General features: G+C 47.2%; 6 protein-coding genes and 1 long non-coding RNA gene across 10 annotated transcripts; 4 read left to right on the plus strand and 3 right to left on the minus strand.

The window, feature by feature from the left end:
* Positions 1-5,123: 5,123 nt before the first annotated feature.
* LOC120650291 (serine/threonine-protein kinase Nek1-like) lies at positions 5,124-10,305 on the plus strand. Of its 3 annotated transcripts, none has more exons than XM_039927353.1 (15): positions 5,124-5,378; positions 6,099-6,216; positions 6,300-6,366; positions 6,630-6,695; positions 6,904-6,950; positions 7,043-7,088; positions 7,179-7,259; positions 7,350-7,392; positions 7,490-7,539; positions 7,628-7,709; positions 7,799-7,848; positions 8,167-8,240; positions 8,342-8,393; positions 8,484-8,915; positions 9,178-10,305. In XM_039927353.1, exons 2-15 carry the CDS (start codon positions 6,131-6,133, stop codon positions 9,838-9,840), a joined length of 1,839 nt encoding a protein of 612 aa, XP_039783287.1. In that variant the 5' UTR covers positions 5,124-5,378; positions 6,099-6,130; the 3' UTR covers positions 9,841-10,305. The 3 variants fall into 3 exon arrangements, with proteins under 3 accessions (XP_039783287.1, XP_039783288.1, XP_039783289.1); XM_039927354.1 differs by having other exon boundaries at positions 6,104-6,216; XM_039927355.1 differs by lacking the exon at positions 5,124-5,378 and having other exon boundaries at positions 5,441-6,216; positions 9,181-10,305.
* Positions 10,306-16,408: 6,103 nt separating this feature from the next.
* On the plus strand, positions 16,409-20,761 carry LOC120650292 (DNA-directed RNA polymerase IV subunit 1-like). The gene is made up of 7 exons (XM_039927356.1): positions 16,409-16,566; positions 17,724-17,950; positions 18,085-18,258; positions 18,350-18,487; positions 18,979-19,238; positions 19,374-19,485; positions 20,121-20,761. Exons 1-7 carry the CDS (start codon positions 16,503-16,505, stop codon positions 20,283-20,285), a joined length of 1,140 nt encoding a protein of 379 aa, XP_039783290.1. The 5' UTR covers positions 16,409-16,502; the 3' UTR covers positions 20,286-20,761.
* Positions 20,762-26,919: 6,158 nt separating this feature from the next.
* On the minus strand, positions 26,920-28,591 carry LOC120647741. The gene is made up of 3 exons (XM_039924596.1): positions 28,451-28,591; positions 27,758-28,297; positions 26,920-27,215 (listed from the first exon to the last, which is right to left on the minus strand). Exons 1-3 carry the CDS (start codon positions 28,491-28,493, stop codon positions 26,920-26,922), a joined length of 879 nt encoding a protein of 292 aa, XP_039780530.1. The 5' UTR covers positions 28,494-28,591.
* Positions 28,592-28,603: 12 nt separating this feature from the next.
* LOC120650296 lies at positions 28,604-29,435 on the plus strand. Of its 2 annotated transcripts, XR_005665559.1 has the most exons (4): positions 28,604-28,759; positions 28,848-28,913; positions 29,136-29,208; positions 29,308-29,435. It is a non-coding gene; the product is annotated as an uncharacterized LOC120650296 (long non-coding RNA). The 2 variants fall into 2 exon arrangements; XR_005665558.1 differs by lacking the exon at positions 28,604-28,759 and having other exon boundaries at positions 28,767-28,913.
* LOC120650294 lies at positions 28,749-29,361 on the minus strand. The gene is made up of 2 exons (XM_039927358.1): positions 29,152-29,361; positions 28,749-28,982 (listed from the first exon to the last, which is right to left on the minus strand). Exons 1-2 carry the CDS (start codon positions 29,270-29,272, stop codon positions 28,780-28,782), a joined length of 324 nt encoding a protein of 107 aa, XP_039783292.1. The 5' UTR covers positions 29,273-29,361; the 3' UTR covers positions 28,749-28,779.
* A 411-nt stretch (positions 29,436-29,846) lies between the features above and the next one.
* LOC120650293 (ethylene-responsive transcription factor ERF110-like) lies at positions 29,847-30,836 on the minus strand. The gene has a single exon (XM_039927357.1). It carries the CDS (start codon positions 30,705-30,707, stop codon positions 29,898-29,900), a length of 810 nt encoding a protein of 269 aa, XP_039783291.1. The 5' UTR covers positions 30,708-30,836; the 3' UTR covers positions 29,847-29,897.
* A 3,392-nt stretch (positions 30,837-34,228) lies between these two features.
* Positions 34,229-35,173, plus strand: LOC120647742. Its single transcript, XM_039924597.1, has one exon. It carries the CDS (start codon positions 34,229-34,231, stop codon positions 35,171-35,173), a length of 945 nt encoding a protein of 314 aa, XP_039780531.1.
* The last annotated feature ends 26,536 nt before the right edge of the window (positions 35,174-61,709 follow it).

Raw genomic sequence — 61,709 nt, forward strand, 5'->3', positions numbered from 1 at the left:
CTCGGGGCGTTGTCGTTTTGCTCATCCGCAAGGTCCGCCATGAAGCACTCCCGGGAAGGATCGAAATCCCCCTCGCTGGAGTCTTCGGAGCAGGTGAGGCAGTAAGCCATCGCCAGCTGGAACGAGCGAAGAGCGTCGGGGTCGCAAACCCCGGAGTAGTCCTCGGCCTCCACGGCCGTGAAGTTGTTCATGAAGAAGTTGACGTCATCGGCGATCGAGCTCGCCGTCTCGGGGTAGGATTCGTCAGGAGACGACGCGATGAGGCTGCGGATCAACAGAAGATGATGACCCGGCAGATCCTCATGCTCGATGAAGTTAGTGCTGGTTGACGAGGCGTGGGCGGCAGCGTTGCGCATCCCGAAGGGGAAGGGCGACGCCGAAGTCGAGCCCCCCCTGGGAGGCACTAGTACTGCAGCAGGTGATGATGCCGGCGCAGATGACGTCGAGGCACGTGATGACGAAGCGGTGGCCCCGCTAGTCATGATGCTGAGTCGCGACATGCCAGCCTCGAACCACATTGGGGAGTTGTGGCATGCCGCGCGACGCCGCTCCGCCCGTGCCTGTCGCGAACGTTGGCCCGAGCGTCTGTTGCACCAGGCTGGTGAAGTCGTGGTGACGGGGTCGCGTCCGGGCGAGAGGAGCTGCATGAGGTAACCGTTGCCGGTTGCTCTAAACTCGAGACTCCCGAACCGGATCCTATGTCCCGCTGGGAGCGAATCCGAAACACCCATAGGGTATGGGTTGGATCTGCTCGCCATCCCTGGAGATCAAATGGGAGAAAGAGAGAAAATGTCACGCAGCTCCCCTACATGGCGCGCCAACTGTCGGTGTCCCGACCCGGGGCCCCGGATCCCAACGAGTAAATGCTGCGTGTTTCCTCGTCCCAGATGATGATGCAAGAGACAACACAGTAACGCACGGTTTATCCTGGTTCCGGCCGCGGGGCCGTACGTCCAGCAAAGGGGGTGTGCGAGGGCACTGTATTATCTTGCACCCGGAGTGCTTGTAGTAGGGGATACAAGCGAGGCGAGAGAGGGAGGGAAGCTCCCAAGTCTCTGCTAGAAGAGGGGTTGAACGTGGCGAATAGGAATGCCGGAGCATAAGTGATGATGGATCACGTCGGGAGGCGTCTGAGCGTCCTTAGAGCTAGAGAAAAACCAGAGCCCGGCTAAAGGAAGCCCGCCTCCTCCTTTTATAGTTACAAGGAGGGGCGGTGCACATGAGTGGGGGCGTGGAAGTCGTCGTTTTCCCCTGAATCGCGTGGGTACAGTGGTCGGACACTGTTGGAAGTACACTGTGGGAAGGCGGCGTGCGTCACAGTAGTCCTGGATATCGTCCTTGGTCCTGCGAAGATCGTGCCGGTCGTCCTGCCATCCCCTGCAGGCGGCGTGGTCGTTGCTGGTGTATGGTCTTCTATATACGGCGCAGTGGTGTTCAGTGGGCCCTGCGGGCCAGGGTCCTGCATGCGCCAGCGGTAGCGGTAGCGGCAGCGGGACGCGCGGCGGCCCCGGACCCCCTGGTCGGAGTGCGGGCGTGCACACTAGGAGGTCCGGGGGACGCGTGGAGGTCCCGGACTCCTCAAGGGGGGAGGTCCGGGGCTCCGTCCGTGCGTGCTGAGTGCCCCTCTTAGAAGGACACGTGACGTCGCCGGACCCCTTCCCCAGTGGGAGGCGGATCCGGATGGTCGGTGCAGGCAGAAAAGTAACGGGAGCAGTGCCGAGCCTGTCTTGTCCCGCGTCGCAGGTCCCACTGTGCTGCTACAGCATCCGAGATGGAGAAGAGCGGTGACCGAAGTCAGCGGATGGGACTCCGGTCACATCCACTGTGGGAGTGGCGGCCTGACGCCACCTGTCCCGGGCGCCGTGGCGGAGTGGCTGGCCTTTAATGCCTTCGTACGACGAGCGGTTGAGCGGCGGGGCCGTTCGTCCTTTGTGCCGAGGGGTGGCCTCGAGCGAAGCGGAGATGAGTTACTCCCTCGAGGGTAGGTTCGCTACCCTCGAGCGAGGCGGAGATGTGTTGCGCGGTCGAGGGTCCCAAGGGGAGCCCTTGAGCGAGGCGGGGATGAGTCACCCGCTCGAGGGTAGATCCGCTACCCTCGAGCGAGGCGGAGATCGTCCTGCGGGTTCGAGGGGGATGCGAATGGGCCGCACGCGGGGCTTCTCTGAGTCCTTTCCTTTCTTTCAGATTGGAAGGAGGCCGTGGGCCTTTGTGGTCCCAGTTGCCTTAACATGTGTTTGCGTTTTAAAACGATCTTAGTACCCCGATTAGGGTGTCCCTAATCGTGGTACCCGACACATAGTTACTGTAGCAATTTAATATCTAATGATGATCTAATTATGCTCATTAGATGGGTCTCGTAATTTACAAACAAACTCTGCAAATAGTTTTTTATTTCGTCTAGATTTAATACTCATGTTATAGTTTTGAAATTTTGAATTTTGCAACTAAATAAGACCTAAAACGACATCTAGTTGTGAATCTGCAATGTTATTATTTAAGCTGAGCCTATGACTAGAGAATACTCCAAGGATTTGAGTCACTTGAATAGACACTCGTAGTTTTTTTTTTTGAGGGCGGCACTCGTAGTTTTGTAGTATTAGGTGACCGGAACCATTAATCCACAAACCGAGGCACTGTTTAGTTGGTTTTACATGTGAACTCAAAAAAATTTTCGTGAGAATCTTACCAATTTGAAGTACTAAATGAAGTCTATATACAAAACTTTTTGCACAGATGGATTGTAAATCGCGAGACGAATCTAATGATGCTAATTAATCCATGATTAATCAATAATTAGCGGATGGTTACTGTAGCATCACTGTTGTAAATCATGGATTAAGTAGACTCCTTAGATTCGTCTCGCAATTTACAGACCAACTATGAAAAAAGTTTTGTAAATAGACTTCATTTAGGCCGTGTTTAGTTCGGTAGGGTGTAAACACAAAAAAAATTTGCGTTTCGAATCTTCCCAATTTGAAGCACTAAATGAAGTCTATTTATAAAACTTTTTGCACAGATGGGTTGTAAATCGCGAGACGAATCTAATGATGCTAATTAATACATGATTAGTCAATAATTAGTGGATGGTTACTGTAGCATCACTGTTGCAAATCATGGATTAAGTAGCCTCATTAGATTCGTCTCGCGATTTACAGCCCATCCATGCAAAAAGTTTTATAAATAGTCTTCATTTAGTACTTCAAATTAGTAAGATTCATTTTCACTTTAATGCGTTTACGGCTTTTTTACGTTTACGGGGTGGAACTAAACACACCCTTAGTACTTCAAATTATCAAGATTCCTTTGCACTTTTTTGCATTTACAGTTTTTTGCGTTTACCGGGTGGACTAGGCCCGAATCGTGCCGGCACTGCTGCGCAAGCAAGCAAGCACACCGATATGACCTTGGGATGGACCCGTCGCTGCCCGCCTGGCGCGTGGCTCCTCCATCCTCTTCTCCCCGCCCTCTTCCGGTCCCCTATCGCTTTCCCAGCTTCCATGGGTGTGTTTAGGCTGTCTCCAACAGTCCGAACCCAAATAGGAGAGGCATTCCATGGTTTGGGTCGTGCACAGTAAAAATGTTTCTTCCCCAAAATATCCCATCTCCAACAGCGGACACAAAACTTGAACCTCCATGCCACGCCGGCTCCTCGCCACGCCGTCGCAGGGCTGCGGGCCCACTGCCCCGGCCACTCCCCGCCGTGCCGCCGCGGACACGCCGCCTCGGCTGCTCGCCGCCGAGGAGCCGCTCCTCGCCGCACCGCCATGGAGCTCCCGCTGCGGCCACACCTCGCCGCGCCGTGGAGCCGCCCGCCACGCCAGCTCAAGCCGCCGACGCTGCCTCGCGGCGCCAGCCCCGGCCGCCACCGCCCCAAATCAAGGGAGGATGAGGGAGGGAGAACCAGAGCCGGGCGACCTCGGTTCGGTGAAGATCCTCGCCGCGGCCGGTCTTCGCCGCGCCGGCTGCTCCCCGCCGCGGGCTCGCCCGCAGGAGCGCCTCGCCGTCGTCGCCCCGGCCATGGAGGAGCTCGGCCTCGGCCTGTCGCGCGCCGCAGCGGACGCACCTCGCCGGCCGGTCACGCGTCGCCGCAGACCCACGGGTCGTCCGCGGGCGAGCGCCGCCGGTAGCCACCGTGGGCGCAGGCCCGCGCCGCCGCGGGGCTCTGCGCGTGCGAGCGCTGCCTGACGCCTTCCATCGCCGCGAGCCGTCCGGGAGGTGGGCGGCTCGATGGGCCCGAATCTGGCTGTAGGGTTTGAGGGATTTGGGGAAGAAAGGAAGACGACGCGGCCATGGGAGGGGAACGCGAGGGCTGCCGACTGCCGAGGATTGCGTCGTGGAGAGAGAGGGGACGCTTTTTTGCGTCCCGCCTCGTCTGGTACCCAAAATGTGTGTCCTGTTTGCGTCTTCGGTTGGAGGATGTTTTCGGTAGGCAAAACCCCTGTGCACGACGCAAAATGCATTTGGGTCACGCTATGCGTCCGCCGTTGGAGACAGCCTTACTGGCCGTTTAGTTCCCAAAAATTTTCACCTCCCCTTTAAACACATGTATGAAGCACTAAATGTAATTAAATAACAAAACTAATTACACAGTTTGGATGTACACGACGAGACGAATCTTTTAAGCCTAATTAGTGTATGATTAGCCATAAGTGTTACAGTAACCCACATGTGCTAATGATGCGGTCAAATGCCTCGAAAGATTCGTCTCGCGGTTTTCAAGTGAATTCTGAAATTAGTTTTTTAATTAGTGTTCGAAAAACTCTCCCGACATCTGGTCAAAGTGCTGATGTGACACGCAAAAATTTTTGCGTTTCCAACTAAACGGCCCCTTAGATCCACGAAAAGGTGGATGGAAAAGTCACATCAAACACTGTAGTACACTGTAGCATTTTTTATTTGTTTATGGTAAATATTGTCCTACCATGACCTAACTAGTCTCAAAAGATTCATCTCGCAACGTACATCAAAATTATGCAATTAGTTTTTTTATTTATCTAGATTTAGTACTCCATACATGGGTTATTTGCTATATTTAATGTTTCGATGTGATTTTAATGTGATGGAAAGTTTGGAAAGTTGGGAGGAGTTTGGGGTATCTAAACACACCCCCATGACCCCTCTCTCTCCTCTTCCGTATACTTTTCCCTCTCGCCTTCGCCTTTCTCTCCTTTTTGTCCATGTTCCGAGCAACCGGCGGGTTTGAAGTTTGAACTCGCTCCCCCTCAAAGTCCCCGTCTCTATCTTTCTCTAGTCTCAACAAATGCGGCAAGATCTGTGTCTAAGGTGACCAACACCGAGGATTTCTCCTCCTCCCTTTCCGCGTCTGGCATTTGCTCCGGGCGGCGCAGCTCCAGGAGGGCGCTTCTTGAGCTGTTCTGGTCAGTTCGTGGAGCCCGCTGCTGCCATTCGGGGGGGGGGGGGGGGGGGGGTTGGTGAGTTTTGCTTGTCATTATTTTCGTATCTGTGTTTCAGTTCTTTCTCTTCGCTTCCAAGATTTCCTGTGGTGATTTTGGTGTGTCTTGGAATTGGGTATTGGGGGCTCGCATTGGACCGTACCTTTTGGTTGGCATTTGAGTTCTTTGTTTGAAAACTCGTGTTTTTTTATCAGGATTTAGTCTTCAGCATTTCTCTGTACTCTTCAGTCTTCAGTTTGGCATTTGGGGTTCAAAGCTTCACATTATCCTTTTGATAGGAACTACGGCGGGCCCGTTGAACGGATCAGCCTGAGCACATATTAAGCCCTTCAGCACTGTCGGCTAATTTTGTCAAAATGTTCATTTCGCATCACGTGGCGGCACTTCCTTTATTTCCCCCCGCCACCAATTCTGGCATCACTGTAACCCCACTGAAAATTTGTCGCCATTAGGGCACTAAAGTTGCGATCTGTAAATTATTTTTAACTGCGTTAGATGTCAAAAGCATCCGTACTACCCTTGCAGTAATGAAGCTGCAGGATGCTTAAATGCACTTGCTTTAAGTCAAATTTACTGACCGTGAGAGCAAAAGATTGGCGCTCTCAAGTTTGAGTTTTTCTCTGGTTAGTCCAAACACAGAAATGCCAAGGAAAATAGTTCTGATATCTTGAATTTTCTTTGCAGGACAGAAGGACAAAACATCTTGCTGGACAGCCATGGATCAATATGAAGTGCTGGAGCAGATCGGTAAAGGAGCATTTGGCTCTGCTGTGCTGGTCAGGCACAAGCTGGAGAAGAAGAAGTGAGACCACCACATTGCTTTCACTTTTTATTTTATCACCATCTGTAATCCACTTTTATCATTGGGAGTCTGAACTTGTGCAGGTATGTGTTGAAAAAGATCCGGCTTGCCCGTCAGACAGATCGCACTCGCCGGTCTGCCCACCAGGAGGTAGGCAGCTGCTGCTTTGCACGGATCAACTTGTGCCTAGTTATGATTCGCACAAGTCTTTTGTTTACCAAGAATGGCTTGTGAAGGTCAACTCCTCGTACAGAATGATTAGTATTTGCCAGGGTTTGGTTTCCCACAAACTAGTGTGTTCCTGATGATGCTATTGCTTATCCTTTCCCAACTGAGATCTGAACTTAGAAATCTTCTGCTTTCTGGTAGCTGTGTTGTTAGTACACTTACCCAAAACTGAAACACCGGTGCAGATGCAGCTCATTGCTACAGTGAGGAATCCATTCATTGTGGAGTACAAGGATTCATGGGTGGATAAGGTTAGTGAGAGTATTTAGGAAAAGAAATAGACTTGGAAGCTTCACGTAGATAATGCTTGCCAATCTTGAAATAAAACCCTTTTTTTAGAACAATCTTGAAATAAAACCTTGGGCAGCACTTTCCTCAATTCTTTAACTTGTATTATAGACTAGCGTAATAGTGTGGAAAATAAATTTACATAATTTTCATTTTATGTTTCAATTTCAGGGTTGCTATGTTTGCATTGTTATAGGGTATTGCGAGGGAGGAGACATGTATGTATCTCTCTGAGGAAACATATGCAGTTAATCCTTCCATCCTTGAACTTTATGGAACATTTTGATCAATAACATATTCCTTTTACCAGGGCTGAAGCTATTAAAAGAGCTAATGATACCCACTTTTCTGAGGAGGTACAGTTCATGACTTAATTTTCGTTCATTTATTTTTGGGTGGTTCCTGATAACAAAGTAATACAGATGAGCTGTTCTCTCACTATGCAGAAGCTTTGCCAGTGGCTAGTGCAGCTTCTTATGGCGCTTGACTATTTGCACGCACATCACATTCTTCACCGCGATGTCAAGGTAATAGTTCTGTTCAGTTTTAAGTATCATAGATGCTCTTGTACAATGTGGAAGTATATGTTTTCTGAAGCTGATCTGTATTTGTTTCAGTGCTCCAATATATTTCTTACCAGGGATCAGAATATAAGACTTGGTATGTCAGTTATCATATGTATAAGGCATGCTTTCTAGCAAAGGTGCACAATTTTGGAAGCAATTTAATTTGCATTCTAATTTCTAAACAAACGCAGGTGATTTTGGGCTTGCAAAAATATTGACCCCTGATGATCTAGCATCCTCGGTTAGCACGTGCAACATGCCTCTTCACTTGCTTCTGTTCACTGTATCATTTCTTAGTCGCAACATATGGCTCTATGCTCCTGATGCAGGTAGTAGGAACACCAAGTCACATGTGCCCGGAACTTCTTGCAGATATACCTTATGGTAACAAATCTGATATTTGGTCACTAGGTATGGCATCTGTAAAATATAAGAGATATCATGCCTGCAGTTCTGAAGTTATGGCTTGGACTGTAATGCTTGGTTCACTCTGTTTTCAGGATGCTGCATGTATGAAATGGCTGCACTCAGACCCGCATTTAAAGCTTTTGTAAGTTCTGAAAATACTTTTATTAGCTTCTTATGTGTTATCTGAACGTGCTCTTTGATTAAATTGTCAAATGACTTCATCTATGCTTTATTTTTGCCGGGTTTGACTCTTGTTACTATGTTAGTGGCTTTACCATAATGCACTGAACTAAATCTTTATTGCGGCATATGGTACTGCTTGAGACATATTGTGGTGCTACGGAATGATCCAGTTGACTCAATTTGGAAGATACATGTAGATAGTGAACTGCTTATCTGAATTTAAAGTTTAGGTAATCCTGCAGCTTAATAAATTCTGCTTTTATTGTTTCTCTGGCAGGATATGCAAACCCTTATCAACAAGATTACCAAGTCGATTGTATCACCTTTGCCCACAAGATATTCTGGTGCATTGTGAGTTTCCTCATATATTCTTTTAGTTTCTTTTTTTACTTCAATTTTAGCCCTAGTTTGAATGTAGCATGTTTTTTTAAACAATTTACATCCTCATGCAGTCGGGGACTTGTTAGGAGTATGCTGCGGAGAAGTCCAGAGCACAGGCCAAGTGTAATTACTTTGTAATCCTTCTACCGATCAGTTCATTGATAATAATATGCTGTACAACTTTATGAATCCTCGCATCACCATCTTGAACAGGCAGCTGAACTACTGAAACACCCACACCTACAACCCTACGTGCTGCAAGTGCATTTGAAATCTTCCCCTTCTCGGAGCATAATTCCTGTCCATCAATCTCCAACTGAAAAGAGGATGACATTCGCCGCAGAACCTGTTTACAGAAGCAAGGGAAGGAGGAATTCTTTGGGTAATGAAAGGATAGTGACCTTCAGCAAACCTTCGCCAGAGGGAAATTATATCAGCTCTGTTCCGGGTATAAAGGACTGCACCACGCCACAGAGTGCCAAAGAGCCATCTGTTGATAACAATAAGGCTGAGGAGGTTACTAGTAAAACCGTGGCCTCAAGTATCACGAAGACCCCAAAGACAACTCCATGGAAGATGATGACAACCCTGAAGAATCGGCTAGAAGCTCCACAGGCATCCTATGACAGGACGAGTCATATTGAGGTATGTATGTCGTAACCAGTAGTTAATATAAATCGACATGTGAATTTTCTCAGTGCATACTGTATATATATGTTTGATGCCCATTTTTAGTGGCCATGCTTTAATTGAGCCTCTAGTTTTTTGGTTTTGCGCTGCCTTTGTGCTTCCATGGATAGGTTACAATGCCTGATCTTAATGTTATTTCAAACGTCGCTGACATTTTGCTGTACGCGCGAAAGTGTTAGTTTCTCGATACTGAAACTTTTGTTTTCTCCGCCTCCAGCAGTTCTCAAGAACACCAGTTGACAACAGGAGCACCCGGCTTGCCCGCAGAGCATCGCTTCCGCTGCCAGTATTCGAGACCCCCAAGCGCAGCAGCATCAGCGTCAGCATCCTGGAGCAGCTGGAGTCCCCCGACGTCTCCGTGAACTCGCCTCGCATCGACAGGATCGCCGAGTTCCCGCTCGCTTCATCCGGGGAGGAGCCCCTGTTCTCGATCGGCAAGCCCTCGCTATCATCTGCCCGCGGCTCGTGCTCGGCGGCCACGCCTCCGTTCGTGGACCGGTCCATCACCAAGGACAAGTGCACGGCCCAGACGCTCCGCGCCGCCACCTCCGACGCCGAAAACGGCAGTAGCGGCGGTGGCGACGACGACTCGTCCACGGGCCGCAACGCCACGGTGGCGGTGGCGGTCTCGAGCCGCGGGTCGTCGGAGTTGTCGAGGCAGCGGCGGGGGCGGCAGCTGCAGCGGCGGTTCGACACGACGTCGTACCAGCAGCGCGCGGAGGCGCTGGAGGGGCTGCTGGAGTTCAGCGCGCAGCTGCTGCAGCAGGAGCGGTACGAGGAGCTGGGCGTCCTGCTGAAGCCGTTCGGCCCCGGGGAGAAGGTGTCGCCCAGGGAGACGGCCATCTGGCTCACCAAGAGCTTCAAGGAGACAGGGCTGTAGGCTGACTGTAACCTCGCCGGTCGCCTTGATCTGATCACAGGCCTCTTCTTTGAGGTTTGTGACGCGCGACGTAGTAGCTAGCTAGCTAGCGTTAGTCCTATCTCGATCGGTAGTTGGATGCTGGCAGTGGACACCGTCTCAGTGTTGCCCCAGCTCAAGTAGCGTAGCATCATTATTACCTTACCAATAGCTAGCGGTAGTTAGTTTCTCAGGGCCGGCCCCAGAATTAACAGCAGGAAGTAGAAGACTGTAGCAGTAAAAACGAGCTGAAATTGTGTCTTGAGACTTGAAAGTGAGGAAGTAGTTGAGATCATTACTAGGTGAGGTCATGCAACCATGGTTGTAACCAGCTCAGAACTTAGGGAGCAGTTTTCAGACTTGCAGTACCACCAGCGCTGACGACTGAAGAATGTTTACTGTCCATGCATGGATTAAGGAGGCATTCAGCCCAGCTCATTCGATTGACGACTGTAAGAATGTTAATCACGCATGGCGTTGGCACCATGGCACCATGCCGCACTGAGCTCGAACCATGCTCGTGTCCTCGGCTTTTCTTGGTGCATAGATTCCGACAAGTGCTTTCCGAGCTGCTGCTTCCTGCTTGGGTGGATGGACAGGAGGATAGGCTGGGGGAGGAGAAGAGGATCACGACGCGATAGAGAGCAGAGCTAGGAAAGCTGGACGTCCACTGATGAACACCGCACTGTTAATCCACACGTGAGGGGTGTTTAGTTTGTGAAAAAGTTTGGGTTTGGCTACTGTAGCACATTTCGTTGTTATTTAATAATTAATGTTCAATCATAGATTAATTAGTATCATTAGATTTATCTCGTAGGAATCAGTTAGACTATGTAATTAATTATTTTTTTCAACTACATTTAATATTTTATGTATGTGTCCAAAAATTTAATGTGACGGAGACTGCGTAATTTTTTTTTTGGACTAAACGCAGCCTGAGGTTATTTTACAGTGACATCGAGCGCCAAGCCGCCAACACAGCGATGGGTCCAGACTCCAGAGACACGAGGACAGGGCATTGCCTCGCACTGTGTGCATGGTCAGAGCTTCAGTGCGTCGCCACGATCGTTCCCTGCGGATGGATTACCGCTTGTCGTCTTGTTGCTCCCTTCAGATTTGGTTCCACTCCCTCTTTGCTCTGCCAGATTTACCACCGCTAGTCTAGACTGCCCATGCATTTTAAAGAAGGAAACATATTTGGTGGAAATTAATTTTTTGTGAAAACTCCTACAAACCAAAATAAAAAAGTAATCTAAATTTACGAAAAAAAATTACACATGTAGATAATATGATGATACACTTGTAAAATATTTTGTCCAGATGATTTGTTAGAAATTTATTATTTTTATATCTCACAAACAAAATTAAGTTTGGACATAATATTTTGTAAAGTTGTGTATCATCATATCATCTATATATGTGATTTTTTTATAAATTTAGATGATTTTTTTGTCGTGGTTTGCAGAAAAAACTAACAAAGAAGATGCATAGGAAAAAATCAGAAACTGTCTGCCAAGCGATGAGGAACCGGTAGAGATAGGCCCCTACCTTTGCCACCGCGACGGGCTGCCCCTGCCGCCAGCCGGCCGCCGTCGTCAGCGTACCGGGCGCTCGGCTCCGCGCCGCCGGCGCTCATCGGCAGCTCGTGGGGCGAGTCCACAACATGTAGTGCAGTGGGTTTCGGCGATTTGGGCCAATAAAATGGGGGGCTGATACACATCTTATCCGCATGCTATAAAATGGGCCCCACTTTAGCTGTCGGGTCGGGTGGACTCCTCATTTCATGATGGCCCATGTACTGTTAGAAAGTTGGGCCAACATAGTGGGCCTTTGCTAGGCTAGTGTGTGAAAAAAAGAGAAATCGGAGGAAGAGAGATCAAAGGTGGCAGTAACAATAAAGCACTACCCCTAAAAAAAAGTAATAATAAAGCACAAAAAAGTAATAAAGCACTAGTTATGCTCCAGAAAGTCTATTGTAATGTGCTTAATTCAATTTATTTTCTTGCCTTTGCTATATTAATAAAATTTTCAATTGTTTTACTACAAATTGTTAAACTCATTCCGTTATGAAACATTATGTCTTTTATTTCGGCATCATTAGATAGCTTCAAACGTAAACGTTGTGTACTTCAAAGTCATAGACCTCGTCAAGAGCTTCAATTTCATTGTTTATATGAAAAAAAATCTGATTTCTTGAAGTTGTTCCACGCAGAGTTGGGACCAAGGAAAATTCCGCCAACTGAACCGATTACAGCTATTTCAAAAGGCTATGTATGAGCAGATTTGCAATTTTTTTACCCAGACAATTATATCCGCAGCACACCAAATTAAAAAATATATAAAGAAAAAAAATCGAATTCCGAAGACCAGCAGCAGGCCAAATAAGGGAACACCTCCGTAAGGCGCGGCCGCCGAACGAAGCCGCTAGGCCCGCGACTGCGCCGGCTGCTGGATGTGCACGGGTCATGCAGTGCACGGACGCGTGAGCATCTACTGACGATCAGCAGGAGTGCAGGACCTTTTTCGTTTCCCGTATCTACGCTTTTGGCTGTGTTTGGATGTTCCCTGAAAATTTTTTCATGAAAACTTTTTGATGCTTTCACTAATAATTAGAAGTATTAAATAAAGTCTAAATACGAAATCACCTCCACAACTATGATACTGCAGCAGTTACTGTAGCCAGGGGCGGGCCCAGGAATTATGAGATGGGTATTCAAAATTTCAAAAAGTGTAAAAAAGTTTTTTATAGCCCAAAATTTATAAATTACAATAATAATTTTTAAAATAAAGATCAAATTTATTACTAGTCAGCCCATTTTGAGTTCAACTTGATTTCGCTCAGACTGCTTCTGCTTGCTCGCCCATGCTCCACAAGGCACATACTGCTGAGCGTCAAACCTTTGGAGGCCCTGTCATCTCGGTGAAGCAGCAACGCATTGTCTTGGCCGTGCGCACCAAGCCGTGCACGGTCGAGCCCTACGCCCCTGCCTAGCTGAGGCGCTGGCCTGGCCGCTACTCACGTCTCGTGGTCCGTTTGGCTGCCAAGCCCATGATGTCTCGTGGCCCGACTCGCGGCGTGCGGTGCGGCGAGGCGGGGCAGCGCCGTGTGCGTGCGCAGCGACGGTCAACGCGGCACGAGTGCGCGCGGTGGCTTGTCGCGGCGCGGCGGCTCGGCGCGGCCAGCGACGGGCGTCGCGGCGGCACAGCCTAGCGCGTGCACACGCGCGCGGCATGGGCCGGCGCTCGGTCAGGGGGGCGTGCGCGTGCTCGGCCAGGAGTGGGAGCGACCGGGGTGAGGGCTGTGGCCGGCGAGCGGCGCGTCGCGCGTGTGAGAGCGCAGCAGAGGAGAGGAAGGAGAGAGAGGGAGGGAAAAAAAGAAAAAGAGGGAGAGAGGGAGGGAAGGAGATCACGCCGGCGCCGATCGCGGCGACGACCGCGTCGGGTTGTGCATGCGCGCCGGTCGGGCGTGACGCGCGGGACGAGGAGGAACAGGGAGACGGGACAGTGATTAGATTCGGATGTCGGGACAGAGATTGGAAAGGGTTCCGGGGAATTGGGGAGCTCAACGACGAACCGAAATTTTGAAATGATTTCGAGTAATTTCTTTAGGTGAATTTTTGGGATGTTACAGTCGACGAGCCCCTCCTTTTGTTTGTCTGTCTAGCTTCGTTGTGCCCTCACTGTCGCGATTGCTGATTCGAAGATCTAGGGTTGCGATCTTGCAGCTGGGAATTGGAAATCAAGGGATCGAGTGGACCCATGAGCGGCTCACTAGCTACCTGACCATGGATCTGTAGACCGTCAGGGAGGGAGGGGTGGAATGTGGGCTGCTATGATTTTTCAGCACGAAGCAAAAACTAGAAATTTGGAAGCATGTTATGTTATGTAATAATTGTATTTTTTGCATCTATGTATATAGTACACTATATATAGAAAATGTTTTGTCAGAAATAATGGGTATTCATTTGAATACCCTTGCTACACATTGGGCCCGCCCCTGACTGTAGCTAACGAGGCATTTGACAGCAACATTAGAGGCTGATTAGTCGCGGTTACTGTAGCATCACTGTAGCCAATCATGATGGGACTTGGCTCATTAGATTCGTTTCGAAAAATCACACTCATCCCTGAAAAGATTTTGCAAATAAATTTTATTTATTACTCCATACTTAAATTTGTCTTTTTTGAAAAAAATTCACGGTGTAATCCAAACACGACCTTTGTTTTCTCCATGCATGCGTGCTCCGACACCGGCGCCGCCTCCTGCTCCGGAGGCTCCTGCGACGCCGACACCGGAGCCGTCGCCGCCGCCGCCTCCTCCGGCTCCCTCTCGAGCCGAGCCGGAGGTGTACCACCCGTCAGTCATCCATCGGGATCCTCGGCATATCCATCCCATGGTGACTCGGCGGATGGCGTCTCAGGCCGCGACTCTCTCCGCCACCGAGGGAGAGCCGCGGGTCTCTCCGGTACCCTCCTCTGTCCGCGACGCCTTGGCGGATCCTCACTGGCGTCGCGCGATGGAAGAGGAGTACGCGGCTCTTCTTGCCAACCAGACGTGGGACCTCGTGCCGCGTCCGTCTGGTTGCAATGTGGTGACTGGCAAGTGGATCTGGACGCATAAGCGTCGGGCTGATGGCACACTGGAGCGCTACAAGACTCGCTGGGTTCTCCGGGGGTTCACTCAGTGGCCTGGTGTGGACTATGATGAGACCTTCAGCCCGGTCGTGAAGCCCGCTACGGTGCGCACGGTCCTCTCACTTGCGCTCTCGCGCTCTTGGCCTGTGCACCAGCTGGACATGAAGAATGCGTTTCTTCACGGCACCTTGTCAGAGACTATCTACTGCTCTCAGCCAGCGGGATTTGTGGACTCGAGTCGTCCGGATATGGTCTGCCGGCTCAACAAGTCTCTCTTTGGACTGAAGTAGGCTCCTCGGGCTTGGTACTCTCGGTTCGCCACGTTCTTGCTGACATTGGGGTTCACCGAGGCCAAGTCTGACACGTCTCTCTTCGTCTACCGCCGTGGGGATGAGACTGCCTATCTGCTGCTATACGTCGACGACATTGTGCTCACAGCCTCCAGTCAGCAGTTACTTCAGAGTGTCATCTCCTCTCTACAGCAGGAGTTTGCTATGAAGGATCTTGGTCAGCTCCACCACTTCTTGGGCGTCACTGTTGAGCCTCGCCCGTCTGGTCTTCTCCTTCACCAGCGGGAGTACGCCCTCGATATCCTGGAGCGGGCTGGGATGACTGAGTGCAAGCCCTGCTCCACTCCTGTCGACACTCAGGCGAAGCTGTCTGCTGATCTGGGTGATCCGGTGGCTGATCCTACTGCCTACCGGAGTCTGGACGGCGCTTTGCAGTACCTCACCTTCACCAGGCCGGACCTCACCTACGCTGTTCAGCAGGTCTGTCTCCATATGCATGATCCCCGGGAGTCACACCTTACTGCGCTGAAGCGTCTCCTCCGGTACGTCCGTGGCACTGTGGACCTCGGCCTGGTGCTTCACCGCTCGTCCTCTGCTGACGCTGACTGGGCTGGCTGCCCGGACACTCGTTGCTCCACTTCCGGCTACGCCGTCTTCCTAGGCAGCAACCTGGTCTCCTAGTCGTCCAAGCGGCAGCCGGTTGTCTCCCGCTCCAATGCCGAGGCGGAGTACCGGGCTGTCGCTAACGGCGTGGCGGAGGCGTCCTGGCTACGACAGCTCTTGGCGGAGCTCCACAGCCCGCTCGCCAAGAGCATGCTCGTCTACTGTGACAACGTCAGCGCCGTGTATTTCTCCACCAACCCCGTCCAGCATCAGCGGACGAAGCACGTGGAGATCGACCTACACTTCATGCGCGACAGAGTCGTCATCGGGGATGTTCGGGTACTCCATATCCCGACTACCTCCCAGTTTGCTGACATCATCACCAAGGGGGCTGCCCTCGTCGACCTTCTCGGAGTTTCGATCCAGCCTCAACGTAGCCGGTAGCCGGGTGGGGGTATTTGTCATTTGTACTCTACTTGTACTCTCATCTTGTCCAGTCTTGAACACCGCTGCGTCGGTTGTACATACTGCGTGGGGGGTGTTAGCTTTCTTGTTGTCCAGTCTTGAACACCGCTGCGCCGGTAGTTCAGACTGCGGGGGGGGGGGGGGGGGGGGGGGGGGGGGGGGGGGGTTGGAGTATATTGAGCCCATGTGTATAGAGGGCCATGTGTAGGTATTATATATACCCACCCTTCTAGGGTTGGAGGAATACAGCAATTATTCCCTCCATCATTTATGTTGTATCAGATATTTAAACCTCAAATTTCATACAATATATCCACCTGAACTAGCCTGTTGAGTTTTTTGAATTTTCTATGGCTCTCGTTAGATATAAATACTGTATATTTTTTGTTGAGAATAATTAGACTCACTGAATTATTGCAACAAATTCGGTAATATGTTTAAATTTTGATTTGGCAGGTGTCATATGGGGCACAACAGAGACTTGTATAATCATACAAGCATCTCTATATGTAGTCTACTTCTCTCTTTGCATCTCTTATGCTATATCTTTTGACGTAAATATTTCTCTGCAGAAAATGTTCAGTAGGTGATGAGTGTGTTCAAAATTCAACTTGCTGTATCACAGTGGTAGCACAAGCTGAATCCAACTCCATGGCTCAGTTGGACACTATCAAGAAAAGAGTGATTCCAATCCTGCTGGATACACTACTGAAAGGTTGTTATGGTTTGGTACCTTTTTTACAAAATATATCCCATATATCTATTGTGACTTTCCTGTAGAACTTAGAAATCATGATCTTAGCTATAGGATTCCTTTCTAAGCTGCAGTGAAGGAGGTAAAATATTTCCAGGTGCACCTTGTATGGCTGTGTGTTTTCTGACGTTTTGTGAAACCATAGTTCGGTTCATGTGGCTTTTTATTATTCTAATATCACATGATTTTGTAGCAACAGATTGTATTGGCTTAAACAGACACGATAAATTTAGCTATGATATTAGTCCATACTGCAATTGTGATTTGAAGTTTGGCTGATTCGAGATCTGTAGATATATAGAGATTATATATAGAGATCTTAGGAATGTATCAAGTGCAAACCACCCATTTGCTAGCACAAGCTAAGCCCACTAGATTTGGGAATGAAAGCAATTAACAATCCTCAAAAAAAAATTATAGTCAGTTATCAATGTGCATGTTGCTTCATAAGTCCAGACAGTCAGACACACTTTCTGCTTGGAAAATAAAGTAGTTTTTTCTACGGAGACAAAAAAGCGAAGTACCCCTATTTTTTTCCCCAGTTGACTCGATGATTGAAATTTTTGTTGGTGGTTGATCACATTTCAGATATATTTACAGATCTTTTAGGAACTTCTCATGTTAACTTGCTGTTCGTTTGGATTGTTGCACTAGACTAAATAGTAGGTTACACAAAGTTACAGATAATGCCTGTGCCAGAGGTTCAAAATCTGACTTGCTATCACCCATGACCAAGTTGAACAAGTCACACCAATAAACCAACTTACTTGGCAAGGAATTGAATGTGTTAACCCCTCTGCACCAAGTTATACCGATTCTATGGATGGTTTTGAGAAATCTTATCTTCCTTCAAAAGACTATTCCTTTTAGTATAGTGCGGCAGATCATCAGGTGATGTTTTACAAACTTGGGTAAAAGGGAATCTTCCTCAGATGCTCATTTTGATGATCTGGGAGTTGGCTCTGGACTGAAGCTATCACCAGCCAGAAATTGCTATTGTATTTAAGTTTTCCCTAGAAAACAACACTCTTGAAGATCGAATTTGTCGTACTTATTGGTATGTCTATTATTCTGATAATATTTGATTTTTTTACTACTCAGTTTTATTTCCTGTAAAGGTTTTTTGGAATTTAAGGATGTTGAGATCCAGTGTCGGCATGATGGTGAACTTCTTGTGAAAGTTGGCATGTCTGAGCATTGCAAGGCTGGGAGGTTCTGGGCTACTCTACAAAATGCTTGCATTCCAGTAATGGAGTTGATTGACTGGGAGCAGAGTCAACCAAAGAATGTATATGATATTTTCTGTTCATATGGCATAGACTCGGCATGGAAATGTTTTGTTGAAGTATGTGCCCCTATATTTGTCGCCATTGGTTTTCGTTTCACTTGTTGATGAAGATTTATGTTTGATGTTGCTCAAGCCTGATTGCCTGCTATCATTTCATCTGTAGAATTTGATTTTACTTGTTCTATTTTCAGTATTTAAAATCAGTAACGGCTGATATTGGAAGGAATGTTCGTCGGGAGCACTTACTAGTTGTTGCAGATAGCTTGTCTGTGACTGGGCAGTTCCATGCATTAAGCAGTCAAGGTTTAAAGCAGCAGCACACTCGGTTATCAATCTCATCTCCATTTTCTGAAGCATGTTTTTCTGTGAGTAATCTGTTATTTAACTAATTTGGTTTACATGAATTGACTGTTTAAGTGCTCCCATCCTATTGTGATTTTATCATGCTTTCTGCAGAGGCCTGCACGAAGTTTTATAAATGCTGCAAAGCAATGCTCAGTGGACAATTTGTGTGGAAGTCTAGATGCAATTGCTTGGGGCAAAGAGCCTTTCAATGGGACGTCAGGGCCTTTTGAAATTATGCATGTGGGAAAGGTGTGTAAACGCGCTACCAGAGTAACACAGGCACAATATTTTCAAGATATACTTCAACGCACTCCCAGAGTGACAATGACAGTCTTTCGGGGGGCTTGATTAGCATCTAGCCACCACACCAATAGTTACCGTACTGCTTTATAATTGTGGAATTTACTTTTCGCAGAAGCTGGGATAGGTTATTTATAATTCTTTTCTCTCAATTTCGTGCATACTATTGTTTATTGGCCTCCATGCTTCTTGATTGTTTATGGATATTTAACAAAGAGTGTTTGTTTTTTATTTTTTTTACAATATCAATGTTAGCTCTTCATGATGTTTCGACTGGTGTAGTTGCCCATTGAATTTAACCAGAATTTTCTTCAGAAAAAAACAGAATTTGGTTGCTGCATTTAGTTATGTAATTGATAATTGATGAAGAAAATAAATATACTTCTAGAATGTTCAGATATTCTATTTGATTTCATGCTAACAGTTACCATATTTTGCAGCTACATGAACCAGAAGAAAATGAGAGCATCTATGGTTTCCTATGTGACCCTGCTGTTCGGAATTTTGAAAAGAATCATATGGATACCTGCAGACATAGTACTGAAAATTCTTTGAGATGTAGGTTAGCATGCAAGTCTAATGGCAATGCAACCGTCAATGGTGGCGACATAACTATCGACCAAGGCTTTCTTCATGCTAAAGTTGGTGTGTGGAATAACATTATTGATATGCGCACTTCATTACAGAACATGCTAAGAGAGTAAGACAATATCACCCTCGGTGGAGCTAGTTTTACTGGTTCTGTTTCTCTATGGCTTATGCGTATTTTTATTTTCCTTTTTCAATTTATGTCTTCATTATCATTTATGTAATTTCTTCTTTAACTTGCATGAAGGTACCCATTAAATGGATATGTGATGGAGCCAGATAAATCACTATTAGTCGAAGCCCTGAAGTTTCATCCCAAAGGGGCTGAAAAGATTGGTGTTGGAGTAAAAGAAATTAAGGTGATAATTATATAAATGGTACCTGTTGTTTTCGGAATATCTTTGCCATTTTACTCGTCTTAACTCTGATAATTGTGAAATCATGAAATGGTTAGAAGGGATCCTCTCAGTTTACGAAGAGTAGGTTTCTTTTAGATATATGGTTCCTTTACATTGTTGTGTGTGTGTATATATTCTTTATCGACCTCGCACTCGCAGGAGAGCTGTGTAATATTAAGAAGATAAAGAGGGTAAAGAACACTTGCAACACACCCGAAGGTGCAAAAGAATAAACTACCACGACCTGGTTGTGTATTTAACATGTCATTTGGCCAAGTTTGTTTAATGTCATTGGTTTTAGAAAAACATCACTGATGAGCTGTCCAATTTGCTGTAAAATGATCATGTGCACTATCATTGTAAGCCTTATTATCAGCCTTGTAAGCACTGTAAGCATCTCAAGGTGCAAACAATAATCCTTCCCCTCAGACCAAATGGCACTAAAGGTGGATTACAACCTGATATATCCTGGTTTAATACTATTGCATACCATAAACACATGATGCGAAAAGTATTATGCAGTGCACTAAGGCTGACATTTCCTATGGTGTTTTCTGATGTTGTGACCATTTCTTTAACGTCTGTCCTCCTTGCAGATCGGACTGAATCCTAGTCACCCAGGTACAAGATGCTTCATTTTACTGAGGAATGATGATACAACTGAAGACTTTTCTTACAACAAGTGTGTTCAGGGTGCTGCAAATTCTATTTCACCTCAACTCGGAAGTTATTTTGAGAAGAAACTATATCGTAGAGGATAAGTTGGCATCCTGGCATTTGTCTTGTCCTGACCAGACCATATGACCAACTTCTAAGAAAGAACTACCTGTCGCATATGAAGGGTGCTCAAATTGCTCAGAAAGAGCGAATCAGCATAGGTCTCATGCATCTTCCTAGCTTCTATTCAAAGGATAGAAGCTCAGAAGGTCGTCAGCATTGGGATGAATATCAACTCAACTCAACTCAACTCATTGGGACTACCGAAGGCAGGTCTGAAAGAGTCGTGACTCTGGTTTCATGCCTCCATTTCCGTAGTCCGTAGTCTACTCGTCTGCTAGTCTGCATGTTTATTGTGAGCATATTACGTCACTAGAACATGATGTGGTGCAATATTCGTTTATTTTGTTTCCGAGAATTGTTGGTGGCACGGTACAATAGGCTCTACCACCTCCTTGTATTACTTGCACCTCCAGGCATTCTACTCTGATAATCATGAAAGCTAATGTTGTGCTTCAATTCGATATTTCTGACAAACCTAATCCGGAATGGTAAATGCAGAAGGCGCGCAGGTGGTGTCGCGCCACTTGCTGATTTGTGGTACTATAACAAATGCACCCCATCGCCGCCCATGTACCGGCAACTCCATCTCCCTCAAACCCTCTCATCCTCCTCCCAAGTCCCAACCGCCTTCCACTCCCCATGATGCTATTGCCAAAGAAGCTCCAGCTACTCATCCTATAGCCCACCTCCTAACCCTAGGTGGCGGCCACATGTCGGATCCTTTGCAGTACTTCAACCTGCAGTCAGGTCATTGACATGCGGCCTAGCACACGTCAGTGATGGAGTACTGCATACGTCATGTGTATTATCCTTTAATTTTTACGGAATGTTATATTATCTAAAAATGTGAGTTTTCAAAAACTTTTTGTGTGTAAGTGATAATAACTAGAATAATCTAAGAATGTCCTCTTTTCTATCTCAAAATTCCTAGAATTTAAAACCAAATAAATATAAGGATCATATTGTTAGAGTGATTTATCTGGATTTTATTTGGAGTTATCGAATCTACCTTGTTTAAAATTGTTTGCTGGATTTTATCCAAATTATTTTGAGCTTGTTTGATTGAATTGAGTGGAGTTCAAATTAATTTGAACTCAAATGCTAACAGGCCTAAAGCCTCCACCCCACCTTAAACCTAACGTCGGCCCGACCACCCAACCTGCTAACCCTGCAACCCAATCCAGCCCGTGCCCCCTTTTCAGCCTGCCCGCTCGCCAAGCCGGCATGCGACCAGCCCGAGCCAATTGTCTGGCCTGTTACCACCCCGACCAGGCCTGCCCTTGGCCCGTCACCCGCGCACCGGCCCGCTCGGCCATTCTGCCTGCGCAGCCCGCAAGCTAGCCAGCCCAATCGGCGCCCCCCTCACCGTTTCCCCTTTTGCTGTGTTGCTGACGCCCCGACCCCACCTGTCGGCTTTCTTCCACCTCCAACCACTCCGCCGCTGCCTCCTGCGTCAGCGCTTGCGTCACCTCGCCTCCCCCGCGTCGCGATGAAGCCCTCCAACCACCTCTCCTCCGCGCCGCGGAACCCGCCGCGAGCCGCACACCCCGCCTTGACCAAGCGCGCCCCTAAACCCTAGGCGCTGGACGCCACGCGTCCACACACGCACCCCGCGGCCGGACCGGCAATCCTCGGCATCCGTGCCTCCTTGGAGCCCAAGCCAAAGCCCTAGCGCCTCTATATAAGCCCCAATCGGCCGTCCCCAAAACCCTAGCCATGGGGAATTTCTCCCCTTCCCATCCGCCGCCGCTAGGAGAGAAGAGGGGAAGAGAAAGTAGAGGAAGGAGGGAGAGGAGGAGGAGGATGCCGCCACCGCCAAGAGACGTCGTCGAGCTAGCGCCCGTACGCCTACACCGCCGCAGCTGCCCGGCACAGCACTGCTCCGGCCTGCCGGCCTCGACTCGCCACTGCCACGAGCGCCTCGACTTCGAGCCTGAACAGTGAGCCCAATCCGCGACGTCCCTCGCCGACCCCTCTTGTGCTGCCGGCCGCCATGCCGTTGAACCCTCCCGTAGCTAAGACCATAGGAGCCCTGCCTATCTTGTCGTGCAGGGACCCGACGGCTGCTTCGCCACCGCCAGCCTCGCCCCTACGCCGCCTAGCCTCGCCACGGCTGTGCCATGCGCGATGGCCGCGCGAACGAGCGTACGAACGCCGCCTCGCCGCGTTCGATCCCTAGGCCGCCATTTCTTCTGCCAGTCCAGGACCATGCCCCTGCTCTGCTCCACCCTGGTTCTACCTTAGCACCGCCGTCCGTTGGCCGTGCCTGACCCTCGCACACACCTGCACCACGCTGTGGCCACACCTCGGCGTGCGCACGCACCCGCACCGGCGACCACCCGTGCTCACCGGAACGCCACCGCACGCGCCCATCTCGCCCTGGCCCGCGCCACGGTCGTGCCGCACGCGGAGCCCGCGTGGACACGCCCCGCTCCCGCTGAGCCACCTCGCTTGCCTGGTCTCGCCTAGCCACCTTGAACCCTGTCGTTCTCGCCTTCCTCGCCGGGTTCCCGCCGTCGTGGCCATGCTACGCCGACGCCGCCCCCAACGCCGCCCCACCGCACCACGCTCGCACACCCACAGCCATCACTGCCGTCTTGTCGCCGCGTCTGCTGGAGACAAGCTCGCCCGCGACGTCGTGTCGCGGCGAGCCGAGCCTTGCTCTGTTCTGCTCCACCTTGGCCTGCCCTTCCTCGTCGCTGCGTCACTGACCCTCGCCGCAGGAGGACCTTCGTCGTTTGGGCTTGACCCACCGCCTCGCCACGGCCTAGCTCGTTTTCCCGCCTAGATCTTGCTCTGCTATGCCTAGGTTGGCCTCACCACCGTAGTTGCCTCGTCGCCACGGGCTCGGGAAGCCGATGTCCCACGAGCACCTCCTGGCCGCCGCCGCCGCCACTGCCGGATCCCTGCCCTGGCCTCCGAGGCCACTCTGCTCGCCGTCGCGCCCCCTTGGCGCGCCGCGGCAGACTCCTCTGCCCCGAACCACGCCCTCGCCGCCGCCGCGAACTGGTCCGCCAGTGTCGCGCGCGTGCGATCCAGGACTGAGCCGAGCCCCGCCTTGACCTCACCCTGACCCAGCCGAAGGAGTAGGAGGCACGTGTCGCCGTCATCGCCGCCGGGAAACACTCGCCGCTCGAAGACCTCGCCGCCGTCGACTTGATCTGCCCCCACGGCACGAAGAGGCAAGCCGCTGACGACCGGGCTCCACAAGCCAGAGAGAGAAGGAGAAGGAGAAAAGAAGAGAAGAAAAGGGAAGAGAAGGAGTGGGCCGCCAATGCCCCGCGGGCCCAGACACCAAGTTAAGCGAGCCGGCCTGCCAGCCAAAGACCAAGCCGAGCCAAGTTTCTGGGCCGCCAGTAAACCAGCCCGTTAAGCCGCAAACCCGAGCCAGCACACGTAACCGAGCCGCGGACCAGGCTGAGCCAAGCCGAGATGATGGGCCTCCGAACCGGCCCAATCTCTTTGCGCCCGTTTACACCCCCTTGCCCCTTTTCTTTTTCTTTTACCCAGACCTGACACGTGGGACCCACTTGTCAGTGACACAGTGCCACTGACATGTGGACCTCACACGGACGTGGACCCAGTTGACCTGTTGACTTGGTCAACATTGACCAGGTCAACACTGACGTCATCAGAGGCCATGATGACATCAGCATTTGGCGGACCCGTGCTGACGTCAGTAGGACACGTGGCACTCTCTAGTGCTGCCACGTGTCAGCCTATGTGTTTTTATTTTCCGAAAACCTTTTATTAATTCCAAAAATTATTTTAAGCTTCAAAAATTTATAATAAATCAACTGGAGCTCCGAAAATTATGAAACCAGTTTCATAATTCTTCCAAGATCATAATCTATGCATTAGAGTAGGTTTTGTTGTGAGTTGGATCTTATTTGGGTAGTTTTGTGCATTTTTGCACTTTGGCCCCCTATAGTAATTCGTAATTATGAATAAGTCCTACTACTGAAGAGAAGAACGACGACCAGGACTACCAGGAGACCCAGGAGTTCTACGAGGAGCACTCAGGTTCACGCCCATCTACAACTTGAATACCTATTAGGCATTGCTTACTAGAGCGTGTCCTCCTTTGGTGAGTAGATTTATCATGATCTAATTGGTAGGTGATTGGATGATTTAGATGTTTCTTTCAGTAATTTCATATTGTGTTCCTATCTTAACCACAGCTGATTTCATGTCCTCGTGTACTTGCAGGTGTTTGAGTTGAAGGACTCGGTGTTGACTTGGGATTATGGGAAGAAGCAGAAGCCACAACCAAGTGATTAAAACCAAAAAATAGTTGTCTAAATTGGCATGAATTATCCTCAAATACTACAAATTGAAAGAAATATGTGTATTTGGAATATAAAATTTATATATGTATATTTGTGATTTGGAATATAAAATTTATTTTGGGATGAAGAAATACGTGATTTCATAGAAAAATATAAAATTTATTTTGGGATGAAGAAACACGTGATTTCATAGAAAAATGTATTTTTATTCTCTTTTTTCCCAAAAGAAATAGTAGCGATACATAAAAATAGGTTTACTATTTACTATTAAAAATACTCCAATATATGACATGATTAATCTAGTGATACTTGCCTGGTATCACAAATATTAAACTTATATAGTATCACAAATATTCATATTTGTATTATATATTTGTTGAGATTATTTGATTTTTTGAAATGTGAGGTAAAATTTATTTTGGGATGAAGAAATATGTGATTTCATAGAAAAATATAAAATTTATTTTGGGATGAAGAAACATGTGATTTCATAGAAAAATGTGTTTTTATTCTCCTTTTTCCTAAAGAAATAGTAGCGATACATAAAAATAGGTTTACTATTTATTATTAAAAATACTTCGATATATAACGTTATTAATCTAGTGATACTTGTCTGGTATCACAAATATTATACTTATATAGTATCACAAATATTCATATTTTTGTGTTATATATTTGTTGGGATTCTTTTTTTTTTTTGAAATGTGAGGTAAAACTTATTTTGTGATGAAGAAATACGCGATTTCGTAGAAAAATGTGTTTTTTCTCCTTTTTCTGATACAGTAAAAACATAGAATTACTGGCATATTGCAAAATTAAGAGGCTACCATCCACCAAATAGGGAATCAAGCCTTGATTTTGACCATCCTCTTTACCCTCTATAGATGATATGGCAGCTAAAATATCCCCGACTATACTTAAAAAACAGGTGAAAGTGGATTACCATACCATAGGACTTTTTTGGTTTGAAAATAATGTCCAACATTATTGTTCACTTTCAAAATAACACTCCCAAGAAAAAGTGTGAATCCTTTCATCCTTAGTGTTTGGAGGAGAAATGTCCATTTTACATTTGTCATATGCTTCTCAAAACCAGCTTTAAAATTATTTCGTTTGAGTTCTTCCCTATTCAATTCATATGGACTATTTCTTGTATTGTAAAAATCATCACTCGCTCTAAAATGCATCAACTTTGAAGGAAGGTTGTTTAGGAGGGTTGTATTACTCCATCCGTTCCAAATTATTAGTCGTTTAGATGCATAGCAAAATGAATGTACAAAAAAATCAAAGCGACTTAGAGGGTGTTTAGTTCCCATGCAAACCCAAAAAGTGAACCCAAAAAGTGCTACAGTACCCATCACATCGAATCTTTTGACGCGTTCATGGAGCATTAAATGTAGGTAAACAAAAAAACTAATTACACAGTTTGGCTGAAAAGTCCGAGACGAATCTTTTGAGCCTAGTTAGTTCATGGTGGGATAATAATTACCAAATACAAACAAAAAATGCTACAGTACCAGTACCCAAAATATTTTGGGTATGCATGGGAAGTAAACAGGCTCTTATAATTTGGAATGTAGGGAGTACCTTCTAAGCCATTATTTATCTTACTTGTCACTACTTTTGTAAAATTTTGAACCTCACATTTAACTATGGAATCATAATTGCCTCTTGGCATTTTGGTAGAAGGGTTATGATTCTAAAGTCGAGAGAACAAAAGGGCTACATGACATCCACATAGTGAATGAGCCCACGACGCTTTGGCATTTAGCTTGTCAGTTGCTTTTTTGGCATCTTGTGAGTGAATTAGGTGAGCATGGTCCGTTATTGAGGGCTATTTACGATACAAGAATTCTATATAAAAATAATAGAGAAATATGGCAAGCCCCTGCAATTTGCAATGGTGCGTTTCTTCTTGTAGAGGGATGAAGAGATTTGCTGTGAATATATAGCTAGTGTTACTGTCCTCACAATTACATTTATTTATTTATTTACAAATATTTATTCCAAGTTTGAAAGATAATTATACATGAAAGATTACTCTCTATAACATGATAATTGAATCAATATAACAAATTTCTATGATTAGCACGGTTGTGCAATCATGAATGAACTACCTAGCCTATCATATCAAATAGGCTATACAAATCACCTAGTAGGCTACTAAACCCGACTGCTGTTCTTTTAGAAGTATACTACTCCCTCTGTTCCGTTTTATAAGTCGTCCCGGCGACCGTAACTTTTGCCGATTTATAAGTCGTCCTAGCAGAGCCAATTCATTTGGCTTTCATATTTTCCTAAAATAGCCTCTCGGCAATCTCCACTCTCAGATCGCCGCCGCCGCCGCGTAGCGCTCTCTTCCTCCTCTCGATCTGTTCTTGGCAAGGCGGGCGTCGGAGGCCGTGGACGCGGGCGCGGTGAAGAGGAGGACGGCGCGGCGGAAGAGCGCGAGGTCCTCTCGTCGGCGTCTGTGATGGCCGGGAGCGTCCGCGGCGGGATGAGGCGTGGCAGGAGGAGGAAGACCGCCGGGATGGAGAGTAGCAGCAGCGACAACACATTTGGCGAGGCGATCTACGACGGCGGCATCCCTGAGCTCTACAAGGTGCTCCATCGCATCTCGATCTGTTCGTGGCAAGAAAAGAACTTATCTTTCTTTCTATAGATCCAGATCCCGATCCCGATCCCGCTCTCCTGAATCGGGGAGGCCGCGGCCCGCGTCTCGCTGGGCTCCTCCCCAGCCCGCTCCGAGGCCTCGCGATGCGCACCCTGCTACGCTGCCGATGCGGAGCCGGACCCGGTGCCCCAGGTCGAGGCCTCCGTGGGGCGGAACCCGCAGATGCTGCTCGCGATGGACGCCATGGGCGGGCGCAGCGGGTACTACGGCCGCCGCCCGCCTCATCCTACGGCAGCTGCGGTCGCCGAGCGCCGCCGCACGCGGAGGCGCCGTGCACCCGAGGGCGGGGGCGCCGGCGGGGACCGGTCTGCGGCCGCTGGGGCGGTGGAGAAGGGCCTGCGCCTGGCCTTCCTGGAGCAGCTGGCGGAGCGCGCGTGCCGCCGACGCCGCTGGCGTGGCCAATACCATCTATGACATGGTCGCCGCAGGGCTCTCCCCTGGCCCGCGCTCCTTCCACGGCCTCGTCGCCGCGCACGTCCTCGCCGGCGACACCGAAGGAGCCATTTCTCATCCATGTGAAGTATATTTTGCATGTCAATGAATCTAGGTTCCGCATCCCCAAGACTTGTCTGATCTAACATTGAAATGCAAAATTGGAGCCTTTCTCTCTTGTTGCTCTCTTTCAAATGTGGCTTCAATGTATTGGAGTGGCGCCTTAACAAACCTAACTTGAATTTTCTGGGCAATGTCGAAATACCGACATCTAGTGACTTAGCCAGTGACCTTAAGGTGGATCTTCTATTTAGTGGAATTGCGGTGATCCGGGAGACATCAATTTCGGCTGGCTTGCGACCACATCGGCCAGTTTTCTTGTTGGACACATCAACTTCTAGCCCAAGTGCAATCTGCTCTCTTGCAGTCTTCCAAATCTTTTGAATAACTCGAATGTGTGTATGAAAGAATGCGGCGACTTCCTTAGTTGCAGTCTTTGGTAATTTCCCCCTTGTACTCTTTGCATGCAATGATGTGTAAGCAGCATATCTCTGGGCATCTGTTAGCCAGTTCCTTAACCTTAGTGGTTGTTCTACACCTGAAAGGAAAACAATGAGGAGTAATACAATTATAAACCAGCAAGTTTCTGTATGCACATCAAATTAAAAATATAACAAATGTATATATTGCATTTATGAGTAACAATAAGGTAATTCAAAAATCTCATGAATCTTATAAGTTCATGTTGTACCTGCAGCCTCAGTGTGGCCATTGGCTTCTTCATCCTGAGCCATAGCATCGATTTCTCCAGCCTCGCTTCCTCTAGTTATGATTTCATCAACTAATTCTTCTAGAGGAGTACAATTGATGTCTAGGAAAAAAGGTGTTGCCCGATCAACGGCTACAAGAACAATAATGAGACAAGACAATTAGATTCAATCAAATATATCAGTGTCTGCTCTAGTCATTTCAACATGGTTAATTCTGTATGAATCATTAGTGGCATTCTGTTGTCAGCTATAAGTATGCATAAAGGGAATCATCACATTTTTTTAGCAAGGTAACCAATCCTTTTGCATGTCAATTTTTCAATACGTATGTTGTACCTGCAGCTTCAATGGGAGCATTGTCTTCTTCATCTTGAGCAGGGACAATGTCTTCTTCATCCTGAGCCATAGCATCAATTTCCTCGTTGCCTATAGCCTCATCTCCAGGTACGATTTCATCAACTAATTCTGGAGTAGAGTTGATGTCTAGGGAAAAACGTGTTGCTAGAGGAACACCTACAAAAACAGAGACAAGACAATTATTTAATTTAATCAAATCAACATGAACAGATATATCAACATTGTTAAAATCTTCATTAATTTAGTATGTGTTAGCTTCACTTTTAAGTACTCTAAATCTCTAATCAGTTCTGTTGCTGCTCCAAATAGAGTATGAAGCATGTACCTGCAGCTTGAATGGGAGCATCGCCTTCCTTGCCAGCTGCGTTCTCACCTTCAGCAGGTACTAATTCACCATCCAATTGTTCTGGAGGGGCAGAGTTGAGGTCCAGAACGCTTGTTGCCATGTATGCCTATGTAATTGAACAACTTATTGCTGCAGATATGTTGAAGACGAGGGCAGAGTAGCTGGCCACGAGGACTGCTTGGTGAGATGCAGAGGATCTGCTTGCTTGTTGGAGATGGCGGAGAGCTCCTTGCTTGTCGGAGATGCGCAGGAAATGGCTGCTTGCTGGAGAACTCACTGCGCCCGGAGCCCAGGAGGGAGTTGCTTGCTGCAGAGCATGGCCGACTGGCTGGCCGCAGCGATAGGTGGGAGGGCCCGCCGGCTGGCAGCAGCACGAGGGCTAGCCGCAGCGATCGGCGGGAGGGCCCGCCGGCTGGCCGCAGCAGCGATCTGCGGGAGAATCACAGCGTGCTTGCGTGCGTGGATCACGGAGGGTGGCCGACGGGTTCAAATTTTAAATTGTTCGCTTGCGTGCGTGTGGATCATGGGAGGGAGGGCTAGGTGGCACATGCGCGTGTACAGCTGGATGGTTTTTGATTTTGAAAATGAGGGGTATAATGGACTTTTTGTTGGTTTTCTTAATCTCTCCGAAACTAGTCGGAACGACTTATAAAACGGAACAGAGGGAGTATTACTAAGAAAAAGAAAACCCAGAAATGGTGAACTAATTCCCAAAAAAGGGTCAACTAATTCCAAAAAAAGGCGGCACTATTATTGCTGCTCTGCTTCCCGCCATCAGTCTGGTGGAACAGAGGAGCGGAGGAGGCACCGGCAAGTTCGGCGCCGGAGCCTTCTGACGGCGGCGACGTGCCAATGCTCCACGAGCCGAGGAAGCGTCCGTTGCCGTGGCCACCGAAGAGCCCGTCCACGATGCCGCTGGGCTCGGCGGCTTCCAGGATCCTCGAGTAGTCGAGGTAATCGGCCACGTCGTCGTCGCCTGCGGCGGCCTGCTGCGACTCGAGCAGCGCGGCGGGCGGGCCGGCCCTGGCGGCGGCGGAGGCCGCCTCGGCGTCCCTGGCGCGGCGCGCAGCGGCGTCGTCGGGGAAGTTGAGCTTGGCGCGGCCGCCGCGGAACCGGAGCGCGGCGGCGTCGTCCTCGGCGGTGGCGAACGTCCCCAGCCACTTCCGCGCCGCCTTGTGCGGGTCCCGGATCTCCGCCGCCCACTTCCCCCACGGCCGCCGCCTCACGCCGCGGTACTTCCGCTGCGCCGCCGCGGGGGCTGCTGGCGTCGGTGTCGGCGCCGCCACCCCCGCGAACGCGACGAGGTGCCCGTGCTGGTAGTGGTAAGCGGCGCTGCTGCTGCTGCCGTCCGCGCGGTACCACGACGGTGGCATGACAAGCGGCCGCTGGCCACGACGTGCGTGAGCGCCGACACGATCGCCGCCGTCCCCACCGCCAGCGACTCCTCCGTGCAGCACATCGTCGTCGACGTCGACGTGGACGTCGTCGGTGTCTGCTTCTGCATTGGGATTGATGATCTTTTCTTTTCCAAGCATAAAGCCTCATGGCATCACGATCGAACGCTCCAGGTTTTATAGCTCATCCACCATTCTCTCTGAGAAAAGCAGAGAGAGAGGGAGGGAGCACGAGCAGCGTCGTCGTCGTCACGCGGGGAAGCCAACTTGGATTAGGCCTGCTGCCATTAGCAGCTGCTGCAACAGATCCTCTTCTCTTCTTGAAGCTACTAATAACATTGCAATTCTATAAACAAATCGAGGAACCGACATGGGGCAAACGCAGAGTCTTGGCGACTAAGGATACGACGATGATGTGTTGCACCCTCGCTGGCATGGCTGTCGTCATCATCTATCTGCATTGCACCTGCACGGGCTGACGGATCTGCACTTGCCCGTTTGGACTTTTCTTCTGGGTTGTTTGGAAGAAACCTCAGACGGGAACAAAAGGCCTCTGCGTGATGTCGAAGAGCCATATCTCCAGTTCGATGGATAGAGGAAAAACATCTGTTCTCTTGGCGAAAAATAGACTCTGACGTCAGACTGCTCACGTAACCTTTGCTTCGGTCAGGATTTTCCTATATATATATACGTGGCCCAGGGGGAAGGAACCGTGTTTTTTTAATTGAGGAAATTATTTCTATATTATCCAAAACTATAATATAGTTCCTTATGTACCTTTTAAAAAATATATAGGCTATAATATCACCGATTTAGTTTTCTTTGCTGGTTTTCCTCCCCCTATATGCCAACACCGTCGTCCATCCAAAAATACAAAATCACTTCACCCTCATTAATTTGTACTTCCTACGTTCCAGATTATAAGTCGCTTTAACTTATAAAATTAAAAACAATGGCATTAGAGTATTTTGTTCTCTTTCCAATGCCATTGTTTTCAATTTGATGTGCAATCTAATACTCCCTCTGTTCTAAATTATAAGTCGTTTTGACTTTTTTGGTTCATCCATTTTGCTATGTATCTAGAGATCTAGATGCGTAGCAAAATGGATGTAAAAAAAAAGTGAAAGCGACTTGTAATTTAGAATGGAAGGAGTAGACACTATACGATGGCACATTTTATTCTTCCCTGACCAAATCCTTCTAAACCTACGTACGTCCTTGTGGCATGTGGTCATGTGAAAAGTGACTAGTACACAAAAGATAAGGGCATGTTTGTTCTGACAGAATGGATTTTATTTGAAGAATGAAAAATCACATTTTATCTTAGATCTTAATTGAAGTATGGTCGCCAATGGAAGCTTCGCGGTAGTAGTGTAGTGATGATCGCCCACAAGGAGCTTAGGACTCACGAGAGACGAGTGAATGAGATCGGGCCAAGGGGTGGCGATGAATTTCACTTCCCATTTCTTACCCTCCGAATTTGGCATAGGTCCTTACTTCAGATTTGGAAAGTGTTGGAATATCAAATTTGAAGCTAAATAGACTAGTTCATGAAGTAGATTCCAGTTCAACTCAAATGAAAGATCCAAACATGGCCCGAGGGATAAATATTTTTTAGCACTTAGCACTGACTAATTTCTTTAAGACAATGATAGCACAAAAGGAAGAATAATTTCGAATTAATGGCACTGAAAGAAATCTTTAACTTTTAATGGCGCATAAAGGATGTCTATAACTAGCTAGCCATGAGTGTAGTTGTAGTAATTAATTATGCAATAGAAATACACAAAAACAAATAGCTAGTTTGCAAAAGTGGTCAAGATGGAGAGGACGATCAGTAGATCGTAAAACTGCTGCAGCGCCACTTACCTTGGGGAGTCATCGGCTGATGCTGATCGGCTCGTGGAGTCGTGCTGGACAGGTGAACGTGAACGGCGTCACGTCGGCGGCGCCCGCTGGAGCGGAGTTCGATCTGCGGTGGCGGCGGAACCGCGGAAGCCGGAAGGAAACCAGTCCAAACGTCGTACGTCGCGGAGGAACCAAACGTCGCGGCGGAACCACGGAGTTTCTACGCGGACGCGTCTACGCGATCAACTGGCGACTACGCGGCCAGCGGCCTCTACTGCTATCGTGACAGCCAGTCCATGGGCCTTGGCCCAAAATTATTACTACATGCTCGTTTTTTTGTTGTTGGGGGAGTTGATTGTATTTCACTAATGGTGGCTACCTAGGATTTTGAAGTATGTTTGAAATTCGAAAACAACCTAGCTAATCAGAGATTTCAAACTTCAGAATCCTAGGTAGCCACCATTAGTGAAATACAATGATTCATTCTTGGGCAAAGATGCGTTGCCTGATTAGCTAGGTTGTTCTCGCCGCGGCGGCGGTTCGTTCGGTGGCGCCGCGGACGATGAGGATGTAGCTCGCCGCCGGCGACGACCGGCACCAAAGAGGGATTTGAGGGGCAGCTGGTGTTGGTTCTACGGATGGAAGGATTGCAGCTGCTTTGGAAGAGGAAAGAGGAGTTGCTGCTGCCGTGGCTGCTTGGTGTGAGGTCGTGTGGGTGGTGAAATGGGAACAGGGAGGAATCGACAGCGGTGTGGCCGTGTGGCAGGAAGCCAGGAAGGGCATGCCGTGTCTCTGACAGCTGGGAGCAACACGCGTGGTGGGCTGGGTCCATCTCTGACCGTGGGGCTGGGAGGAACCAACGACGGCGGACGGATGTAGAAGCGCTAAGCGATCGAATGGACGCTCGCAAAGGTAGTTACTGTAGCTACGGGAGCGGGATGCAAAACTTTTTTTTTTTGAGGGTCACGGGGGGAGAGAATCCCCACCTGAATTTCATTCATAGGCCTTTGGAAGGCAAAACAATACATGATCTTCAGCAGGAAATACAATTGGACCGGACACAACAAAGAAGAGGAGAAATACGAATATGCAACTCAGAGGACAAGACATAGACACAGGTTAGGAAGACAACTGCCGATCGCCAATTTGAGCTTCCACCGAAACAACATACTTGCTAAATAACGCCTTGGCCCTTGCGCATCCACACCACCTCTCGTAGCTACGCCGCTCCGTTGTCACCCTCCATCTGAGGGTCAGGCCAACGGAATGGGGACTAAAGGTGATGGAAGGCGCGCAAGCCAAAAGTTACCAGACACGACGACCTTCCTTTTGAAGCGGATGGTTACACCTTTGAAGAGAACATCCAGGCTCCATGTCTCGCCATCCAACGCCATACACGGGGAGGAACCCTTGTAGGGGAATGGTCGAGGAGATGGATCACCACATGGCATAAGATTTGATGACACCACCAACAGGAAGAGCGCCGACGAAGCAGAGGCGCCCAATGAAAGACACTCACCGAACCACAGCAGTAGCAAACAACCGGTATCAATCTGGTCCAAAAAGTGTAGCACAGCGGAGAAGCAGATGATCCCCAAGGCTTCCATGGTTGGTCGAGGACCCTGGCAGACCGTGCGAAGGCAAGACGCCCCCTGCGCGCCGGGCGCAAAGCATTCGCCGCACGGTAGCAGCTGCCACAGATTGGACTGCGCCAGCTACCATGAAAATGGTGCGGGAGTCGCAAGACAACGCCTCAATGGAGGGGAACGGCGCCCGCAAGCGTCGTCGTTGTCACTGGTTATTGCAAACCAGAGATGGCTTTCGCCGGCGAAACTCGGAACACCCGTCCTCAGGGAGCTCTGCCAACGCACGGTAAGGAGCACCGGTGGTGGATCTGCCCGCATCGAGCGCAACAGACGCCACACCATGTGGTGCCCACCGGCGTCAGCCGCGGGGCGAGCGCAGCGGCAAAACCGCGCTTCCACGGCCATCCGCTCGACGACGAGGCCGCCGTGGCGTCCGGGCCCGCGGGCGATGGGCAAGCCCACTGCAGGCACCACCAGCACACACACACGGGGCACACTGCAGAGCACGCAGCAGCCAAAAATGCCACCAAGGAGCAGACCACCCGAACCAAGGCACAGCAGCAGCAGGCCCTGGCGCTGGGATGTGCCCCCTACGGCACCAGATCCGCACCCCCATGGCGTAGATCGGCCTCGGACAGGACCCGAGAGGCATGGGAGGAAGGCTGCAGCGACCCCGGCGGCAGGGGAGCCCGCCCAGATCTGGGGAGGGAAACCCCATCGCCGAGCAGACCTGCCGCCGCTGGAACGAGGTTGCCGCACGGAGGATCTGGCACTGGCGGCGCCGGAGAGAAGGATGAGAGCAGAGCGGCGGCGTCCACGGCGGCGTGGAGGCGCGCAGCGGCATGGAGGGGCGGCGGCCGCGGCGGCGTGGAGAAGGGTGTGGAGGAGAAGGGCCCCGCCGCCGCCATCCTAGCAGCCGCACGGACTTCGGCGGCTGCTCCGGCAGCGGCGAGGGCAGGGGAGCTTGGGAGGGGGCGGCGGCGGCGGGGGGTGCTCGGGTCCGCCCGAGTCGCCCCTGAGGACGACGCAGGCGTCTCTCACTCGCAAGGAAGCAAGGTGTATTTAGCGTTCGGGATGCAAAACTATATAGGATCGTGCCGGTGCGTTGCTACGAGCAAAACAAATTCCATCTATAAGCATCAAATATTATCATCAATAAGCATCAAACATTGAGCCTGATTAGGTTGCACCTTGCCATGTTGGCCTAACATGAAACATCGCTGGCTAGAAGCCTAGAACACTACCACCATAGCAATAATAGGGTGGGCAGCAAAGCTAAAATCATAATTTAGACATACTTTATGATTTCCCCTATCATCCTGCAAATTTTTGAATTAAAATTCAATTTATGTTTAGAGATATAAAAAAAGATAAATTGCATTAGGGGATAAAATGAACCAAATCGTTTAATTTAGGGGGTTAATTAAACTAAAAAAATAGTTTAGGGGGGTTATCCAAATTTTTGCTATACTTGAGGGTAGTATTTAGACTTTTTTTTGAAAAAAAAAGACAACGCGGAAACGAAGGGGAAATTAGCAAATAAATATAATGATCCTAACTAGCACTAGCAGGAGCGAGCAATTAATTAGCCGCACGTGATATGGATCATATTGTTAGACGCATCGGTCGCAGTTTGTATATCCAAAGCATACTAGCACAGGTCAAATGGTATGCCACATTTGTTAGGGCCGTTTCGCCCGGCCAAACAATGCCGGCAACCTCCTTTGGTGGCATGCCAAAATCAGACAGCAGGATCGCAGAAAGAGCAGTGCCAGCAGCATGCTCGGATGATTCGCCGGCACATGCAGCACCAGTTTGCCGTTCGAGCCAGTCCCGGAAGCCGGAACGAACGAACCTTCATCGTGCACGCACGCTGCGAGATGTGCCAACAGCTAGCTAGCGATCTGCATGCGTTATACCACCACCAACCAGAGGACAAGAGAGAGTTGCAACAGGATCGGATGGATGGATGTTTTTTTTTTTTTTTGAAGGGAATCGGATGGATGTTAATAAGCCGCTACGACTCCGAGCGATGTTAATTTGCTCGACACGTACTTCGTCGTCTGTCTCCCGGACGGACGGAGAAAAGAAAACGGGCAGGCAGGGCAAGCGCGTAGCGCTCTGGCCAGACTCGTCCGTGATCGACTAGTACTGCGCACATGGCGATCGAGGGCGGGAGGAGGAATTTCAGGCTGGTCTGGTATGGTCTGAATTGGACGGTTGGACCAGACTGGAGGCTAGGAGCGTAGCGTGCAGACTGGACTGCCAATTCTGTTTGGTAGGCCTGGGCGTTCGGGCTACCCGAAAATTTCGGGGCGGATTTTTCGGATTTTTAAAATTTCGGGTTTTGAAATCTTCAACCCGAAATTTGTTCAAAATAAACAAAACCCGACATTTCGGGTTCGGGTTTACCCGAACAACCCGAGATGCAACTATGAAGACAGCCAGCAAGTAGCAACACAAATGCAAACGAGGAAGCAGCAGATCCACGAGCAAGCAGCCGGCGTAGCAAGCAAGTAAGGATGCAAGCAGCAGGCTGCAGGCGTAGTAGCAATAGCAAGCAAGCAGCCGGCGTCGCAAGCAGCCGGCAAGCCACCTGAGTACTCAGCCCCGCCCCGTCGTGTTGTGGTGCCGACCGCCGCTCCGCGGCCGCGCGTCCGTGTTGCCGCTCATCCGTTGTGCTCCTGTTGCCGCGGCCGCGGGTCATGTTGCCGCTCGCCGCCGGGCTCCGGCTGCCGCGGCCGCGTGTCGTCGTGACGCAGACACCGCTGGCCGCCCCGTCACCGCTGCTCCTCGGCATGCTCTCCACCCGCTAGCAATTTGTGGGGGCGCGGTCACACGGAGGTTTCGGAGGCGCCGCCGCCGGGGGTGAGAGGGATGGGGATTGGGCACTAGGTCTGGGAGAAGAAGACAGTAAAGAGGATAAGGTTGCGTTGGAGGTGGGTAGCCATACAGGGAATGGGCTGTGGTGGGCCAAATTTGCTTCTGAGACAGATTTTGGTACGGGGCACTTCGGGTATTTCGGGTACCGGGATTTAAAACCCGAATTACCCGTAATAATTTCGGGTACCGGAGTTTGCTACCCGAAATAGTGGTCGGACTTTTCGGGTTCGGGTTTTTCGGATACGGGTTCGGATTTTTCGGGTACGGGTTTCGGGCTTCGGGTAATATGCCCAGCCATACTGTTTGGAGCAATTCCAGCAAGCTTAGGGAAGCTGAAGAATCTGATAGCCCTTAATCTGTCCATGAATGGTTCAATTCCCATAGAGATTTTTACATTGTCACTCCTTTCTAAGTACCTCGATTTATTATACTCCCTCCTTCCCCGTTTATAAGGCATGGTGGAACATGACACGGTCTTCTAAACAACACTTTGACCATTTATTTATCATATATTATATCACTTTTGATTATAAACTTATAATCATTGTAAAATATATTTGATTATGAATCCAATCATATGAAATTTGCATTATAAAAATAAAATTTTAATAGTCAAATTATTGGTCAAAGATGACAAGGTTTGAATCTTGATATACGTGTATGCCTTATAAACAGGGAAGGAGGGAGTACAATTCATTCATTATCAGGGGCCCCTTCCTTCTCAAGTCGGTAGCTTGAGAAACCTTTTAGATTCGTCAAATTTTCACTATTCATCATCAACTTTCCACTATTCATCCCTCTCACAAAACACGCTTCCCAACAAGTGCTACAGTGTTTTTTCAACCAATCTAAACCCGCCCTGGTTTTATCTAGAAATCAATTGTCTGGTAAGATCCCGGATAGTATTGGGGAGTGCACCGTGTTGCAACAACTTCTCCTTGACGATAACTTATTTGAGGGAAGCATACCAAAATCTTTTGAAAATTTAAAGGGGGTGAGTACACTCAATCTGTCCATGAATAAGTTGTCAGGCACAATCCCGGAAGGCATCCGTAGTATCCTCGACCTGCAAAAGTTGTATCTGGCACACAATAAGCTGTCGGCCGTGTTTAGTTCCGCTAGTTTTAGATTTTCTACAGTAAATTCGAATGTTTGGATACAAATTAGGAGTACTAAATGTGGATAATTGACAAAACCCATTTCATAAACCCCGGGTCTAATTGCGAGACGAATCTATTAAGCCTAATTAGACCATGATTAGACAATATTGTGCTACAGTAAACAATCTCTAATGATGGATTAATTAGGCTTATACATTCGTCTCGCGATTTCATATCCATCCGTATAATTAGTTTTATAATTAGATCATGTTTAGTTCCTCTAATCTTCGGTTTAGAATTGCTACAGTAAATTAGATCTAATTTTCTACTTCACCTAAACATCGTTGTATGAGCTGGATCTTTCATTTAACAATCTGCAAGGGGCAGTGCCAACAGAGGGAATATTCAGAAATTTAGCCAATTTCTCAATTAGAGGAAATAATGAGCTTTGCGGTGGAATTCCTACCCTACATTTACCAAAGAAAACGGCACTTGAAGCATCTTACCGTAGCTCTGGTAATAATTGGTGCAATCTTGTTCTTAGGTATCATACTTGTCCTCTTTCAACAGATCAATAAGACTAGACGAAAGCAGAAGACCACATTCCTATCACCAACAACGGAGAAACAATATGAAAGGGTTCCTGTGACAGAACCGCCAAATTAAAACTCAAATTAAGCTAAATGGCCATCATTTGAACACATCAGGCACATTTGGCTTAACGGTTTAATTTGACAGTCCTTTCGAAACCGACATTCCGATCGAAACAAACACCAGTAGTCCCACACGAAGGTGAGCGCAGGCAGTACAACATGACGAGTACATATGAATACGATTACAATACTGAGTAGTGTACAATGAGTTCTACAAACCCGGTTTGAATACATAAATAATATACAAGAGCCACTTTATTTTAAAACAAAGTCCGATCTAGAAAACCTGGCGTCTATGATACATGAAGCGCCGTATCGAATCACACACTCAGCCCACGGGTGTGTGATTTTGTAACTAGCAAGGACTAAACATCTGGTCCTGACACCTCCCAACCATCCGCGCCAAGCTGGATGAACTTAGCACAACAAGGGCAGAAGTCTATCTCATCTTGACCTGAAATAGTTTGAGCCACAACCCTGAGTATACTAATACTCCGCAAGGCTTACCCGACCAGTGGATATAACTTAGCCCACGTAACTAGACATGCAAGGCTTTTGGCTGTTGGTTACTTTTGCAGAAAAAATTCTAGAAATGAGTCCTTATTCTCCCTCTTTTAGCTCCAAATTCTATATTCGTAAATCAATAACTATTATTTGCACCTGCTAAGCAATCATAACAACATGGAGTAATAATTTCTGGTAGACTCTACTAATCATCACTTAAAATCCATATAGCATCACTACGATGTGGTGCCGTGATCAAGGTGCTCATATCCGAGATGCGACGTACGGCGGATCGATCCGATTTAACCTTGCAAGGTGGACCTAACCAACACGGCACGTATTTGCCCCGTCGGACTATACATGCCAACCATTCCCCTCCCCGCCTCGAACTACAGAACCGCCCCACCTGCATATAGTCAACCGAGCCCTACGAGAGACCGCCAAAAGTAAACATATGCATCCCAATTCTCCGCGGCCACTCGACTGCCCTAAGGGGTGGGTAGAAGTTCTGTACTTTCGAAACAAGGCAGTACTCGGCTTACCGGTTTCGACTACCTCCTACTCCCGGCATGCGGCTAGTACAATTCAAACTCGATCACAGGGCCAGGCAACGAACGGTCCTTAACCGACACAGGCGGGGCTAACCTTTCCCCGCCCGGTCTCCATTTTCTTTTCCTTATCCAGCCTATTCCAATATTCCATATACTCAAAATAACGAGATATCCTATATCTCGCGAGTGACCCGAAATCACTCGTCTTCTACCGAGTTCTATTAAGCATAGCATCTCTATCGTCCTCTACATACTAGTATAACTCGAGGAGACCTAGGGATCATGCAACTAGGGTTTCAAATAATTCCTGAACCTAATGCACAAGTAATAGAAACATAATATAGGTGTAATAGTTTGAAATAAACGGATGTGCACCGGGGCTTGCCTGTGGGCTGCTGCTCAGAGCTAGTGTCCACTGGGCCTTGGGCCGGGTCGTCACGAAACGCCTGCGGGGCTGGCTCCGTCTGCTCCTGCGGCTCCGCGATCACCTCGTATACGACTTCCTCGGTCGCGGATTCTATATGTATGCATATGACACAATGAGTAAATGTTATGCATATGAGACAATGAGTAAATACTAACACGACTTTGCCACTAGAGGATAAACATTAAACAAATTACAATTTACATAAAAGGATGCAAATATAGTGATAAATAACTTTAACCCTAAGTGCTAGGAACAATTAGAAGCTAAATTATCAATTAGAGCATGATTTATTATAAAACAAAATATGACCAGCAAAGACATTATTATTTGCCTCTTATAATTTGCATAAAAATCTACATGTAAAATAAATACATTATACCTATACACATAATTAAGTTTGGTCACATATTATATTCATATACTAAACTAGGTCCTATGTGTATGAAAATTTTATGGTGGATCACTCATGTTTAAAGTAAGCTACTGCAAAAATTTCATAATTTTTAGATTAACAAATCTATAGAAACTAATTAAGCAAGACTAAACACAACCTAAATTCTTGCAGGGGTAAAAAGGTCATTTTGCCACTGTGGATATTTTTCCTCCATAGATCTTACTCTAACAAATCCAACAAAATTTATTTCATATTTTTCGCATTTTTCCTCGAATTTATATGGAATTTACAATTCATAGCCGAAATAAAACACAAAATAATTAAAATCCCCCCTTACCCCACTGACCAGCGGGCCCCACTGGTCAGTGGGAGGGGCTTCTTCCCCGTTCAACCACGCAAACCGCAGCGCGCGCGCGGCGCCCAGGCGCAGGGCCAAGCGGCCCGCGGTGGCGGCGACCGGCGGCGGCCCGCGCGGTGGCGCAGCGGCGGCTGCGCGGTGGTGGGGCCCGCGCGCGCGCACAGCCCTAGGCAGCAGGGCGGCCGGCTCGGCGAACCCTAGCGGCGGCGGCGCTAGACAGAGGCGGCGGCGGCGTGGCTTGGGCCGGCGGCGGCGGGCTCAGGCGACGGCGGGGCGGGGCGGCTTGAGCATCAGCGCCCCCAGGCGGCTTTGGTGCGCGTGCAAGGGTGGCAGGGGGGCGGCGCGAGCATGGCGCGCAACGGGCGGCGGCGGCAAGCACTACGGCCGGCGGCGACATGGCGTGGAACGAGCGCGGAAACAATGCGAACGTGAAGGAACGTGGAGAGCACGAGCATCAGTGGCTCACCTAGGGTCGATTTGAGCTATGGGGCGAAGAAAACGGTGACCGGAGGTGGGAGTTCGACGGCGGAGTGGAGCTCGGGCGGCTTTAATGGCTGGCGGCCGGAAAAGCTTCGGTTCCCGGCGATTTGGTCGATGAGGCTCGCGAAGGAGGGGTCGAGGAGGAAGCTAGGAAGGTTGTCGAGCTTTGGTTGCGGTGGATTTGAAATCCGTGGAGCGGAGCTCGCGAATCGGTCCGACGAACGCGAGGAGCTTCAAGAGCCGTTCATGGCGAACGCAGGGAGGAGAAAGAGAGGAACGGGAGCGTGAACGAGAGTGAAGGCAGGTGGCGAGCTCGGGAGACGTCGTGGGCGACTTGGCGGCGTCACCGACGGCCGGGAAACCGGGATCGGGCTCCACGACGGCAAGCACAGCGGGGAGCTTCGGGAGAGCTCGGGCCATTACTGCGACGTGCAGAACAGGAAGAAGTATGGGAGAGGGAAGGGAGAGACTGACATGTGGTGGCCACGTGTAAGAAAGTTTGTTTATTTGAATTCTAATTTTTGGATTGTTACAATCCTTCCCCCTAAAAGAAATCTCGTCCCGAGATTTAGGAGAAAAGTGCCGAATTGAAAGGACGTCGGAAAATCATATACCTTGGTATAATTGGAGCAACTCAGGACATTTGGATTGAACAAATTCCTCCGTTTCCCAGGTAGCTTCTCGCTCTGAGTGATTACTCCACTGTACCTTATAGAAATTGCTAGTTTGATTTCGAGTGACCCGAGTCTTGTGATCAACAATTTTTACCGGATGCTCTGGATAGACCAGATCGGGCTCCACTTGTAATTTCTCTATGTCCATTATCTTGTTTGGAACACGGAGGCATTTCCTGAGCTGGGAGACATGGAATATATTATGAACTGCGGATAATTGGGCAGGAAGTTCCAGACGATATGCTACCGGCCCACATCGCTCAATGATAGGAAAAGGCCCAACATAGCGAGGGGCGAGCTTTCCCTTCACACCAAACCGTTGGACTCCTCTCATTGGAGATACCCGTAAATAGACATGATCTCCCACTTGGAACGAGACCGGTTGACGTTTCTTGTCCGCATAGCTTTTCTGTCGGGATTGGGCTATTTTCAAGTTCTCCTGTATAACCCGGACTTGTTCTTCTGCCTCACCGACCATATCAGGGCCGAATACATTTCTTTCACCGGCTTCTGACCAATTCAATGGAGTTCTACACCTTCGTCCATATAATGCCTCAAAAGGAGCCATTTTGATGCTTTCCTGATAGCTGTTGTTATAGGAGAATTCAGCTAAAGGTAGACACTCATCCCATTTATGACTATAGGTGAGTGCACAGGCTCTAAGCATATCTTCGAGAATCTGATTTATTCTTTCCGTCTGACCATCGGTCTGAGGATGATAAGCCGAACTGCGAATGAGTTGAGTACCAAGGGCTGCATGGAAGTGTTCCCAAAAACGTGCAACGAATTGGGTACCACGGTCAGAAATGATAGTCTTGGGTACTCCATGCAAACTCAGGATACGACTGATATATAGCTCAGCATAATGTTGTGCCCTATAGATGGTTTTTACGGGAAGGAAATGAGCTGACTTCGTCAGACGGTCCACAATAACCCAAATAGAATCATATCCTTTAGAAGTCTTGGGAAGTCCAACAATGAAATCCATACTAATATCTTCCCATTTTCCTGATGGAATAGCCAGCGGTTGAAGAAGACCAGCTGATCTCAAGTGGCTTGCTTTAACTCTTTTACAAATGTCACACTCAGACACATATTTGGCAATTTCCCGCTTCATTCTTGTCCACCAAAATCGCTGCTTCAAATCTTGATACATTTTATTGCTGCCCGGGTGGATAGAATACCTAGAAAGATGAGCCTCATCAAGGATTTGTTTTCGGAGCTCTAAATCTTTAGGTACCACCAAACGATCCTTGAACCACAGAATTCCAGCCTCATCTAAATGAAAACACTTCACCCCCGGGTCATTTTCAGCAAGTCTTTGGCGAATCTTTTCCATCCCGACATTATGTTTTTGAGCAGAAATAATCCGATCTCGAAGAGTAGATGAAAGGACCAAATTATTAAGACTGCCGTGTGTGATGATCCCCAAGTTTAATTTTTCCAGTTCATAACAAAGGGTCTCATTGAAAGGCACAATAGACAGGCAGTTGCACTGAGCCTTGCGGCTTAAAGCATCTGCAACCACATTGGCCTTACCTGGGTGATAATGAATTTCCAGATCATAATCCTTAATCAATTCCAACCATCGCCTTTGGCGTAGATTTAGCTCATTCTGGGTGAAAATATACTTGAGACTTTTATGGTCCGTATATATGTGAACAGGATTGCCCAGAAGATAATGACGCCAGATCTTCAAAGCATGAACCACTGCTGCTAGTTCTAAATCATGAGTGGCATAATTTTCCTCATGTCGCCGGAGTGCTCTGGAAGCATAAGCAATTACTCGACGGTCTTGCATGAGGACACAACCTAAACCCGTACCTGATGCATCACAATATACATCAAAGGGTCGAGTAATATCAGGTTGGGCTAAAACAGGGGCAGATGTCAATAGTTTCCTCAAGGTCAGAAAAGCCTGATCACATTTATCATTCCAATTAAATTTCACCCCTTTCTTAAGCAACTCAGTCATGGGCTTAGCAATTTTTGAAAAATCCGGAACAAACCGCCGGTAATATCCTGCTAGCCCAAGAAAACTCCGAATTTCCGGAACAGATGTAGGTGCTTCCCAATTCAAAACATCTTGGATTTTACTAGGGTCAACAGAAATTCCATTCTCTGAAATGACATGACCCAAGAATGGAACCTCCTTTAGCCAAAACTCACACTTGGTGAATTTGGCATACAACTTGTGTTCCCGAAGACGCTGGAGAACAATGCGAAGATGCTCAGCATGTTCTTCTTCATTTTTGGAATATATAAGAATGTCGTCGATGAAAACCACGACAAACTTATCCAACTCAGGCATAAACACCGAGTTCATGAGATACATGAAATGAGCCGGGGCATTCGTCAATCCAAATGACATAACGAGATATTCATAAAGCCCATATCGTGTGGAGAAAGCCGTCTTTGGGATATCTTCGAGCCTAATTTTAATTTGATGATAGCCCGATCGAAGATCAATTTTGGAGAATACCTTGGCCCCGACTAACTGATCAAACAAAATATCAATTCGGGGGAGTGGATATTTGTTTTTGATAGTGACAGCATTCAAAGGCCGATAGTCCACGCACAACCTGAGGCTTTGATCTTTCTTTTTAACAAAGAGCGCTGGACAGCCCCAAGGTGAAGTGCTAGGATGGATATAACCCTTATCAAGCAACTCCTGCAATTGCTTCTTTAGTTCTGCTAACTCATTGGGTGGCATACGATAAGGTCTTCTAGAAATTGGTGCCGTCCCCGGTTGCAATTCAATGGCAAACTCTATCTTACGGTCAGGTGGCATGCCTGGTAAGTCATCCGGAAAAACATCCGGATATTCACACACCACTGGTATTTCAGCCAGACTTTTGGCCTCAACCTGATTCACTGTGGGTGTCGAAGGCATATGGTCCATCAGATTCAAAATCATAGAACCATGCAGAGGAGAATTAATGTGCACAGACTGAGAATTAGTGTCCAAAATGACTCCATGAACCCCCATCCAATTCATGCCCAGAATAATATCCATTTTCTGAGTTGGTAACACTACAAGCTGTGTGGCAAAAATCTTTCCCTGAAACAGCAAGGGCACTTGCCTAACAATTTGATTGGTAATTAAATGCCCCCCGGGTGAATGAATATTGTACGGCCTTGATATATTTTCCACTTCCAACCCAAGTCTACTAGCACATTCATTGCTAATGAAAGTGTGAGATGCACCAGAATCAAATAATACAGTAACAGAGAGATTGTTAACTGAAAACATACCCGCCATCACTTGAGCTCCCTCAGGAACATCCTCTTGAGTGGTATAATGCACGCGTCCTGGCTTGAAATGAGCCATTCTCGGCTTCTGATTGTGCTGATTAGAACCCTGAACTTGTTTAGGTGGCATAGGGCATTCACGTGCAAAATGACCAACTTGACCACAGTTGTAACAGGGAGGGAAATTAGGGCGTACACCCTGTGGCTGTAACCCCGTCTTCTGCACATTCTGCTGAGGCACCGGAGATCTGGCTACCCCTTGAGGTTGTGGGTACTGAGGTGGTCTATATCCTGACTGGTACTGTGTTGGCCTATAACCGGATTGCTGTTGTGGAGGCCGATATGTAGTCTGATACTGTATTGGTCGGTACACCGGCCGATGCTGATAAGGTGCACGAGGGGGTCCGGCCTGAATCAGACGAAACCTCTGATTAGCCTGACTAGAAGACCCACCCATTGGTGCCTTCCTCTTTTTCTCTGCCTGGTGAGCTATACGGGCGTCCTCTTGAGTGACAGCCCCATTGACCAGCTCACTAAAGGTGTTGAATTTGAACATAATCAAGCGTTCCTGGAGCTTGCTGCTAAGCCCCTGCCTGAAGCATGCTTGTTTCTTTTCATCTGTTTCCACATGATATCCAGCATATTGAGACAAGGTGTTGAAAGATTGAGCGTATTGCGTCACAGTATTATTGCCCTGTTTCAGAGCCAAGAACTCATTGAGCTTCCTGCGAATCACCCCTACAGGGATATGATGTGCCCTGAAAGCTTCCTTGAACTCATCCCAAGAAAACCGAGTGCCAGCAGGGAACATAGCTACATGATTATCCCACCACGTACGTGCAGGACCTCTGAGCTGCTGTGCTGCAAATGATGCCTTGTCAATGTCATCATACTGATATAGAGTGAACTTGGACTCAATGGTCCGGAGCCAACTGTCAGCTTCCAGTGGCTCATCCGCCTTATGGAAAAGCGGTGGCTGAGTACCCAAGAACTCCTGATACCCAGGGACAGGCGGCTGGTGATGATTATGATTTCCAAGCCGCGGTGCAGCACCTTGATGAACGAGCTGACGGAGCAGTTCCGTCTGTTCATCGCGCCCAGTCAACATGGCCGCGATTGCCTCAACCAAATTGGGAGGCGGTGGCAGCGCATTAGCACCATTGGGCGCAGAGGAGTCATTATCGGTGTTCGGCATTCTGCAATTAATCATGAATTGATTAGTCCCAATACCTTGATTAAATCAAATAATCATGATAGCAACTAATATTCAATTCATGAAAAATGCTGAATTTAGAACACCGATTAAATAACTCAACAATTGTATCACCACTTTTATGCCCCAAAATGGGAATAAGAATAACTGGATCATGCATGAGGGAGGTAAAACCATTTTTGCCTCAACTAGTGAATACAAATTAGGCCCCAACTAACTCTCAATATCGCAAATCTTCGCGGTATAAATTTGACAGTATCTCCCAAACTATACGTCCAAAAATTCATAACTTTTGCAAACGAATGGCTATCAGAATACTCTACAACTTTTGTATAACGCGCGTTTACCGCATGGACTGTCTTCACGAATTTTTACGTACTAAACTTCGATGCTACGAAAACTTTTACCGCATAGATCATACTTCACGAATTTTTACGTACTAAACCTCAGAATTACCATAAGTCGAGCGCTAAGATGATATTTTACAATGGGATTACACACCTACAAACTCAGTCCAACATATACAAACCACAGTCCTTATCTTACATCAGAGTTATTCTAGTCTTACTACCAGATCTAGTTGTCTCTCATACATTTACCAAACTACAATACTATGTTAACCCTAACTACATCCCAAGTCCACTACTCAACGCGGCGGCTGGTACTCGAAGACACGCTCAACCTCGATCCCACGCGCGCGTAGCTCCTCCTGCAGGCGTCCCACGTTCTGCTCGTTCACTAAAATGGCTGTGGACCCTGCCTGAGGTGGAACGTCGTTCTGACCGACGGAACTGGCTGCATCAGACATCTCCTGAGGCCCAACTCCTGACTCAACACCTGACACCTGAGGTGGTGGCTCAGGAGGGGCTGCGGCCTGCTGCTGCTGAAGCTGCAACTGGTGCACGTTCCCTAGTGCAACCTGAAGCGCGTCCTGTAAGTGGTCAGCTAGAGCCTCCTGGTCGTCCACCTGCTCAGTCAACTCCTCAATCTGCTGAGCCTGCTCCGCTAGCTGCTCTGTCTGCTCCGCTAGCTGCTGTGACTGCTCCTCTAGCTGCTGTGACTGCTCCAAAATCTGCTGAGCCTGCTCAACTATCCTCTGCTCCTGCTCCCAGAACTGCTGTGCCAACCCCACTACCTGCTGACTCTGCTCTGCGAGCTGCTGGCTCTGTGCTAAGATCTGCTGAGTCTGCTCCTGTGCTGTGGCGTGAGCTGTCCGAAGTCCCTGCCGGTAGAGTGTGTTCTCACTCCTAAACTGGTCGCACACACCCAACATACCGGCGGCGTAGCGGGCGATCCTGGCCAAAGCTGGGACGTGGCCTGGAAGAGTAGAGTCCAACAGAAGAGAAAACCGCTGCCTCGAGTACTCAGAAGTCACCCTGACAGGAAAACCAACCGTCGAAGCAGAGTAACTCGCAAAGATGGGCTCCTGCTCACAAAACTGGGTAATAGCCATCGCAGCTGCACGATCCCAGACGCTCAAAATCTCAGCACCCTCAGTGTGCACCTCCCAAGAGTCTGACGGAAAGAGACCAAGGCGTGCCGGAACTCGCAGGCGAGCCTCCCAACCAGAGATGCCCCCCTCGGAGGACACGCGACCGTAGTACTGGGGAGACTCAGTGTGGCCAAACTCCTGGAGCACCTCCCATAGCAGCACGGGAAGGCCCTCACGGTGAAGACAAGTGGAACGCACCCACCCGTCCTCGTCAAAGTGGAAGTCCGACAAGGCTGCCATCTGCGAAAAACGCCGACAGCGGTAAGGAACATTCCCAACAGAAAATACGAACTCATAACTCATAAAACTGTAAACATTTACAGCACTCTAGAGAAACAACAATTCTTTTAATTTCAAACTTCCAACAAAAACTCACAGCACAAATCACTCGCTAATCCACTCTTATAATGCAATGAATGGTATTATGCATGATCGTCCTACGTCACTCTTCCAACAAAAATCGCCGACAATAATAGGGCAATATACGTGGTCTTTCGGTGGCAACATACGCTCTCAATTATATAATCGATTACTACACGCCTTAACTTACGCGTTCGTTTGTTAGTGTACCTGCAGAAAACACATGATATACAGATATATGCATATATCCACGACTGGACCCTTCGTGCCAGCACACACGAACGGCCCCCATGTGTCCTACGCCACATGGGTAACGCATATGCAGTTGCCCACATATTCACACATACATCACCATCCACTTATAGAGATGGCGCCCATGCGTTTAACGCTGCATGGACAGCGCTGCATACGTTACCGAGGCAACGTATTCACTTCCCGTACAAATCGCCTTACGGGACGCCCAAGGGTAAACGTGTCCCAAGGTACACGGTCATAACCAATCGCATGACAGATTTACATCTCGTAACATTGCCTTACGAAATGGCCGTGCTCACAATCACACGGTGGGAAGTCCGCGCTCCATATCAGGCGGCAGATAGCGACAGGCTCATTTGAATGGAGCCTTATCACCTCCTCGTATGCTCATCATACGGGACCCGCGCACGTATGAAACACGTGGGCTATTCCAAGGACTACCAAGAATGCTCACCTTGCTTACCTCAGCGTAGGTGCGTCGTTACAACATTAAGTAAGGGTTATGCAAGAAATTAAGGTTTAACCGAAAGAAATGTGCTGGAAGTCAGTGAATATAAATACTGCCACCAATTCATAAATAACCAAGTACTATGTAGGGCTTAATACGGATTTAATCGTAAAGCGCGACTGAAAAGATTTTCTTTATAACCTAGAAATTCGTTTTTACTTTTGAAAGTCTAGAAAGTAGTCACATCCATACCACCCCTGGTGTATTTCGGCTCTGATACCAGCTGTGACAGAACCGCCAAATTAAAACTCAAATTAAGCTAAATGGCCATCATTTGAACACATCAGGCACATTTGGCTTAACGGTTTAATTTGACAGTCCTTTCGAAACCGACATTCCGATCGAAACAAACACCAGTAGTCCCACACGAAGGTGAGCGCAGGCAGTACAACATGACGAGTACATATGAATACGATTACAATACTGAGTAGTGTACAATGAGTTCTACAAACCCGGTTTGAATACATAAATAATATACAAGAGCCACTTTATTTTAAAACAAAGTCCGATCTAGAAAACCTGGCGTCTATGATACATGAAGCGCCGTATCGAATCACACACTCAGCCCACGGGTGTGTGATTTTGTAACTAGCAAGGACTAAACATCTGGTCCTGACACCTCCCAACCATCCGCGCCAAGCTGGATGAACTTAGCACAACAAGGGCAGAAGTCTATCTCATCTTGACCTGAAATAGTTTGAGCCACAACCCTGAGTATACTAATACTCCGCAAGGCTTACCCGACCAGTGGATATAACTTAGCCCACGTAACTAGACATGCAAGGCTTTTGGCTGTTGGTTACTTTTGCAGAAAAAATTCTAGAAATGAGTCCTTATTCTCCCTCTTTTAGCTCCAAATTCTATATTCGTAAATCAATAACTATTATTTGCACCTGCTAAGCAATCATAACAACATGGAGTAATAATTTCTGGTAGACTCTACTAATCATCACTTAAAATCCATATAGCATCACTACGATGTGGTGCCGTGATCAAGGTGCTCATATCCGAGATGCGACGTACGGCGGATCGATCCGATTTAACCTTGCAAGGTGGACCTAACCAACACGGCACGTATTTGCCCCGTCGGACTATACATGCCAACCATTCCCCTCCCCGCCTCGAACTACAGAACCGCCCCACCTGCATATAGTCAACCGAGCCCTACGAGAGACCGCCAAAAGTAAACATATGCATCCCAATTCTCCGCGGCCACTCGACTGCCCTAAGGGGTGGGTAGAAGTTCTGTACTTTCGAAACAAGGCAGTACTCGGCTTACCGGTTTCGACTACCTCCTACTCCCGGCATGCGGCTAGTACAATTCAAACTCGATCACAGGGCCAGGCAACGAACGGTCCTTAACCGACACAGGCGGGGCTAACCTTTCCCCGCCCGGTCTCCATTTTCTTTTCCTTATCCAGCCTATTCCAATATTCCATATACTCAAAATAACGAGATATCCTATATCTCGCGAGTGACCCGAAATCACTCGTCTTCTACCGAGTTCTATTAAGCATAGCATCTCTATCGTCCTCTACATACTAGTATAACTCGAGGAGACCTAGGGATCATGCAACTAGGGTTTCAAATAATTCCTGAACCTAATGCACAAGTAATAGAAACATAATATAGGTGTAATAGTTTGAAATAAACGGATGTGCACCGGGGCTTGCCTGTGGGCTGCTGCTCAGAGCTAGTGTCCACTGGGCCTTGGGCCGGGTCGTCACGAAACGCCTGCGGGGCTGGCTCCGTCTGCTCCTGCGGCTCCGCGATCACCTCGTATACGACTTCCTCGGTCGCGGATTCTATATGTATGCATATGACACAATGAGTAAATGTTATGCATATGAGACAATGAGTAAATACTAACACGACTTTGCCACTAGAGGATAAACATTAAACAAATTACAATTTACATAAAAGGATGCAAATATAGTGATAAATAACTTTAACCCTAAGTGCTAGGAACAATTAGAAGCTAAATTATCAATTAGAGCATGATTTATTATAAAACAAAATATGACCAGCAAAGACATTATTATTTGCCTCTTATAATTTGCATAAAAATCTACATGTAAAATAAATACATTATACCTATACACATAATTAAGTTTGGTCACATATTATATTCATATACTAAACTAGGTCCTATGTGTATGAAAATTTTATGGTGGATCACTCATGTTTAAAGTAAGCTACTGCAAAAATTTCATAATTTTTAGATTAACAAATCTATAGAAACTAATTAAGCAAGACTAAACACAACCTAAATTCTTGCAGGGGTAAAAAGGTCATTTTGCCACTGTGGATATTTTTCCTCCATAGATCTTACTCTAACAAATCCAACAAAATTTATTTCATATTTTTCGCATTTTTCCTCGAATTTATATGGAATTTACAATTCATAGCCGAAATAAAACACAAAATAATTAAAATCCCCCCTTACCCCACTGACCAGCGGGCCCCACTGGTCAGTGGGAGGGGCTTCTTCCCCGTTCAACCACGCAAACCGCAGCGCGCGCGCGGCGCCCAGGCGCAGGGCCAAGCGGCCCGCGGTGGCGGCGACCGGCGGCGGCCCGCGCGGTGGCGCAGCGGCGGCTGCGCGGTGGTGGGGCCCGCGCGCGCGCACAGCCCTAGGCAGCAGGGCGGCCGGCTCGGCGAACCCTAGCGGCGGCGGCGCTAGACAGAGGCGGCGGCGGCGTGGCTTGGGCCGGCGGCGGCGGGCTCAGGCGACGGCGGGGCGGGGCGGCTTGAGCATCAGCGCCCCCAGGCGGCTTTGGTGCGCGTGCAAGGGTGGCAGGGGGGCGGCGCGAGCATGGCGCGCAACGGGCGGCGGCGGCAAGCACTACGGCCGGCGGCGACATGGCGTGGAACGAGCGCGGAAACAATGCGAACGTGAAGGAACGTGGAGAGCACGAGCATCAGTGGCTCACCTAGGGTCGATTTGAGCTATGGGGCGAAGAAAACGGTGACCGGAGGTGGGAGTTCGACGGCGGAGTGGAGCTCGGGCGGCTTTAATGGCTGGCGGCCGGAAAAGCTTCGGTTCCCGGCGATTTGGTCGATGAGGCTCGCGAAGGAGGGGTCGAGGAGGAAGCTAGGAAGGTTGTCGAGCTTTGGTTGCGGTGGATTTGAAATCCGTGGAGCGGAGCTCGCGAATCGGTCCGACGAACGCGAGGAGCTTCAAGAGCCGTTCATGGCGAACGCAGGGAGGAGAAAGAGAGGAACGGGAGCGTGAACGAGAGTGAAGGCAGGTGGCGAGCTCGGGAGACGTCGTGGGCGACTTGGCGGCGTCACCGACGGCCGGGAAACCGGGATCGGGCTCCACGACGGCAAGCACAGCGGGGAGCTTCGGGAGAGCTCGGGCCATTACTGCGACGTGCAGAACAGGAAGAAGTATGGGAGAGGGAAGGGAGAGACTGACATGTGGTGGCCACGTGTAAGAAAGTTTGTTTATTTGAATTCTAATTTTTGGATTGTTACAGTTCCTTATCATGCACTAGCAAATGACACCAATGGATTTTCAGAAGCCAATCTGCTTGGTAAAGGTAGCTTTGGGGCAGTCTACAAATGCACTTTCGAAGATAACACAGCTATTGTTGCCGTGAAGGTTTTTAACCTCGAACAATCAGGATCTACTAGAAGTTTTGTGACTGAATGTAAGGCTTTGACCAGGGTGCGTCATAGGTATCTCATAAAGATCATAACCTGCTGCTCAAGCATCAATCGCCATGGTCAAGAGTTCAAGGCACTGGTTTTTGAGTCCATGCCAAAATGGTAGCTTATAAATGGTTGGCTTCATCCAAAATCTGACATACCCACAGTGAGAAATACTCTGAACCTAAAACAAAGGCTGGACATTGCTGTCCATGTCATGGATGCTTCGGACTATCTTCATAATCACTGTAAGCCGCCAATCATCCATTGTGATCTCAAGCCAAGCAACATTCTTCTTGCTGAAGACATGAGTGCCCGCGTTCCCGACTTTGGCATATCAAAAATCCTTCCAGAAGGTGCTAGTAAAACTCAGCAAAATTCAAATAGTATGACTGGTTTAAGAGGCTCAATTGGTTTTTCTGCTCCAGGTAACTGAAATTCTTTTGTTGTTTCATTGTAATTTGCTCCATGATACAGGTGAAACTTACGATCAAATATGTTCACAAATTCTGTAGAGTATGGTGAAGGCTCTGCTGTCTCAACTATTGGTGATGTGTATAGTCTTGGTATATTTTTGCTTGAGATGTTTACTGGAAGGAGTCCCACAGATGACATGTTCGGAGACACGGTGGATTTGCATAAGTACGTCGAGCATGCGCTTCTTAGCGAAAGAATCTTGGATATTGCTGATTCGACAATCTGGCTGTATATAGACTCAACGGATAGCATTATAAGGAGCAGAGTTAAGGATTGTTTGGTTTCTGCCTTTGGGCTTGCCATATACTGCTCAAAGCAGCATCCAAGGGACTGAATGATGGTGAGAGACGCAGCAGTGGAGATGCACACAATCATAGATTCATACCACATATTTTCCTGCTAGCTTGAGAGCACACTAACTGCAGTAATTTGGAAGAGCAATTATCTCAGCTGTAGGTAGAACATTATATGCTGTATGTGTATTTTTTTTTTGAGACCACGCCCACCTAGGTTGGCGTGTTTTTCATTAAGCAGATAGTGTTGACAACACAAATACAACGGACCTCCCGGTAACACCCTGATTACCAGAGAGGTTGAGGGGACGGCAACCGGCTGTTACCGAAGCCCACATGACAACAACTCGCACGTGATTGTATTACAAATAAACAATTACAACTAAAAGACAGACACTCCAGAACCTACACCTCGTCCTCCAGCCCTTCCAAGTTCAGATCCAAGGCTGTTACGTCGAAACGTCCGTTCAAAAGAATCTGGAAACGCTCCTTCTTTTGTTCGGACCAAGTCGACGTGTCCCGGAAGAAGGCCTTGAGCTCTCTTTCGGCCACCAATTCATCCTCGACTTCAATGCCCATCTTCCTCAACAGCACGATCTGGGCCTGCCTGGTGGCGTTCGCCGCCCGCGGCGTGGCAGCAATGCGCTCGCTACGCCGCAGCGAGTCGGCGGGCACCGGCATCCTGGAGCGGCGCAACTGCGGCTTCTCGAGAAGAGGTGTCTCCAACGGTAGGCAAATCAACGCCTCTATCTCCTCCTGTACCGTAGCAGCAGCAGCGGAGGCCACAACACCGGCAGGCGTCACGACATCTGAGTTGCCATCAGTTGGAGAAGTCACAGGTGCAACCGTCTGAACCTCCAACACCTCCTGGACCGTAGCAGCGGAAACAACCGCACCGGCAGCAGGCGTCTCTGAGACCAACACAGCGAGGGCAACACGCACGGGAGAAGGCCGAGCTGCAGCCTCCTGAACCACCAAAGGGTCCTCCACCGCATCCGGTCCCTCAGTCATGCCCAACATCCAGGCACTGCTGTATGTGTAATCAGTTACCTGAATAAATGAAGCCATATATGCCCAGATCGTCATTCTTTCCATAGGAATGGTGCAAACTGAGGTGATATTATGCAAATTTCACATACTTACACATGCAATGTTTGAAGCTCCAGAACAGTGGGCACTGCACATCCCCGAAAAACAATGTGAAAATAAATAGGTAAAATGTATGCCAATTTTACCTACTTGTTTGAAGGTCCACAACAGTGGGCATACCATATATAGGTTACTCTTACTGCACATTCCTCAAATAAATTGTCAAGAGAAAATTATATATGACTTGGCCCATAGTTTAATTTAGACATACATTTCAAATAGCCATGTGATCAGAATAAACAACTTGAACGAAAGAAGAGTAAAGTCTCCACCGAATTTTCATCAATAGTGAAGCAGGCAGTATAATCTGGGTGCACAGTTGCACACAGAATCCAATAATAGCTGCTTTTGTGTTGTCTTTTGCCTTGCAAAACAGTCTACGATGGGCCGTGCACCAGGGACACTCGTCATAGCATTCTGCTCGTCGGTTACACAGCCGACTCCTACATTCTCAAAAACTCCTACGGAGAAGACTGGGGCTACAAGGGGTACATGTACCTCAAGCGTGACCCCGGGAACCGCGACGGCACCTGCGACATTCTCATCGCGGGAGGATCCTACCCCAAGATTGGGCTGGCCTGACAAGTTCGTGTGCTTTACATTCTCATGCCGCATCTTTTCCTCACAAAGTGTTGCGACTATTTTCTCCATCTTGATGTAGTAGCCATTATCATAAATGCGCTTAGTAATCTTGAATGCACGTTCACTTTTGAATAATGCATCAATCAGAGGAAAAAATTCTGTATTTCAGCAGGAATAATGGTAGCCCGAGGAAAACAATGAGATGCAGCGAAGCAGATTGGCAATAGCCAAAATTCAGTAATGAGCTATTTCTTTTATCTGAAATACATATGGATGAAGTGAAGTCTGAAATACTCCCTCCATCCAAGTATGATAGATATATTTGCACGTGGCACAATGACCAAGGGCACCAAGTGTGCTTATCAATCTCATAAATGCAACATAGACTTTTTGTTGATCCTCCAATGTTTTAACTGGGAACTCCTCGTTTCTAGTGCTATTTATTGCCACAACTCATGCCAATAGCAAATATAGCTATCATTTTTGAACATTTGAAATTTTGAAATATAGCTATCAAAAGTGGATGGAGGGAGTATGATGGATGTGTTGTTGTGCTTCTTTCTTGCGATTCTGGATGTGTGATCGTTTATCTGATTTTTTTTTCGAAACTGGGCAGTGAATGGCAACCTGAACATGCTGTACTCCAAATTCTCCGAAACGATGGGAGAAGTACTGAAAACGAGATCTAACTCATGAACGCCCTGCGCGTGGTGATTCCGGAGGCAAACCCATCCACTGCAAGCGACGAGCGTGCCTTAGCGGCGGAACTCGGCAATGGCCTGGAGGAGGCCTGCACTTCCCGCGATGCGAGATCGAGATTCGGTGAGGATAGCACGAGGCGGCGGCGATGGGATCGTCTTCGTCTAGGACGAAAACGGGTGAACGCGGAGGCACCGGCACCGGTGACGAACACGGTCGTCGGAGGTGCGGCGTGGATCATTGCCGCAGCACGGCAGCAGGGGCAAGGGAAAAGAGCCGCTGTCACTCGAGCCGAGCCGTCATCTGAAGGAGCCTCTTCGTTGCGTTGCGTACCTCCGATCCTTCTGGTGTCCACGTGGCGTACATCGGGCGTCGGGCTGCACAGAGAGCAGGATACAGCCCTCCTGTACAATCAGATTAGTAGAAAGACCCATCTTTCTTCAGAAGCCCCAAAAGAACCAACTGGAATGTGCTTGTACTAGGCCGAAGGCCACTATTTAACATTCCGTGAAGAGCTTCCCAAGCAGATTTCATCCTTCCTTTCTGAAAAAAAAATTCTATTACAGCAATATAGCACTCAATGTCAACCACAAGGTCCCTCTTCAACATTGAGAGCAGCAGCTCGTATGCTTCTTCAAAATTGCCCTCCTTACAGTGTCCTAGGATCAATGTCTTGAATGCTTGGAACTCCACCTTTATCATAGGCTGGAAATGCATACATTTTCATCTCAAATTTACCATATCACATCAGCAACATTTTTATTCTAAAATTCTTCCGCAACAAACGCAAGTGACGTTCAGATCCACATGTGTGCTTCATCTCCTGGAGTGACGCTACCTCCAGACTCTGCTTGTTTCAGTTCCGAAGCAATGCACCGGCAAACCTATATAAAACAAGTTTTTGTAAATGAATAAAATCACGAGAAGGTTTTATGCCAGTGATGACAATGCAGAGTAGACGCTGCTACCAATACGATTGTGGAACATCCACACGAGATTCAGATTTAAGAGTTTCCAAGACCACGAGGCTATTTAGCATCATGTCAAATGACACCAGATGTTGGGACCAGACATTAGAGAAAAACGGCTTATGGATCTACCAGCTTATCAACCATTAGCACACTACCCCTCTTTACCCAAGCTTATCTCAGTCCAAATGCTGAGAAACTTTAATGTCTATATGCCCAAGAATAAAAGAACAAAGATACTTCATAAATTTAGATAAGTGGTAAGACTGGAAAAGGCAGAGCTCAACAGAAAAACCACAGAAGAAACCATGGTTAGTTCAATATCATGCGATGGTTAGCATAAGCATAACTCAGCTACCATCCCTTTCATTCCAATGCCAGTTTTCAGTAGTTTCCTGGCTCACTTGTTATTTCTCTGTTTATCCCTTTTGTTTTTATTTAGACACATTTTTTTTCTTACATCACAAAATCACTATGAAGTAGCGTGAATAAATCCTATTATATGCCATATTGACAGGGTTTGACACCATGTAGTTAGCCACTTGAAGAGATGTTTTGATAGGAACCCAAATGATACCATATGAAGGAAACTGAATGACCCCTCTTTCCGTCTTTCTCGCATAAGAATTAAGCTTTTTTAGCAGCTTAGACTTTTATCTTATGAACGCTATAATTTCAGAAAGTACCCATACTTCAGAACCAAAAGGTACAAAGGGTAGAAAAATCATAAGGCATTAGATTATTGACCTTTTCAGCAATAAAAACGTTTAAACCATGCACTGAGATATGTAAATTGCCAGCAATCGTCTGCACATCTAACATTCCATAGACCTGCGGAAATTAGGAAGAAGTTTCATTAGCAACACCAGAAAATGTAATTCATGATCACAACTTGAAATACCTTTCTGTAGGATGAATTTCCACTTTTTTCCTTTGGCAACTCACTACTACATCTGAAATTTATGAGTGCTTTAAGAGACAGGCACATGTGCATGGCATCTCTTTGCTTTTGAATTAACTATAGACCCACTTGATATGCAACTAACCATATGGATTTGGTTTGCTTTGCCTTGATAAATCACAGGCTCCCTCCTCACCAACAGCGTCTCTCATCTTGGGGGGAGTCAGTTAAGCGATGGATGCACCCTTGCTGACTACAACATCTCTTTCAATTATAAATTACTAAAAGATATCACATTCTCTCTTTTTGTTGGAAAAGGAAACAGCTAGGAGTTCCAGTTCTCACTGTAGGAAAAAGGTAGGTATCGGGTTCAAGCTGGAATGGCTAGGGTACCCAACACCACCGCCTGGTAACTAAACATATTTACAACAGCAGAATATATACTTTCTACATCGAGGAAAATAAAGGACACACATACCACAGATAAAATTCTTTCATATGGCAATTAATATGATTCCATGTTTTTTTTTTCTTTTGGCATTTGCAGGGAGGAAGAAGATTATACCATGATCATGATGAGCCCCACGCTCCTTTTCAACTAGGTCAGACAAGTACTCTGTACCAATGACATGGCCATACCCATCCAAGCGAAGCTGTATTAAACAGATATAAAAGAAGAGAGAAAATATTAAACATGAGAGCAAGGCAACTGTAGAATCTTTAGAAATTACAATACAATTTTTGCTGCTAAAATAGTAAAAACATTGGAGTACAGATGAAAAATATTGTTCATCCTGCAGCAAGATACAAATCAGAGCCGGTAAAAGTACATGTCTCTGCAGTTCTACATTAACATGTGGAAAATAATTAACCAGCATAATCTTTTGTCCGCTAGCTTCTGACTAACTAGCAAGGTGGCCCGCGCAAATAGCGCGGGTAGCTAGCTATTTTTTTTGTTTTAACATTTAGACTCTTTTTTATTTTAAAATAAATTTGTCTAAAGATTTTTTATTTTGTTGTCATTCTTTTATTCAAATAGCACAAACCAAGGTATCACATTTTTCATGATATTTGTGGTGGATGATGAACTCTTAGTAAAAAATTTATATAGAACTTTACCTTATTGAATGTATTGTATTTTTGGTCTTGTAATGTGAATTCATGTTAGAGAGTTTTAGATATGACATAAACTATTTTTAAGGTTAGAAGATATGGCCTATGGGTACGTTAGTGGTTCTGTGTAGTCAGCAAGTGAATGTAGTCCGGACTCACTCAACCAAATTATTATGTCTAGCTAGGCTAGTTATATTTGACTTCTCTGTTCAATCTTAGTTTGGCATATGCATTATTCATATGCCTTGTAGCCATGTCTTGTAAGCCATAGCAGTGTTGCATCTTCAACTTTTTGCGTAGGTGATATGGCATCAAGAGATAAACCTTGCTGAGGGATGCGTTGGCCATAGCTAGAGGTGGCATCCGTGGTGCCTCTTCTAGCGATGGACAACCACGTGGGCGACGACATCATAGAAGTTGAAGCCTTCCTCAATGCTAGCTCCTTCTCATACCATGTGATCCTCGTTTCCTATCAATTTTTCCTTTTGTTTTCATACTAATGAAGAGTTCCTTCTATTCTATTCATCATGAATTTTAATTTCTATACAAAAACAGAGTCATAGTAATCCATATACGACTGCAACAAACTTGATCTTTTTCACATTTTCCATTTTTATATATTCTTATAATACATTTATCAGTTATAACTTGCATCTATGTTTAAAAAACAATATATATTTTTCCCTTTGTTTTCAGTGATTAGACTTGAGTAATTTTTAAGTCAAGCCAATAAAATACTGTACTAATTTGGGGTCTAAACTTCGCACCTAGTCCTGTCCTATGTGTAACTTTCGGACTGAGCTTGAGCTTTCCACTATTTCTTGGTTGAATAATAATTTACTTATGATGTCGGACATGCTCTCGTGATGCTGAACTTCTCAAGCCTGGTTTTCTCCGACTAATCCTGACCATACAAAGATATGGGTGGAGCAAGACCCAATGAACTTAGCAGAGCCTAAAATGCTTAGGTTTACCATTAAACAATATTTTCTTGTCCCTCAACATTAACATGGTGGCACGATGTTTTTATGTTAAAATTTATGCAGTAAGTTGCATGAGCTCTTAATTCTTAATTTATTTTCTTAATTCTTAATTCTTAAGCACTTAGCACAACTCCATATTAATTCTTAAGAAACATTAACAAAATCTCTTCCAATAAACTACTATTTTTTATTTTCTTAATTCTTAATTTATCTATTTATTATCCTTATTCGTCATGAGCTCTTAGCACAACTCCATATTTCCTTATTCTTCTAAAGAACCTTTAATTTTTTGTTTATTAATATTTTTTATGAGCTCTTTAGTCAACTACTAAGTTTATTAATTTAATTTCTAAATTTATTCATGAACTCTTTTAGTTACTATAGACTATTATTATAGTAAAATCCACCAATGTGTATTATTTTCTTTTCGAGATTAATGTTTTAATCTCTTGTCGCTCTTGACTAACGTGGCTGCTTGTTTTAACATCATGGTATTAAATGCTAAAATTTGTTAGAAGGTTGAGTGTGCACTTTATAAGAGAGATAAAGTTTACTTTTTTATCCATTGATTAAATAGATTATTGGTACCCACAGATACGTAGACCTCGGTTAATGCATTTCTTTTGACTATTAACATGACCTATTTGGAGTTTGGATTATAGATTTACGTTTGGCGTAAGATTAGAAAAAAAACTATAGTAACTGGGTACAGTATACAAAAGAGAGTGTTGACTTGCGAGTGTGTGTGCGCGCGTATGATGATGAATGTGCTTGTGTAGATTAATTACCGCCTACTCAAATTAGCTAATGAAGGAGCTTGGTTGTTGTTATCAATTGCCCCGCAGTTACCACCTTGTGATTACTACTGATGATGCGGAGTATTATCGCTACCGTACCTTTGACAAATCAATCCGTCATTGTTCACGAGGTGGTAGGTAGGTAAGTGTGCATGTGGCTTGTTGGTGCTAGCTAGCTTGCTTTGCAGCTGCACGCAAAGTTGTTGGCTTCTGATCTCTGTTGTGACCGAGTCCTATGGATTTATTAGGAGGTCGTCGATGCAGTAATCTATGTTGTCGGCATCTAATACTATTAATTTGTTTCGTTTTCATATTAATAACATGGCAATTTTTACTTCTCTTTTGTCAAACGTGGACTCTTTAGTGTACCCTAGACTGTTAGAACTTTTTTTCTAATTAATTTGGCGATTTCGTACTTCTTTTGTCAGACATGGACTCTCTAGGTTAACCTAGACCGTTAGATTCATAAAATCCGACGGTGCAAATCTTTTTCTTTTTTAGATTAATGTGAGAATTTCTAAATTCTCTGGACAAACGTGGTGGCTTCTTCTAACACTTAAATATGTATATAATAGATGAGGGTATGCATTATCACTTAATAATACCCACATATGTAGTGTCTCTTCATCAATCATAACAACTCATTAACAACAGTAACAATAAATGCAGCCATTGTATTAAAACGTTGGAACACACTGGAATGAATGAAATCATGAAGATTTTACCTTCCAGATATTTGTATGCAAATCAACTTCATGTTTCCCAGACATGGCAATTACATCCACACTCAATACTGGCATATTTATATGAGACATATATTGGCAAGGATCAACTAAATGAAAATAAATTTGAACCATGGAAAATGAACGCACCAGAATCTCATAAATGACAATTACAAATTATTACAACAATCAAAAGACACCTGGGTTGTTCAGCTATGTAATTGATTGATAGTTTATGTTTTTTAAAAATAATTTTATGTTTTGTAT

Source organism: Panicum virgatum, chromosome 9K (genome assembly GCF_016808335.1).
Source record: "Panicum virgatum strain AP13 chromosome 9K, P.virgatum_v5, whole genome shotgun sequence".
Lineage (NCBI taxonomy): Eukaryota > Viridiplantae > Streptophyta > Magnoliopsida > Poales > Poaceae > Panicum > Panicum virgatum.

Coding starts and splice junctions, on each gene's coding strand:
- LOC120650291 (XM_039927353.1), top strand. CDS start 6,131: ATGGATCAATATGAAGTGCTGGAGCAGATCGGTAAAGGAGCATTTGGC. Junction 7,710..7,798: donor ATCTGATATTTGGTCACTAG/GTATGGCATCTG, acceptor CTCTGTTTTCAG/GATGCTGCATGTATGAAATG. Junction 8,394..8,483: donor GTCCAGAGCACAGGCCAAGT/GTAATTACTTTG, acceptor CATCTTGAACAG/GCAGCTGAACTACTGAAACA.
- LOC120650292 (XM_039927356.1), top strand. CDS start 16,503: ATGGCTCAGTTGGACACTATCAAGAAAAGAGTGATTCCAATCCTGCTG. Junction 18,259..18,349: donor TTTCTGAAGCATGTTTTTCT/GTGAGTAATCTG, acceptor TGCTTTCTGCAG/AGGCCTGCACGAAGTTTTAT. Junction 19,239..19,373: donor TTACAGAACATGCTAAGAGA/GTAAGACAATAT, acceptor ACTTGCATGAAG/GTACCCATTAAATGGATATG.
- LOC120647741 (XM_039924596.1), bottom strand. CDS start 28,493: ATGGCTCAGGATGAAGAAGCCAATGGCCACACTGAGGCTGCAG. Junction 28,298..28,450: donor TGGCCACACTGAGGCTGCAG/GTACAACATGAA, acceptor TTTTCCTTTCAG/GTGTAGAACAACCACTAAGG. Junction 27,216..27,757: donor TGAGAAATGGCTCCTTCGGT/GTCGCCGGCGAG, acceptor TGCCACGAACAG/ATCGAGATGCGATGGAGCAC.
- LOC120650294 (XM_039927358.1), bottom strand. CDS start 29,272: ATGGCAACAAGCGTTCTGGACCTCAACTCTGCCCCTCCAGAACAATTG. Junction 28,983..29,151: donor TGCTCCCATTCAAGCTGCAG/GTACATGCTTCA, acceptor CTGTTTTTGTAG/GTGTTCCTCTAGCAACACGT.
- LOC120650293 (XM_039927357.1), bottom strand. CDS start 30,707: ATGCTTGGAAAAGAAAAGATCATCAATCCCAATGCAGAAGCAGACACC.
- LOC120647742 (XM_039924597.1), top strand. CDS start 34,229: ATGGCTTTCGCCGGCGAAACTCGGAACACCCGTCCTCAGGGAGCTCTG.